Here is a 72,089-nt window from a genome sequence, read left to right as displayed (position 1 = left end):
TCTACTTACTCCTTGTGTAAGAGCAGTCCTAGCTCCTCCTACTAATGAGGGCCCATTACCCCTCCAGGATGGTAACTCTAACTTGCCATAAGGATCCAAAGAATGCCATAACATATAGTTAAATATCACTTTTGCTGTTTCTCTGGCAAATGTGCATCTTCTAAAGCAAGGCTTCTCATCTTTAGCACTGTTGCCATTTTGGGTGGGATGAAACTTTGCGGTAGGGGGTTGTTCTGTGTCCTGTGTCTTGCAGGATGTCTTGCAGGATGTTTAACAGCATCACCAGCCTCTACCCTCTAGGTGCATTTCAGACTCCATATATTCTTCCCAATGGGGACACAGATCAGTATACAGGCCTCTCATTTAATGCCTATTCTATGTCATAAAGGATAGCACACCATCCTTTCAAACCATTTCCACCAGCACTCTGAGCTGGTGCTTCAGCTGGGTCTTTAGAAAGAAGTTCGAGCTCTCTGAGTCCAGTTACTTTTGGATTGTGTGGTGTGTGATGTCGTTCATTGCAACACCTTCTTTGATGTGAAGTCAGGACAATAGTTTGATATTTTATTTGGGATTCAGTGCCGGTGGATCAGGCATTCCATAAATCCTGGACAGCTGAGCTGACTGTAACTTGGAAGGTAAATCAATACCTTCCAGTTTGAATGTGCTCCCAAAATACAGGTGTTGGTGACTTAATCCCCATTGCAACAGTTTAGGAGGTGGGGCTTAATGAGAGGTAATTAGGCTTATGAGGGCTCTACCCTCATGAATGGATTACTGTCATTATTGGCAGAGTGAATTTGTTATTGCAGGAGTTGATTCCTTATAAAAGGACATTTTGACCCCCTCTTGCTCTCTCTTACCCTCTCTTTGTCCTTCTTCCATGGGATAAGGCAGCAAGAAGTCCCTTGATAGATAACAGCCCCTCAGTCTTCAACTTCCCAACCTCCAGAACTGTGAGCCAATAAATTTTTGTTCATTAAAAATTACCTAGTCTGTGGCATTCTGTTATAGCAGGACAATACAGACTAAGACAACCTGTAATAGGTAACTACCCCTGTCAGGGTGAACCACAGAAGAGGCATGATGTGGTTAAATTTCCACTAAGTCCCTGGTTGGTTTCATCAGTGAAAAGCACCAGGTCAGGTTCTCAGTGTTGGTATCTGTTGTACACTAGAGTGGACCAGAATGCACTTGTTAAGTGGAAATCATGGTTTTGGGTCCGCACACAATCTTCATCTTTGCCACCATGTTCATTTCATTTACTTGAGACTATACCAGCTTTAGGGAAGCCAGTGATGAAGGCTAATGAACATTAACTGGATAAGTCACTTCGTTAACTTAGTTTTTCAGTGCCATTTCTAGGTTGGATGTTTTCTAGTAGGAATTAACATGTGGTACAAAACTCTTTGTATTTTATTTCCACTCCGTATGTCTATCCACTTCTGTCTCCCTCAAATCTCCTAGGCACCTATCTTTTAATCCTTGTTCTTATAAGCTCCTGATCAGATGGCCAGGTCATTGAACATTGCTCAGAAATCTCTATGTATGGCCAGGTGTGATGGCTTAGCCTTTGGGAAGCTGAGGCGGGCAGATCACAAGGTCAGGAGATTGAGACCACCCTAGCTAAAACAGTGAAAACCCGTCTCTACTAAAAAAATAGCAAAAAATTAGCCGGGCATGGTGGCATGCGCCTGTAGTCCCAGTTACTTGGGAGGCTGAGGCAGGAGAATCGCTTGAACCTGGTAGGTGGAGGTTGCAGTGAGCTGAGATCGTGCCACTGCACTCCTGTGACAGTGTGTGACAGACTCCTGTGTGACAGAGTGAGTAAAAAAATAAAAAACAGAAAAGCAAGAGAAAAGAAAAAAGAAAAGAAAAGAGAAATCTCTATTCATTCTTACCTTGGGCCATTTATCCTTCATCAAAAAAGTGAATGACTAGATTCTCTGCTCACAGTTTTGCCCCTTGGGAAGATTTTCTCTGTCTACTCTGTTTTAAGGCATCCCTGATTGTAGCTGTAATGCAGATTTCATCTATTTTTGGTTTATACCCATATACCAAGGCAAACTATTTATAAACCAACCTCAGGGCTTTTCCTCACCCTTCAGATGATTTGTGGGATACCTCCACCCTGTCTTCAAATGGAAATAGGTCAGAGCTAGGAGAGGGACACGAGGACAAGTGTAGTAGGTGACACAGGGTTCTAGGCTACCTGCTTATGTAGGTAATACATGCTTTGCAGTTCAACTTGGGCTTGATCCTGGCTGTAGCACTTGCATGGGACAGTGGGGCATTGCGAGGCCAGTCTACCTTTATAAGCTATTGGGTTTGGCAAAATCCAGCTGATATTGAAAAGTTCTAGATGTTTTGACACAGATAGAATGGTCAAGCATTCTATCTGTGTGAGAGCAGAGTAACATGCCAGAAGTTGTTTCTGAATAGGCATATATTTCTTTGTGTATTAGTTACCTATTGTAGCATAACAAATTAGCACAAATTCAGTGGCTTACAAGAATTCACATTTATTTTCTCACAGTTTCTGTGGGACAGGAGTTTGAACACAGCTTAGCTCGGTCCTTGATCATGTCAGCCAGGCTGTGCGCCTGTTTGGAGTCCAGAATCCTCTTCCAACTCCACAAGGTTGTTGGTGAAATTAAGTTTATTGCAGTTGTAACACTGAGATCCCTTGCTGGCTGTCAGCTAGGAACTACTCTCAGCTCCTAGAGGCTATACCCCCAGTTCCTGGCCACAAGGCCCTCTCATAACATGGCAGCTTACTTCTTCAGAGCCAGCAGGAGGGGCTTACTCCAATTGGCTGAGACAGAGTCAATAAAATGTAACATGATCAAGAGGGTGACTATCTCATCACCTTCACAGTATAGCATAGCCTAACAAAGGGGTAATTATGCTGTAATTTTACCAGAGTCTATTAGCTAAGAAGGAAATCCCAGGTTCTACCCACATTCATAAGATTGTACAAAGACATGACTCACTGGGGATTACCTCGGGGAATTCCAGCCACATTCTGCTTTGGATGGCATGGCCTTAGTCCAGGTTCTCAGAGACCTGTATTGTGATTTTCCCAGTGGTGCTTGTCAGGAACTTCACACTGCATCTTCTCCTACCACGGGTGTCTCTAATGCCATAGGATCTGTTAAGACATGCAGCACTGCTGGCACCACAGACTGGACATGCTATGAAGATCTTTCCTATTCTAGGTTTTACATAAATCAGGCAACCTTCAATGACTTCAGGCAAATGGGCCAGAGCAGAATTTTCAGGTGTATAATGTGTGGTCACCATACCCTACGAGGCCTATCAGGCACCATGCTATCTTTTTTGTTGTAAGAAATTCAAGATACAGCAATTTGCCATTTATTTTCAAGGTAATATTCTAGCCACAACCACTAATCCCCTAAATACTGTATCGAAATGATAGGTTCAAGAATCTTCATAGGGTTTAACTCCTTTTCTCTGAAGCATATATTGTCTTACCAAGATTTTTAGCATGACAGTCACTTCTTGTTCTTGCTGTCCAATCCATGTGATGTTATCAACATAATGGATCCATATGTTGTTCCTTGGATGTCTCAGTGGTCTAGAGTTCTTCAGATGACTATAGTATGTTGTGGGAGGAGAATGCAGTTAATATAGCCCTTGCTATGGTTTGAATATTTGTCCCCTTCAAACCTCGTGTTGAAATTTGATCTGCAATGTTGGAAATGAGGCCTTAATGGGAAGTTTCTGGATAACAGAGGACCAAATCCCTCATGAATGTCTTAGCGCCATTCTCATGGTAATGAGTGAGTTCTTGCTCTATTAGTTCCTGTGAAAGTTGGTTGTTAAAAAAAGCCTGGCACTACCCTCTCCTATCTTTTGCTTCCTTTCTCATCATGTGATCTCTGCACATGCAGTTTCCTGTTCACCTTCTGCCATGAGTTGAAGCAGCCTGAAGCCCTGACCAGAAGCAAATGATGGCACCATGCTTCTTGCACAGCCTGCAGGGCCATGAGCCAAATAAGCCTCTTTTTTAGAATAAATTACTCAGCTTCAGGCATTCCTTCACAGCAACACAAATGGACTACGACAGGCCTGATGCAAAACTCTAAATGAACATTATTGCACATGAATGCAAACTGTTTGTAAATTTATTACTAATGGGAATACAAAATAATGCATTTGTCAAACCAAAATCTACATGCCATAGACCTGAGGCCTTATTAATCTGCTCTAGCAGTATTTCTACATTTCATGGAATAGCTACAATCAGTACAAGTAATTGGTTGAGCTTGCAGTGTTCATTATTCAGGATCCATCTTGTTTCTGCTGGGGCCAGGCTGGTCAATTAAGCAGAAATATCACAATGATCACCACTCCTTTCCCATTGATGGCACTTCTCTTTGCTGTTCTTCCCAAATGATTCAATGTAATATAGTTTTTAATTTGTTATCTTGGACATGTGGAGTCAACTTCAAGGATTTCTAATTGGCCGTTTCCACTATGATGATTCTTACCCTACCAGCCAAGAATTCCCTGTGGGGGTTACCCTAAATGCCCATTGTATGAATGCCAATCATATGCTTAGGGTCTTGGGAAATGATGACCCAGTAGTCCCACTGTGATGTGGACTTTATTCAGAACTCCAATGACTCCCTGTCTTCTATATGCTTCTGATCTAACAGAAGGACCATGAGGCTGCTTTGGACCCCTGACTATCAATGTCAATTCAGATCATGGGTCTAACACTCCTTGTAATATCTTTTCCCAGTGTACAGTCACTTGAATAAGTAACTAAAAGTCTATTTGGGAAAGGACTGAGAAAATCACTACATTATTTGCTTCCTGCTGTGTTTAGGGGTCCTTCATGCTGGAGATCTAGCTATGCCTTCAATTAGTGGGTTCCAGATCAGAAAATCAGTTTAACAACTAAGCAAGGAATAATGACTTTTTATCTGGGAGATTGTTCTCAACCTCCTACTCCCCAGTTCTTGACAGTTTCTGGTTGTAAACATTAATCAGAGGTCTATTTGGCTGTCTGTCTTTTCTTCCCTTGTGAATGCCATGCTTTAATTATCTCCATAAACTCCCTGGAGGTCACAGCCCCTTTACTGCCCCTCTGGTCTTGGTGGGGTCTAAATGGTAATTGTGGTTCCTTGGCTTCTGGTAGTTAAATGCTGCCACCTGGCTATTTATTTATTTATTATTTGTTCTTTTTGCAGTCCTATCATCTCCAGGATATTAGCAAGCCCAGCTCTGGTCTACAGATTAAACCTATTACTAAACTCATTAGTGATGCTAGTGCCACAAACACCGGTGTATTCCTGATGACCTTGGTACATGGTGATCTCTGGGACCTCCTGTGAAATATTATCCTCTGCTGTGTCTTCTGGCCTTACACATCCATTCTGGCAGGCCCGCTTTCATCAGCCTCTTTATTCCTTCCTCTCCTCTCTGGCAGGGCAAATCAAGCGATTCCACTTGCTCAGTATTAATCATCACTCTCCATAGTTTCTATGGTCACCATAGCAGTAAGTTTGCCTCTTTCTCAGCTGTTCTTGACAGGGTTTTAAATCCCTTGTCTGCAGAGAGTGCCCTCAAGTCAATGAATTCTTGTCCTCCTTGATCAAGCACCCTTGAAATTCAAAGTTAATAAGTGAAAGCCCAAAGCTTCATTTATGAATTTACTAAACATTTATGGAAGAAATGATAAATACTAATTCTGTACAAAATCTTCAAGACATTTGAAGAAGAAAAAAAATATTTCCTTACACATTCTATGAGGCCTGTATTACTCTGATAGGATACTTCTAAAATTTATATGGAAATGATAAAGATAAAGATAGTTAATAAAAACTTTGCAAGAGAGTAATAAGCTCAAAGGATTTATACTCTCTGACTTCAAGACATATCATAAATGGACTTTCATCAAGACAGCATGGGGTTTGCATACAGGTAAACATACAGGTTAATATAACAGAGCTAGAAATAGACCCAAGCATACATGCTCAATTAATTTTTGACCAAAATCTAAAAGCAATTAAGTGGAGAAAGTATAATCTTTTCAACAAATGATGCTGGAACAATTGGCAATCCATATGGAAAAAAAAGAAGATTGTTTATAGCTTGCAACTTATACAAAAATTAAGAGAAAATGGATCATAAGCCTAAGTATAAAATCTAAACCTACTAAATATTCTTAAACAAGAATTTTTGTATATATAGTGCCAAATGCATAATTTTAAAAGTTATAAATTGGACTTTATCAGCATTACAAAAATGACCGAATAACTTTTGTCTTATAAAAGTCACAGAGGAGACTCTCCTAAGTGGAAGAATACCAATATCACTCAGGTCCAGGATCCTGTCTTCTCTAGGAGAATGAAAAGAAAAGCCATAGGCTGGGAAAAAAATACTTGCACATCAAAGACGTGTATCCAGAATATAGAAAGAGCTTTCAAAATTCAATTATTAGGAAGCAAACAGCACAATTTGAAACAAAACAAAGTGGACCAAAGATTTAAATGAATGTTTCTCCAAAGAAGATGTATAGTAAGCAAATAAGCAGAAGAGGAAAATAATAATGATGATAATAATTTAAAAATCAACAAATTTAGAAAATAAGAGCTATAAGTTAATTCTTGCCGAGTTAGGATCATCTAACTTTGCAATCTAAATTTAGACTTCGCGCTAACCTTTGGTCCAGAATTCATCAAACTGTGGGCTTCTGTCAAATTAAATATGACTATTAATATATCCTCCCGGCCATCCTCTTCTGCTGATTTTATTCATAGGTTTTATGTTTGTAGCAGCAAATAACAAAGTCAGGAATTATTTGGTTTAGCTAAGCATAGAGAATGATTTAATATTTGCTTTGGGAAGATAGAAATTTTATCTACTTGGTTTTGGAGTTGGTTTACAATGTTTCTTAGTTGTAAAACTGCAGCGGTCATTCCCATGGTGGGGGTAGAGGAGATAGGATGAAGTTCAGTGCTTCTTGAATAACCAGTTGAGGGGGAACCAAGGAATTTTTATGTTGCACTCTTATCCCAAGTAAAAGATGGTCTGATTAACCATTGGACCCATCTGATTTCTTTTAGAAATATCATGCATCTCAGGGATTAAAGGGGAGGTTCCAAGAGCCAGGGGTCAGGTCCAGAGAAAAATAAGTTCTGGAGTGAACTGAGAACTCCATGAGAAAAAACAGAAAAGCCAGATGGCATCCACATGAGTCGAAGTCTTAATACCTTGATTAGGCATTTAGCGCCAACAGAGGAAAGGGGCAAACAGTTTATGTATTCATACAAAGCCTTTTCTATGTTTGGCATTAGAAGATGGGGGATACAATTGTGACAAGACAAGACAATGGTCTGTGATTTCACAAGTTTACAATTTGCAGTCAGCATTTGAGATCATGAATATAAGGCTTTCATTTTTAGTATCTTTCTTACTTAAAATCAGGTTGGGTGGCTAGAACTTAAATTCACAGAAGCTAGTCTTAACATCAGGCCACATCATGAAAACCACAAATGATCCATATACATTGAGGAATCAACCATGTTTCCAGAGAAAAGAATATTGTCCTAGATTAATCAGGCCCAAGTCTCTTCCAAAGTTTCTCTCCTGGCCAAAGAGAAGATCCAGGTCTTTAGTAACCTCGGGAACAAGTCAGAAGTACCTCTTTGGGGTGAGCAGACTAATTCACCCACAAACCCTTTAATTGTCTTTTAGCAGGCTTGTATGCCAAAATATTTTAAACAAAGCCTGTGTACTGTGTGTTTCAAATTGTTAAAACTTCTTGTATATCTCTTTGGGTAGAAAAATCATGAGATAAAGAGATATTCAGATGTTTCCATGGCTTCAGGAATTTTCTTCTCATCTCCTTTCACTCTATACAATAATTTGGATATACATCCATTTTATTTGATTGATATTAATATTAATTATTATTTTATTTAAATTACTCAATGGACCCCAGGATTCAAACATTTATTTCCTTTAACATATTTGTAGCCAGTGATTACTGCTGTAATCCACTTGGAACAAGGTTTCTGGAGTTTGATACATTTTGATACAGCATTAAAAACAAAAGTTATCTTTCAGCCAAATACTTTTGTAGTAATAAATGTAATATTCTGGAGCAAAATATTATACTGCAAAAATTAATAATTTACTGAGCACTTACTATGTGCAAAGCAACGTCAGTGCTTGCAAAATTCATTTCAATCTTTATAACAACCTCATAAGCTATTTTTGATACTTTAAACAGGTTAGAAAATTGAAACTTACAAGAGTTAAGTAAACTGTACAAAGCCCCATACTCAATATGAATCCAAAGTCCTTTGCCTTAACCTCTTCCCTCTACCCCTCACCATATGTGAAATTCCCTTGTTTTCAAGGGGCTAACATTCCAAATAGATGTTATTATTTTACTTTTTCCTTGCTATTCCCATTCACAGTTTGGCCTAAGACTTGGGTCTTCTCTAGCTTTGATTGCATGCAAAATTGGCCAAAGAATAATATGTATAAGGGAAAAAGAGTCTGGTGAAATTCTACTGACTTTATTGAGCATCTTAGTTCTTTAATGGAGGAAGTATATTTCATATTTCAAAGGGAGGGTGTGTTCCCTGTGAATAGTCTTTTGTCACACAGTGTTCCAAGGCCACAGTCAAATTAGGAAAACCAATATAATTGCACACATTTCCAACTAAAGTGTATTAGTCATGTTCTATTTTAGAAGAGCCAGTTTTGGGGCAGGGTGAAAAACAAGAGGAGTGGCTGGCTGTACCCATTAAATTGTTCAATATGAGATATGGAAAGCAAAGGTGCAAAGTCAAACTCATAAAATAAAGTGGAATGGGGCTATATCTTCCACATTTTGTATTTTTCATAACCACCACATATGATAGCTACCTGCTTACTAAAAAATTAATCGTTCATTTTTATTCTAGAGCATCTGCAGCTTTTATTTTTTTCTCTCTCAGAAAATGAGTGTCATCTTCTATATATTTAGAGTCATAGATCCAGTTAATATTTCTGATATGTAAGTGTTAGAGTATTTAGCTCAGTGTTTGGCATATAATACTAAAGACCTAAACAAATATATGATTATGTAAGTAAATTTATTTCATGATTTGAGACCAAATGGTAAAACCATCATTTTGTTAGAAAGCAAGTCAGGCCCCTAAAATAACATTATACATCCAGAAGTATTTTTTGAATGTGCATTTGAAATGAAAAAACACATACTTGAGATTCCCTTCTTGAAAATCTTTAAGAAATTTTGATTCAATGTGTTTTCAAATGTTATGATGAGATTACTTTAGATTTATACTTAAGATAAAATGTATAGGTAGGAATTTTGATGAGATATTCTCCTTGTCATGTACTGTACTTTCTGATTGGAATGCTTGCTCTAGTAACAATTGAAAAAACATTTTTTTCATGCAGCACAAAATTATTTATTATTATGGAGAAGCAGGAAGCCAGCTAGTAATATGGATGAGAAAACTTTACCTTATTAGGCAACAGAGTAGCTTTCGTGAAGATCAACATCCTCACATCCTGATAAACTAATCTCTCTTAGCAGGAAGTAAAAGGAAACTGGAAAGAGGATGCTGTCTTTATCTTCCACAAGCGTAATGTTATTTTTGTGATAGCAGGAGATAGAAGGGAGCCAGGGTGAGAAAAGGGAACCTAATTCTGCACTATGATTAGCTGAATGTGAGCTTCTTGACGTAAGACATCAAAGAGTATACGTATTTTATTCCTCATAATTCATTTGCAGAAGTTAGAAGTTGTGCATGTGTTTGCAAAAGTTAAATGTGTACATGCATGTGTGTTTGTGTGTGTGTGTGTGTGTGTTAGAAACCTTTCTTAATACTGGCAATTAGGTTTTTCTCATTAGAAAAAATAAATAGAAACATAGATTTTACATAAAAACAATATCACAGCTATGAAAAGAAAAGAAATATAATGACAAGCTTTATTTCAAGAAAATATAAAGATGCAAGAAACTTTTTTGTCAAAATAAGATAAAACTGGAAGATAATAAGATAAAGGATAAAAAGATAATAATAGAGGAAGAGTGAGAAAAGCAAAAAATTGTGAGAAGTTTATTACAAAATGGGTATTGATGGTTTCTTTAATTTCATACTTTTGGAGTTATTTTGTATTTTGCTGAAAGGTTTAGCTGTTTGAACAAATTATTGCCATGACTCTTATCAGTCAGACGTCTTTAGGGCAGTCATGGAGGTATTTGGCTCAGATCTACCTTCAAGAGAAAACCTGTCAAAAGGAAGACAATTAGATAACAGCCTCCAGGTGCAAGTATGCCTCAAATTTGAACCAAGACCTTATGATACCCAGACATTTTTCAGCCAATGAGTATGGCAGGGGTACAACAGAACCTCAATTTTCAGGCACAGGACTCCTGAAAGAGCAGTCCTCCTAAAGGAGATCCCCATCATGTTGGTTGGGATTTTGTCAGAGCTGCAGTGCTGTGTGAGGCTCATCCTATCCAATCTTCTGGCTTCCTTCTCACCTTTCATAGGAGCCAGGCCTTTACTACAGTGTGAAAGCTTCCTTTGGCTGTTCCTGCCTTCTTTGCCTTTACATGTTTAAAAGGTATTATTCTCCAATAATTTTTTTTTGCACTTCTAACTCAATCTTGGCTTTCCCTTTCTAGAAAAACCAAGTGACATTAATTGATACTGGACACAATCTGTGACATCAGTGATTAAGTTGGAGTTATGCAAGTGGATCATTTGCCACCAACCAGAAAATAAGGATTCCTTTCAAGTGGTTGTGGGATATGAATATTTTTTGGCACAAGACAATAGTTCAATTGGTAAAAATTTCATCAATGGTGACTTTGGAGAATGTCATGTTGCAGGTGAATGTCCTAACCAGGACAATATTCATGCATTTGAAAAATCCAGCGTGAGAAACATAGAAAGGTAATGAAATTGACTAATTATTACTAAGTTGCATTTGTGGGACAATGAAAATTGAATACGTTGCATTTGTGGGATGATGAAAAATTGAGCAGTGTTAACAAAAGCCCAAATGTAAGTGTAAAAGCCAGAAGGCATCTTGGGCAGCCTATGAAGTGTTTTTATCTTTTGCAAAGAGAGAGAGTGGCCATAGCTGGAGAGGAAATTCAGGATCTGCTGTTTAGGGCCACTGAGCTGCAAAGATGATTGGATGCTCATTGAGGAATTTTCTTAGGCTAAGGTCAGAGATCTGCTTGGGAAAACTTGAGGCATTAAAATATTGGAAGAGGACATCTGGGTAAATTTCCCCAAGGAACTACAACTTGAGAGCCTAAAGAATTGACCCACCATTCTCTATGAAGAGCTAGACATTTTCTCATGCAAGAAGATACTTCAGAGGCCACTTTCACATAAAATAAATAGTATGTTTATCAGGAATTACTCCCACTTTTTCTCTAGGCTTCTTGGCTAAAAATCATGGCTAAATTCCAGCATAACCCAGCTGAGGGATAAAAACATACTGGGACTGATAAGTAAGAAAAGAGATAATCATTTCATTAAGTTCAATAATTAGCTAGTATGTGCTTTCAGGATTCAGAATAGTATCCATGAGATTGGATGTTTGAGTATGCCGTGGTTTGAATGTATCCTTCAAAATTCATATGTTGGAAACTTAAGTCCCAGTGCAACAGTGTTGAGAGGTGAGAACTTTAAGAAGTAGTTAGATCATGAGGGCTGTGAACCCTGAAAGAGCCAATCCTTTAAGATGGAACCTGAGTGGCTAACTGGGCCTAAATTCAAACGGGAGCTGAGTTCCATTTGCTGACCAGACATTACACATGCACTCGTCATTCTTGGAAAAACCACATATTGGTATAACTGTGAGATTCTCATATCTGCCTATTTCTGTTTATACTCCTGAGCCAATGGTTACCATCACTTTGATCTAACCAATAGCCTGTGACCCACAGTGAAACTTAACCTCAACCAGCTGAAACTAAGCAAGCTTGCATCCCTCGTTTGCACAGCATAGCATAGTGGGAACCTCAGCGGGAACTTTTTCTATAAAGGACAACCCCTGTCTTTGTTCTGGTAGAACACATCTTTGTTTTGTATTGAAGGCTGTGTATCCCCCGTTCACAAACCGCTTGTGGAAATAAAGCCTCTTTAAATCTGATACTTCTTTTTCAGTAGTCTTGTTAACAAGACTCTGTCCTCATTAATGCATTAGTACCATTATTGCAGGAATGAGTTTCTGATAAAAAGATGAATTTTACTTCCTTCCCTCTCTTTTGCATGTGCTCTCTTGCCCTTCTGCCTTCTCCATGGGATGACACAGGAAGAAGACCATCACCAGAGGTAAGCCCTCGATCTTGAACTTCCTAGCCTTCAAAAATGTATGAAATATGTTTCCTGTAAATTACCCAGTCTCAGTTATTCTGTTATAACAACACAAAATAGACTAAAACAGAGTACTTGCTCACCAGGGCTAGCACTTATGAGTAGAAATGCTAAAGTTTTCTGTTTATTTTTTTTCTTTTTAAACTTGGGGGACTTCTCTTGAAAGATGGGATTTAATGCCCTGACAAAGACCATAGAGCATGGGAAAGATTGGGTGCTAGAGTAGGCATCAGAAACCTGGAGAAAGACTTGGTGAGTTGAAATGTCTGAACTACTAGAGAAGGTAGCAGAGGCATAAAAGGAGTAAAAGAAGGAGGAGTAAAAGGCTCAGGAGGGTGAGTATACAATTTGTGATGCCAGGAAACCCAGCAGAGGAATATACTCCATGAAAGCCCAGTGGATGCATAGTCCACAAAAGGTATAAGGAAAGTGCTGGTGAGACAGATACCAGATACACTAATATTTTCTGTCATGGCTCTTTTCTGAAAGGCTGACAGTAGGAGAGATTGTCACATAGCTTAACTTGTTAATAGCAATGGAGATGATAGAGACCTGAAGACATTGAGCATAGATGGCAGTGCTTACCTGCTGGAAATTAGGAGGTTGCAATGACCATATATGGGTGGCATGAGTGGAGGGCACTGAAGAGTGTTTCATATCTAGAGAGTTTTATTCTTTTCTATGCCATCAGCAAAAAATATTTTTTTAAAGTTGTATTCACATGGAACCTTCAACTATAAATTTACATTTTTGTCTCTTAGCTATGTTAAGTCTCCTGCCATCTGTCATACTCCAAAGAGATCAAAACTATGAGGACATCCCTCAGAACATAGCCTTGCTCCATTGCACTCAAACTGATCCAGGAAGAAATAGGTAGTAAACTCAAAGCCTTGGTAGACATGGGCTCAGAGTGAGATAAAACCTTTGAAAAATAAGAGACCTGCCATTTCTGTTAAGATTTTAGGTATCCCATGTCCCCCAGTAAATAGGGTCATCCCCTTTAAAAAGTAAAAGATAAATTGATTTAGCTTGCATCCCTACCACAAAGTAAGAAGCACAAAACTTTGTAGCTCTTCAAGCTCTGTATGCAAGCTATTCCATACCTAAGAATAGTCTTTGGCCCATATGCTGTGTAACACAAAAGGCTATCAGTTTTGAACAGAATGTGAGCAGATAAAGGCTGTTTAGCAGATCCAGGTTACATTGCAAACATCCCTGCTGCTTGGGTCATATAATCCAGCAGACTTTGTGCTCTTGGAAGAGTTGATTGTGGGTAAAATCTAGAGTACATACCAAGAGTTAGTGGGAAAATTACAACATTCATTTATTAAGTTCTGGAACAAGATCATTCCTCCTACAGTAGATGTATTAGTCCATTTCTATACTACTATAAATAAATATCCAAGACTGGGTAATTTATAAAGGAAAGAGGTTTAATTGACTCACAGTTCCACATAGCTGGGGATGCCTCAGGAAACTTAACTATTATGGCAGAAGAGGAAGCAAGCACCTTCATCACAAGGTGGCAAGAGAGAGAGAATGAAGAAGGAACGTCTAAACACTTGCAGAACCAGTAGACCTCGTGAGAACTCACTGACTATCATGAGAACAACATGGAGAAAACCATCCCCATGATCCAGTCACTTCCTTTCCTCGACACGTGGGGATTACAATTCGAGATGACATTTGGGTGGGGATGCAGAGCCAAACCATATAATTCCACCCTTGGCCCCTGTCAAATCTCATGTCTTTTCACATTTCAAAACCAATCATGCCTTCCCAACAGTCCCCTAAAGACTTAACTCATTTCATCATTAACTCAAAAGTCCACAGTCCAAAGTCTCATCTGAGGCAAAGGCAAGTCCTTTCTGACTATGATCCTGTAAAATCAAAAGCTAGTTAATTACTTTCTAGATATAATGGGAGTATAGGAATTGCATAAATGCTCCCATTCCAAATGAGATAAATTGGACAAAATAAAGGGGCTACCAGCCCCATGCAAGTCTGAAATCCAGCAGGGTAGTCATTAAATCTTAAAGCTCTGAAATGATCTCCTTTGACTCCATGTCTCACATCCAGATCACACTGATGCAAGAGGTAGGCTCCCAGGGCCTTGGGCAATTCCACCCCTGTGGCTTTGCAGGGTACAGCCCCACTCCCAGCTGCTTTCATGGGTGGCGTTGATTGTTGTTTTTCCAGGTGCCTAGTGCAAGCTGTCAGTGGATCGACAATTCTGGGGCCTGGAGGATGGTGGCCTCTTCTCACAGCTTCACTAGGCAGTGCACCAGTGGGGACTCTGTGTGGGGGCTCCAACCCCACATTTCTTTTCTGCACTGCCCTAGCAGAGGTTCTCCATGAGGGCCCCACCCCCTACAGCAGACTTCTGCATGGGCATCCAGGCATTTCCATACTTCCTTTGAAATCTAAGAGGAGGTTCCCAAACCTCAATTCTCAAATTCTGAGCACCTGCAGGCACTACACTAAATGGAAGCTGCCAAGGCTTGGGACTTGCACCTTCTGAAGCAACAGCCCAAGCTGTACCTTGACCTCTTTTAGCCACAGCTGGAGCTGGAGCAGCTGGGACACAGGGCACAAAGTCCCAAGGCTGCACACAGCAGCACGGCCGTGGGCCCAGCTCAGGAAACCATTTTTCCCTCCTGGCCTCTGGGCCTGTGATGGGAAGGGCTGCCACCAAGATCACTGACATGTCCTGGAGACATTTCCCCCATTGTCTTGGTAATTAGTATTTGGCTCCTTGTTACTTATGCAAATCTCTGCAATGCGCTTGAATTTCTCCCCAGAAAATGGGTTTTTCTTTTCTGTCGCATCATCAGGCTGCAAATTTTCCAAATTTTTAGGCTCTGCTTCTCTTTTAAATGTATGTTCCAATTTCAGATCATCTCTCTCCAGTTCAAATTTCCACAGATCTCTAGTTCAGGGGCCAAATGCTGCCAGTCTCTTTGCTAAAGCATAGCAAGAGTGACCTTTGCTTGAAGTCCCTAGAAGTTCCTCATGTCCATCTGAGACCACCTCAGCCTGGACTTCATTGTCCACGTGGGGATTACAGTTCCAGGTGAGAGTTGGATAGGGACACAGAGCCAAACCCTATCAGTGGAAAATTACAATTCTTTCAAGGAACAGCTCCTCTCATGCTCCTGGGCATTGGTAGACATGGAATATTTCACCATCAAATCAAACAAGTGACCATGTACCTTGAAATTTCCAGTTCAGGTAGCCCAGCAACAGTCCATCATAAAATTGAAATGATACATCTGGGATCTATCTAAATAGGGTCAGAGAGTGTGAGTAGGCTTCATGAACAAGAAATCCAGGCTTTCATGTTATTCATTCCAGTTGAACCAGTTTCCCTCCATCAGCATCCACCTGAGATTAAGTTTAGGGGTTCCATAAGACCAACAGAAGCAGAGGAAAAAACATGAACTTGTTTGTGGATGTGTGAGCTTGGAATATGGGTATAAGCAGAAAATAGATGGTGACTACATTATAGTCATAATCAGAAATGAATTTAAAAGAAAATGGTGAAGTGAAATTTTCTCAATATGAAGAACTTCAAATGGTGCATGTATTAGTTCATTCTCATAATGCTATAAAGAAACATCTGAGACTGAATAATTTATAAAGAAAAGTGGTTTAATTGGCTCACAATTCTGCAGGCTGTACAGGAAGCATAGCAGCATCTGCTCAGCTTCTAGGGAGGTCTCAGGAAACTTTTACTCATGGTGGAAAGCAAAGCAGAGTCATGCATCTTACATGGCAGAAGCAGGACTGAGAGAGAAAAAGGAGGTGGTGAAGACTTTTAAACAACCAAATCTCATGAGAACTCTATAAGGAGAACAGCACCAAAGGGATGATGCTAAACCTTTCATGAAGGATGCATCCCCATGATCTAATCACCTCCCACCAGGCCCCACCTCCAATATCGGAGACTACAATTAAACATGTGATTTGGGTGGGGACAGAGATCCAAAGCAAATCAGTGCACTTGGTCATTATTTTGTTAAAAACAAGAAGTGGCCTGGGGTAAGGCTGCAGATGGATTCATGGAAAGGGGCCAATAGCCTGGTCAGCTGATCAGGGAGGATCCTGAATAGGAAATTATTGGAAGATCAGGTAAAAGGAGATCATCTGTGGAAAGATGTTGAACCATTCATCACAGAAGAGGCACTCATCAATCATGTGTTTAAAGTCTCAGCCAATTGATATTAGCCAATCTTTACCACTGACCCCATGTTGGACTCCATGTTGGCTACTATGGCTACTCTGTTGATGTGCCCATTGAACTTGTTCTGGGGCACAGGGGTTCAACTAAAATGAATAATATGGAATCCTGGGTCAATTATCAATTATCAACAGAGTAGCCATAGTGGCCAACGTGGAGTCCAAGCTTGGGCCCAACAGCATGAATTTTTACTTATCAAGGCCACTAACTACTTCCACTTCTAAATGACTAATCCATCCACAGTAGAGACCAAAACTGAGCCCTTATGTGCCATTATTCCTTGAGAAGATCAACTTCCCACTTGGCTGAACATTGACTTGATTGAGCCCTTTCTGTATAGAAAGGGCCAGTGGTTTGTTATTCCAGGAATAGACACCCATTCTAGGTGGGTTTGCCTTTCTTGGCTGCAGATCCTCATCCAGCACCACTAACAGACTCAAAACTCTGCACAAAATAATAAAAGATAGTTTACTTCACAGTAGAGAAGTACACGTTGGAACATGAAGACAGGATACACTGGTTATATTTTATGCCACATCATTTAGACACTGATAGTCTGATAGAGCTTTGGAATGACCAACTGAAGTCTGAAGCTGCAGCACCAGCTTGGAAGCAATGCTCTGCAATCACTACATGCAGGCTGAATAGACTATGAAGGCCATGGAGAAAGCCCTGGGGCAGAAAGACTGAGAACAGCCTGGCCAGTGTTGCAGTTGAGATACTGGCAGCAGACTCAAACTACTAAAAGTCAGAAGTGAGCTGGGCTGAAACCAGATGGTTTCACTGCTATATTTTACCAAACATTTAAAGAAGAACTAAGACTAATCCTACTCAAAATATTAGAAAGAATAGGAGAGAAGGGAATACTTCCAAACTTATTCTGTGAGGCCACTATTACGCCAATACCACAATCAGACAAAGAAACATCAAAAAAATAAGACTACAGGCCAATCAATATCCCTGATTAACACTGATGCAAAAATCCTCAGCAAAATACTGGCAAACCAAATTCAATAACACATTAAACAGAACATTCATTTTGACCAAGTGGGATTTATCCCAGGGAGGCAAGGACGGTTCAACACACGTGAAGTTATCAGTGTGATACATCATATCAACAGAATGAAGGACAAAAATCACATGATTATTTCAGTTGATGTTTAAAAGGCATTTGATAAAATTCAACATCCCTTTGTGATTAAAATCCTCAAAAAATTGCTTATGGAAGAAACATACCTCAACACAGTAAAAGCCATATTTAACAGACCTACAGCTAGTGTCATATTGAATGTGGAAAAACTGGAAATCTTTCTTCTAAGATCTGGAACAAGGTGGGGATGCCCACTTTTGCCACTGTTACTAAACATAGAACTGGCAGTCCTAGCTGAAGCAGTCAGAGAAGAGAAAGAAAGAAACGGCATCCAAATTGAAAAGGAAGAAGTCAAATTATCCTTGTTTACAGATTACATGATCTTATATTTGAAAAAAATCTAAAGACTCCGCCAAAACTATTAGAACTGATAAATTTAGTAAACTTGCTGGATACAAAATCAACATACAAAAATTAGTAGAATTTCTATATGCCAACAGTGAACAATCTGAAAATCAAGAAAGTAATCCCATTTAAAATAGTTACAAATCAAATAAAATACCTAGGAATAAATTTAACCAAAGAAGTGAAAGATCTTTGCAATAAGAACTATAAAATGTTAATGAAAGAAATTTAAGAGGATGCACAAGTCCTCAAGATATTTCATGTTTATGGATTGGGACAATTTATATTGCTACAATGTCCAAACTACCCAAAGCAATCTATAGATTTAATGCAATCCATATCAAAAAATCAGTGACATTCTTTGCAGAAATAGGAAAAAAAAATCCTAAAATTTATATGGACCCAGAAAACACCCAGAAGAGCTAAAGCCATTCTGAGCAAAATGAACAAAACTGGAGGAATCAAATTACCGGACTTCAAATCATACTATAGAGCTACAGTAAACAGCATAGTACTGGCATAAAACAGACACATAGACCAATGAAACAGAATAGAGAACCCCAAAATAAATCCATACATCTATAGTGAATTCATTTTCAACAAAGGAGCCAAGAACATACATTGAGGAAAGGACAGTCTCTTCAATAAATAGTGCTGGGAAAACTGAATGTCCATATGCAGAAGAATGAAAATTGACCTCTGACCCCTCTCGCCATATACAAAAATTGAGTCAAAATGGATTAAAGACTTAAATCAAATACCTGAAACTATGAAACTACTAAAATAAAACATTGGGGAAACACTCCAGGACATTGGACTGCGCAAAGATTTCTTGAGTAATACCCCACAAACAAAGGCAACCAAAACAAAAATGGGATCACATCAAGTTAAAAGCTTCGGTGCAGCAAAGGAAATAATCAACAAAGCGAATAAAAAATTCAAAGAATGGGAGAAAATATTTGCAAACTATTCACCTGACAAGGAATTACTAACCAGAATACTCAGCTATAAAAAAGAATGAGATCATTTCATTTGTAATAACATAGATGGAACTGGAGGACATTATGTTAAGCGAAAAAAGCCAGACACAGAAAGACAAACTTCACATGTTCTCACTCATTTATGGGAGCTAAAAATTTAAACAATTAACTAATGGAGATAGAGAGTAGAATGGTGGTTACCAGAGGCTATGAATGGTGAGTGGGGGGAGTGGGTATGGTTAACGGGTACAAAAATATAGTTAGATTGAGTGAATAAAACCTAGTATTTGACAGCACAACAGGATGATTACAGTCAATAAAAATTTATTGCACATTTAAAAATAACAGAGAGAATATAATGGGAATATTTGTAACAGAAAGAAATGATAAAGGCTTAAAGTGATAGATACCCCATTTACCCTGATGTGATTATTATGCATTATATGCCTGTACTAAAATATCTCATGTACCCCACAAATATACACACCTACTATGTACCCATAACAAATTTTAGATTTAATTTAAAAAAATGAAGTGGGCTGGGATGATGTGACATATAGCATCAAGTATTTGCATTAGGCTCTGTCCATGCTTGAGTTTTTGTTTTCCACCATGAAAATAGCATGTTCCAGAGAGTGGGTGCTTCTTCAGTCTAGATCCCAGAATGGTAAGACACGAAGAATACCATCAAGCTGAGTCCTGTTGAGCGTAGCAGAGATGAAGCCAGTTCACATTCTCATATAATATAAGCAAAAACTAAATGTGTTATGCTACAGGGTGGAATGTTGATGTCCCCCCAAAAATTTAAATCTTCACCCCCAAGGTGATGGTATTCGGAAGTGTGGACTTTGAGAAGTGATTAGGTCAAGGGGTCAGGGCCTTCTTAAATAGGATTAGTGTGCATTTAAAAGAGACCCAAGAGAGACACCTCAACCCTTTTGCCACGTGAGGGTAGAGTAAGAAGGCTGTAGACATCAATATCTGCCAATGCCATGATCTTGAACTTCCCAGCCTCCAGAACTGTGAGAAATAAAGTTTCTGTTGTTGTAGACCACACAGTCTATGGCATTCTGTTGCAGCAGCCTGCACAGACTAAGATATCATAAACCACTGATAACTTAGAGTTGTTTGTCATTGCACCAAGATTTGACTAATAAATTAACCATGATTTAAGTTGAGGATCCTATGGATTTATTATCTTATTCTTTCTATTTCTTTTTTGGTGCCAAAAGAAATCAGTAGAAAATCTGGCTTTGCCTCACATAGTAATATAGAATTTTAATGATAAACTCATGAATTAATGGGCATTTCAAATTTTTTTTCTAGAAGAATTGAAGCATTTTATTTTATATATAATAGATTATATCAGGTATATAATAAGGTATAAGGTGTCTTGATTATACGTGGTGGAAAGGTTACTTGACTATTTTTTATAGTTTTATCTAGACAGGCTGCCTTGGTTTGCCATTATATTTTCAACTTCAAAAACGTTTCATTAAGAGTGTTCCAGAAACGTTATGTACTTAGAATACCTCTAAAAACAATTTAAAAATATGTCTCATAAGGGTGCTTGGAAAAGCAGTTAATTCATGTCAAAGGCTATATTTTTGCTACTTTGGAAAATGTTTTCATTGTAAATCTCTTCAAAATGTATTTTTATGATAGAAAATACTCATTTAAAATCAACAATGGTAAACAATTGTTTAATTCATTTAGTAATATTTTAAATACTAAAAAATAAACTCAACAAATTATAGTTTTAAGAAGATAAGGACAGTAACTCAGTTGATAACTAATAACTCTGTAGAAATAGAGTAAATCTGAACACAGTAGACAGCATAGAATTTTAGAGAGTATTTCAGCCTGTTTCTCAGTATGTTTAATAGTTATTTCAAAAACTATTTATTATCTGTATATGAAATTTAAGTTGATAGCAATGTTATTTTTTCCTTCAATCACTAAACAAGGAAGGAACATGAAGTGGCCCTGGGTAATTTGAGTAAGACATTTCTTTCCTGTAGGGACAAGTAAACTTTTAACAGTGTTGTTTTTCCAGTTGCTTTCATCAGATAAAAGCAGCTTCCCACTGTCCTCCACACTCTTGTAAAACCTCATGACCTAGTTTGGGGCCAAATTTAATCTGTCTAAATACTACTTAAGAACTGGGGAGAAATGATCAAGCCGAAACTTTTGCTTAATGTTCTCAATGCACTTGGGAGTTTGAAGCTCAAAATCCATCCCAGCTGCTTGAAGTTCAGCTCTCACAAATTTCCCATGGTCACTGCTCCTGAGGAATTCTTTTTGGTTCCCGTTTCCCTTCCTCCTTGTGTTTGTACAGGGTCTTGTGACAACAGTTCTGTCATACACATACTAAGGTGACCAACCTAGTTCTCATTTGCCAGAAACTTTCCTGGTCTTAAAACTGGATATCTGGTGTTTCCAGTAACCCCTTAAGGCAGGTGCAAACCAGGACAATTGTTACCCTAACCCAGTTCATCTCCAATTCCATATTCCCTGTTACTCAATGCACCTTCAGTAGTAGAATCTGCTGTGGTATAAGAAAGAAAAGAAAAGGAAGACTAAATGAGGACATGATAATGAAAGATAATAAAGAAGATTTTTAAAGTTAAGAGGAAGGAATGGAGGGAAAATTCCACCCTGCTAATGATCAGCATCTCCTCCTTCACAGCTGATTCTTCTCAATCCCTTCTTCCAGTTGTCATCTCCCCTCACACCCACATTTGTTCTGAGCAGTTTCTTTTCCCCATCCTCCCCATCCCCTTTCCAGAAGTGGTGGTTGAGAACACTAGCCCTGGAGCCAGAATATCTGGATTCAAATTCAACTTCTGCAAGTTGACTGCTGTGTATAAGCTATTCAACCTCTTTGTCCTCATTAACTCCGTATGAAAGTAGTGCCTGCCTCATATGGTTGTGGTTAAATGAGTTAACACATGGAAAGCATACAGAGCTGAATAATTATCAATGTCAAGTATCATTATCACTGTTCCCCAACTCAGGGTCTACTACAAAAGCCCTTTAGGAGTCTTAGCACTCCATGCCAGGCTCTGACAGGCTGGCCTCAGCACCTCACCACAGCTTAGCACTGTTTCAATGAGCAAAGCTGATTTGGACTTCTAAATGACCTACAAATAAACTCTTGGAAAAGAACCTGTTCATAAGCATGTAGGTCAGATAAAATTGATACTGCTTTTGTCATTCACATACTTTGTTGCTGGAAATGATTATATCTAAGAGCAAAAATCTGATGTGAGCTATTTGTTCATACATTTTTAATTTATGTACTCAAAATGTTGAAATAACATTCAAAGTCATAGATGCTTATCTGAACTGAACCGAAAATATTCTGAGGTTTAAATATCAGTTATAGTCATCAGAGAATTGTAACCAGAAAAGAGAAACCTTTGCCTGAAAAAAAGAATTGAGATTTATTTTTACTTTTTATCTTGAGAAAAGCTACCTCTAGATCTACAACTATATAACATGTATAGATAGATTCAGAAATATTTTGCCTTTATAATTAGGTTAAAATTATAAGTCCAGAATAATGAATAGTCACCCTAGAGGTATACACTCAATGATTTCAGGATATTTATGATCTACAAAACTAATGACATTTCTAAAGAGAACACAATTTTGAGGTAAGAAAGAGGAAATTCCATAGTACTTGGGATGGGACTTGGGACAATGGAGATGATGGGAGCTTCTTGAGGTGCAATAGAAGATAATTCTGGATAATTCTAGTGGTAGACTAGAGGAATAGGTAGCATAGAACCCAAAGCTAGCTGTACAATCTAGATAAATATATACCGGGACAAATAGGGATTAAAACTAGGAGAGGACCAGTCCACAGAGCTAAGTAAATTTTATGGAAAAAGGCAGGCAAGACTACAGAATGACTCCAGAGACTGGAACTTGATAAAATACTCTAAAGATGGATCTGGAGAGCTTGTGGGTAGAAAAACGTACAAGCTGCATTTTCAATAATATTTGGGCATTAAAAATCATGAACTAAGTCTTCCACATACTAAAATACCACAGCATTTTTTGGTTTTGTAGACAGCAAGTATACATAGATTTTAGATGCAGACATGGGAGCTAAATGTAGTATGGCTGTAGAATAAGAAACATAAAAGAACAAATAAACCTAAAAACCTGACCGATGTATCAGGGAAGACAAGGCTGTTTGCCCTTAATTTAAGAAAGGAGTTTGAGGAGAAATAAGTAAAAGACAGCACAAGAAATATTGGAACCTGCATCTGTAGCTACATTAAGCCAAATGGGGGGAGGGGAGGGGTTGATGTAATGAATTCTTTACAGCTTAATTAATTAAAAAAAAAATACTTCATCAAAACAATTTTACACGTAGGCAAATAACTGGTGAATGTCTTACTCCTACTGATTTGCTTTCAATGTGGACATACCTCTAATTTGTATTTCACATTAATCCCTAAAATCAAGCCTTTCTGCACCAGCATGCCTCCCCCACTGCCACCACTCCCATGCCCCACCTGATTTTACTCTCACTTTATTTCACAATGGTTGTGCATGTGCTGTTTCTTCTGTTTTGGACTCTCTTACCTCTTGATCTGATCCTTAACTGCTCTTCAAATTCCAACGTAAGTATCTTTTATCTGTCAAGCTTTCATTAGACTGCACAAAGGCTCATCTAAAATCCTTCTAGTGTTTTGCATATAGGTCCATCATCAGCAGACAACGATGATACTGGCACCTGGTGCACAAGCATCCCCTAGTCCTATCCCTGCAATGAAGCATGTGCTTGTCTGTCTCCTCCAGTAGACCAGAGGCCTCTCAAAGGCAATCATAATTTGATTGCTTTTCAGTACTTCTACCATTTAGTACAGGACCTGACAGAAGGGCAGGGCTGGGGATGGACAGAAACTTGAGCTCACCTCAAGTATAAGTTCTGTTTAATGGTGTGGGTGCCAAGAAGACTTCTGGAGAAGGATTCTGATGTGTAGCCTGTTCTGAGAGGGAAAGAGTTCCATGATCAATTAGTGATGTCAGCTATGGGAGTAGGAAACTGGGAATGGCAGTACCTATCCCACACATTTGCTCTTTTATCACAGGCATTCTGTAATTGTTTGTTGAGAGAACAAATACATTAGCAAACTTGAAGTAATGTTTCTTGCAATGTATATAACAATATTAAGTAAAATATTCTTTACTTCATTTCATAGCCTCTGATCTCAAGGATCACAAAACACATTGAGTATTTTTTATGTCACTGATCACTCCCTTTTAGTTTTGAATGTAGGTATTCATTTCTCTTAGAAGGGAATTTGAGACCCATAATCCATAAACAGATCATGCATATGCATAAAACAAATGTGATCTCCATGGTACCAAATATACAGGGTATCTGTTTTCTTCAGTAACTTGATTCAGTGGTTTTACATAGCCTTAAGATTACATGGTCAGTCAGAAGTAGGGCTTGGATGTCTGACTATTTTCCCCATAAACAGAAGGACAATATAATTTATAGTCCATACTTGGGACACCTTTGAGAGTGAATGGGGTGCTATTAATTATGTTGTAACAAGAGATGTAAACAAAAAACATTCTGGGACATGTGCGACGTATAGTCACCCTACTCTATAGAACTGTGACTCTAATTCTCCTATAGGCTACATTAAGTTGTTTGCTTAATATACACCCAAAACTGTAATTCCAATTGATTTCCTGTGGTTTCTTGGGTCACTGTATTGAGAAAGATATTAAGGCCGCTTCCAGATGTCACAGAAAAGGGTGCTGTGTTTCACTGGTGATGCCTGGTGGCTGACAAATGTGAATGAAAGGACAATGGTAGGAGTGCCCCTCACTTATGATTCCTGATCTAGAACTGAGAATCCACAGCTGTTTGCACTTCTACACTAGTTCCTAGGAAGTAGTTATTTCCTCAATATTGACTCCTCCTCCATTTTGGTGCTTCAGTTCCCTTTGTGAGGATCTGGATTTCATATGACTTAGGCCATTCATAACCAAGATTTGCTGCTAACTTTCTAGACTTTATAAATTTGCTACTTACCATTTCCAGTTCTAGCTGTGCTACTGAGGATTCTTGATTTCTTGTCTATCCATACCGTCACAATTATAGACTTTTTTGTAAAATCACTTCCACCTAATTTTGGAATTACTGGGCTTCCAGTCCTCATGACCATACCCTTTACCTAGTGCATGGCTACAGGATCTTGTCTTTCATATAGCTTGGCTTCCATTTTTTAGCTTCCTAGCTATGACCAATTTCTCCCTGGCACCTGTAACTAGCAAAATCCTAAATCCTTACATAACAGTTAATCTCAAAATCTAGTTTCCAAGCCAGTGCTCTCTCACAGGTCTGTTGTTCTGTTTCCAAAATTAGCAATGAAACATGATTGATGCAGGTATTTCTGATAAGAGGAGGATTTCATAATAAAATTACTCAGGAAAGTATCTCAATTATCAATTTTGTTTCAACACAGAAGACAGAGCCTGAATGATCTTTGCCAAGTCCCTCAACTTAGTGTTTACAAAACTTCAAAATGTTTACTTAATATAATAATGACAAATCCCAGAGAGTTTTGTGAAGAATAACATAAAAGTCAGAAGGGCTTGCTTTGTTAATGCTAATTAACCCATTTATGCCTGAAGCTGCAATTTTTTGAATTTTTGCAATCAGATCTTGGTGATGACCTTGAGCAGCAGGATATAAATAACTCCCAGATGCTTAGCGTTCCAATAATGGAACGCTAAGCATAAATGGATCAGGACACCTGTCCTAATTCCATTATAGGATTGTACTGAGGAACGAATGCAGTAATAAATAACACAGTTGTTAGAAAATATAAACTATGGTCTTTTGTATAATGTAAATCTCAGATGTTAGAAATGGCTTTTGTATTATTTATCTTAATCTAACATAGTTTTAACTCCAAGACTCAATTCTACCATATTGCCAAGAATTCCTCTAGCCTTTTCAAAATAGCACCAGAGACTGGGAGCCTTAAATCTTCATGAAAACAGGGAAGAAGCTGATGTTCTGGCTAACATGGTCACTTCTGATTTTTTCACTATCCAGAAGATCCCCTTGACATCTGGCAGTTCTCAAGTGCTTGTGTACCAGTCTCAGGTGGGAATCTTTGGTCATGTTTGGAACCCAGCTGTGGTCCCATCTCCTGGTAGCCATCTCTCACTTCTGCGGGCTCCTGACATCTAATATTCAACTCTGGAGTCATCCTGCCTTCTCCCACATTCATCTGAGGACCAGGGCTGTGGTTCCACTGTCCTAGGGCCTATGACCAATGAGCCTCTCTCCTCTGGGGGAAGACTCTCCACCCCTGGCTTCTACAAATTCTTCCTTGTCTTCTTTACTGCATGGGCAGGTGGGACAGGATGTTTTCTTTCCATTTCCCCATCTTTTCTTCTCTCACTGGGCATCCTGATGGTGGCACAGGGGCAGCTAGGTGTCAGGGCTGGGACTTGAGCAACTCAATAGCTGACAGGCTCAGGGAGATAGGGAAATACATCACTGACAGCCTCGGCCTCTTCCTCTACAATCACCTCATTCTATTTCCAAACTCAATGCTGGACTCCCTCTCATGGGTTGTTGCACATTTGGTGATGAATTTCTTTAACTGGCTCTAGGCCAGGATGATAAAGCAAAGACTATAAAACACACAGAATTACTGCAAAGAAACAGAACCCACATTCTTTCCAGATATTGCATGTTGAAAACTACATATCCGTAGTCATCTGGAGATTTCGTTGTTTAGGAATACAATTCCTAGGTGGATTTTTCTTTTTCTTTTATTATTATAATTATTATTGTCAAAGGAAACTATTATAAACTGAATGTAATAGAAAAAAAAAGGGTCTACTACCACTTTTAGTTTCTGTAGTATTGGTTAATGAGTATGATACTCCTCTCTACAGCCCCTCTCCCCAACATCCATGTTTTATGGCAAAAGATTATAGGCTCATAAATGCAGCTGGGGCCAATAATTGATGAATGCAATATTTTATGACAGATTATGCGTTTCCTTAAACAGGTAACTGTTACAGAAATATTGCTTCTTGATTATAACCAATCAGATAATAAAAATATGTTTCAGTTTTACTGAGATGTTTGATTTTCTTAGGTCTTGTTGTGCCACACCAGGAATAAAGCTTAATTAAGGATTCATTTACTAATTGTTTATTATAAAAGCTATATTCAAGAGAAAAAGTTACATTGAATCCATAGTTTTCTGGGAGGAGAACATGGGAACAGTCTGTTTGTGACCTGTATTTCTCTGCCAACTTCAGGACTTGGTAACCTATACAGGTTTCCTATGTGAGAGGTTAAAGTGTGGGTCCTTCTGTTTCCTAAAAAGGAAGCCTATAAAGCACCACATCATCTTTTAATTATTTTCCATACAATAAAGCCAGTTTAAGGCCATGAAATGGCCTATGAGCTCCTATGTGTTATGTAACATTTTCAGTGGTTACTGTAGCAACATTTTGTCCTTTATGGCATTTCATTTCCATATAAAGTAATCTGCATTGTTATGGGATGCTTTGTCCCATAGTGATGACCATAAACCATGCTCAAGGGTCTCAAACACTGACTCCCCACTCCCTTTTGTTCTACCTGAAAGGCGCCTACCAAGCCCATTTTCTTCTTTTAGTGACTATTAAAGGGGGAAGGATGCCCTGAAGAGGTTCGTCCGCTGTGCAACAGCGACCCCTAGAGGCACAATGCCTTGAAAGTGGCCAAAACCTCCAAAACTTCAATGCTTTTCTCCAATCAAGTGCTGCTGTAATTTGCTTACCTTGAGAACTATCACAGCATTAATCAAGACCTGCCTTTACTCTGAAAACATGGGCTGCTTTTGATGCCCAAAAACGAAAGCCCAAAGTTTCGGGAGATTTACTACCTACTATCTACTACACATACATTTGTTTTCTCTTTGTGAGATTTAAGGGAACCGTGGAAGAATTGCTTTTTATTCATCATCAAATAAGCATAATAACAAATTTGGGCATAGTCAAGATACAACGCCTTTGATGGCTTTTCGTTAGTTTTTTGTTTTTGTTTTGTTTTGTTTTTCGCTTGAAAAATAAGTTAAAATCTCAGGAAGAAAGAAAGAAAATCCTAGCGCTTTTTCTTTTCTGAGCTTGCAACTGTTTGTAGCTCAGGCACCCGGATGATTCATCCCATGAAAGCCTTGAGCGCTCCATTTGTTTTGTAGATTTCACTACTCCCTTTGTTCCGCTTCAAACCTTTCAGAGGGCTGAAATGCATTATTACCTTGTTAAAGCTCAACCAAAATCATTTCTACAGCCTGAAGCTGTTTTGACGTGGGTTGAGTATCTCACACACAAAAGAATTGCTTTTGTTCCCAGAAGCTCTTATTGGCTGAGTGGCCTTTGCTCTGAGCCAATCAGAAGCTAGTTGTTAGGCTTGGCTGGCTATTTTTAGCCCAACACGCAAAAACACTTGGTCTTGGAGGGGGTCGGCTGGAGAGTGAAAGGCCCTGTAGTAAATGCCAACAGCTAAATGCATTTTGGATGTCAAGGCGCGTTTGACATCTTCTCTTTAATTCCTCATACGCTGTTACATTAGCATGTGTTTTTCGTAAACAACAAACTTAGAAATAGAGCTGCATTTCCCAGTCCTGAATTATCCATTTAGTAAAGAGACAGAAAGGCTAAGAAACAGCATTCCCTTTTTATCCAAAAGCAACGCACGGTAGTATCTAGTTATTTCATAACGCAAAAAAAAAAAAAAGTCAGTTACCGTATTGAGAATACTAAGGTGTTTTTGCCAAAGAATTTTTATGAATTTTCATCTTGAGTTAGAGATTTTCAACGCCTTGCTCATAATGAATTATAGAGTCCTAAAATAATCTTTTCCTCTTGCCCTTTAAATATGTATATAATTACACGAACGAGTATACACATGATGTGTAGCAATTAAAATAATAAATACTGAGTGTGTTTTATGCATTGAGAAAAAGCATTCTTTTGAGCATGTTCTTCCATTTAAGCCATTACTCAGAGGGCACAAGAAGTATTTTTCCCAAATGCGCTTCAAGAGACAGGGCATTAAAACACACAATTTGTTAATTATCCGATATTATCAGGAAATGAAAGTTGCCAAACGGGAAAAGCCAGGCTCTTAAACTTTGATTTTCCCTCAGCAGTCTATTCAACTGGGCTTATATAAGGAGGAGACAAGCTGAACCCAAATTTTACAACACAAAGCAATTTTTATTGGCAGGAAGGGAGACCCCTTCCTGAAAAAGAAAGAAAAAACCCAAATCTATGTCTAATTCTTAAAATATGTTTCAGGTTGTAGATTTTAGCAATATTTATTATTCAAGCTTGGGAATATGACCTCATTTGCCATGGTTGTTTGCTTATTTTAAGAAAAATGCCTTTCTACTTCTTGTTGCAAGCCATCAGGCAACCATTTAAACATGCAAGCAAAAAGTCTGGATCATGGGCATATTTAAAAATCTGGAAGACTTCAAAAAGTTGTAAAGATTTACGATTCCATCGTGGGCTTGCAGAAGGGGTTTGCTGTGGCCTTCTGTGAGCAAGGGCGGCCTAGTATATGGTGGGCATAGGCCAAAGAACTTACGAAAAATTCTACCAGAGTGAAGGGAGCACAAAGGGTTTTGGGGGAAAACTTTCCTTGTCTTAAGCAATACCGTATACAGTGTTTAGAAGGAATGTTTCCTAGGTTTCAGAAGGTGAATTTGAAAGGCTGAAATAAAGTACTTTAGAAAGAGGTATCTTTTTCTTTCCAACATCAATTTGATGCACACGGACAGATTTTGAGAAGCTCTGTAATTGCCCCCAGGAGTTGAGTTAGGTTGAGGTAGACAACCAGCTGCTAACAATTTAGTTTAATATGCAGTCTTAGTAAATTAAAGGAATCTGATAAATTGAGACCCAGCATGATTCTTATTTGTTTGCTATGGCATAACATGTTGAACGCCAGCAGAAATTAACCCATTGAAATTTTTCTACTCAAGGCCCCCATTTTATTTTCTCACTTTTCCTGTGTCAGATGTTTTTACTCCAGACTTGGTCATCTGAGCAATTCCTTAGTTTTATGCTTATCTACTTAAAAAAATAAATATATAACAATAATACAAATTCTAGAATCATGCTTATTTTCAGTTTTCTCTCTGTATTTGTATTTAAACTCCTTGAAGGTAAAAATAAATAAATAAATGAGTCTGTTACTCCTCTTGTGTGTTAACCTTTCTACTTCACATGTAGATCGTCTTAAACATGCTTGATGTAGATTTTGTTTTCTGTGGGAGCTGAGACACTTGTGGGAGGAGAAATGTGCAATTTTGTACTTGGCTACATCCCCAGAGGAGTGGTGACCAGAAAAGGGAAAGACAGCTTGCCAGATACCTAAAGGATAAATGAGATATTGAGCTACTGGAAACACCAAAATTTACCATTGATTCTTTCTACACACTAAACTGTTACTTGTGATAGTAGTTGTAAAAAACTGCATGTTTATTAACCGAAAGGTGATTGTTCTAACATTCACTGGGAAAGACTGAAATGGTTGGAATAACACTTTAGCACTCATACCTAAAGACTTGCAAAGCCAAAACGCCAGGCAAAATTAAAACAGGCTAAATTCATACGTACAAAAGAGCTGTAATTCCTTTATGATGAAATAGATATTTTCTTAGAAGCAACAGTTTCCTGTGTTCTGTGAAGTAAGCCAAGTCAGTAATGGGTAACTCTGGCATCTCCTGCTCTCTTCTCACCTCATGGATGCCAGGTTTCGAGTTGTATTTCAATTCTCCCTTCCATGTGGCCTCTTTGCCTCACTCCCAAATTCCTCATACCTCTTCCAAACTTGCAGTTAGGAGTGAATATAGGATCCTCCTCCTCCTCCTCCTCTCTCTCTCTCTCTGTCTTTAGATTAAACTGAAAACATGGCAGCTTTTTCCAAAATTATTCATTCTTTGTCAGGTGTGTGTGTATGTGTCTTATTGTGCCATTGAAAATAAGAATGTGGAGGGTGCCTTACTATGCCATAGAGCAATTTATTGTGTTTCTGGGTTGCCATCTTTTCAATCTGATTAATTTATGGTCCCATAGAGAATCTCTGGTGTGAATTATGTTAGCTTTGTTGAGTCCACTGTGCAGAAAGTCAGTTTGTATCAATATTCTTCTAGGCTTAACAGTTTCTCCTTAACAGGCTTAATAATTGCCTGTCATTTGTCTCTTGGCCCATTTTTATCTTGGAAATGATTGGCTGTTAGGCAGACCATTTGTGTAATATTACTATAAAAGCCTTAAAACATGGGAAGAAAATTAGAATCATATGTGTAAATACTAGGTTAGTAATGAGTAAAGTGCTTTTCTACAAAATTTTGAGGACCTTTTAGGAAATCAAAATCTTTAATGACATGAGGATATCCCAAGTCAGAATAAGGGGAAGTCTGAGGGAAAATATTTAAATTAGAGGGTAACTTTGTGCAAGGACAAGTGATATTCGTAATTTTTAGTGTACAGGCTGCCATGAAGCTTACAAATGAAAACAACAGCAACAATTTAAAACCAAACCATCTAAGTCAAATTTTATCTAAAATGAGGTAAATTCTATGACAAAAATGAAAATTTTATTGCAATTCAAGATCAAGTAGATGTCATTATGGTTTTTCAAATTATGAAATAAATAAGGAAGGAAAATGTGGCTAAACCTACAAAGAACTATGAAGATTAAAAATGGAACATGGAATTTGTACTGTCTTAATTCCTCTGGCTTTTATAAACAAATAAAAGTAATATTGTATACTGCTAATAGCCACTCTAAAATATATTCCCCAAATGAGAAAATAATTGTGTTTACATTATATTATAAAAATAAACTTAATTATGTTTTCAAAAGGAAATACTGGAAAGTGTAATAATAGACCTCAGAATAAAATAACACAATCCAAATATCCCTTACATTTTTAATAAAACATCAGAACCTATTATTATAGATTTTCCACTAAGGAAAAATATGTAAAGAAGCTGAGGGAAAACATAGGTAGGGCAAAAAAATGCAAACCATTTTGAAACTTGATGTAGAAGCATATTATTTTAGCAAAGTAAGGGAATCTATAGATCCGAGTGAACTATTCCTTTTCATTGGCATCCAAGATCATTCATCATGTGAAAATCTGTAGTATAGTTAGATGTAGAACAATCCAGAAGGAGGTGGGGCTGGGTGTTGGTCACATAACTATAAATTTTTCAAACCCCAAAGATTACAGAGCTCTTAAGCAATATGTCCGGAATAAGTGAGCAGAAAGACAAGGCATGAAGTGGCACTGTGAATAGTCCTCATTACAGCTGCATGCCTAAGGGGTCTTATTTACAGCTGCCCTCTCCTTCCAGTGGCAACTCTTTTCTCTTTCATGCATCTTGAAAGCCTCTGTAATTTCTCAGTGAGAATGATTTGTTGCTTACGACTGACAGAATGACAAAAGAATGCTTTTAAACATCCATTTTAAATACAGGACTATTAGAAAAAAATGCTGCGAAAATCCCTTACCCTTTTTTTGGTGGGGGGAGGGTAAGCGGCTATTGGAACACCTCTGGCCTTCTGTGGAGTCTTTAAAAGTTGACTGTAGTTTTTAAAATGACCACTGTAGTTTGTCTTGGTGCATAATGACTTGGTTTGTTTCAGAAAAGTCCTTTGTTAATCAGCTGGTTTTCCAATTTGGGTGTAAGTACTAATGTCCATGTCAGGGTCTAGTTTTGTACTATCCTTTACTTACTGCAATGTCAATGTTATACTTCCTTTGGTTAAAATAATAAAATAGCTGATTGGGTATTTTGTAGGACCCATCACCCTGTGGTTGGTGCCTGTGGTGCCACAGTGTGTCCGTCAAATGAGCGTATGTGCTGTTCAGCAAATTACCTTTGAAAAGAAGCATGGGCACAGGCTTCTTGTAAATTTCACAGCTGCGAAGCCAGATGTTGGCTGACATGCGCTGCTGGGGTTACCGTGGGAAACGGAATCATGATGCTTTCTGGAGGACCCTATATTACACTTCGTGTCAGTAACAAACCACAGCCCAAATTGATGATGGATGCAGTGGCTTGAAAGCTGTTGAGCATTACTTTGTCACCATTGAAAGGCATTACTCTTCACACAATGCACAACCCCATTAACCTCTGGGACTAAATCTCCATAGAAATCATCCCCTACTTTCTGCAAACTTTGCTAGAAATGTAGTCATTAATATCAAAAGGCAAGGAGACAACATGGGAAACTGGATATAGAAACATTTTCTGACAGAAGATATACAATGTGTAGGCATTCCCTATGCTAAAGGCTGAGAAATGCAAGATATTCATGTTGATCTCCAACCTTTCACCCTGTGTTAGAATTTGTAGGACAGATATAGGAATAAGGGATCTGGAAGAGAAATCTAATGCCACTAATCCAAACAATTTTAGAACTCCCCTCTTAGCATTTTATCTTTCTTCACTTCATATTATTTCGCAGAAGTATCAGGAGTCAGATGGTATGTTCACAAATTGGATTTCAGTTCGAGTGATGCCATCATCTTCTAGTACATTCATACTAATTGCATAAGGCTAATGCAATCCATCCTCAAGAGGATGGTGTCTTACTTTGCTATGGCTGCCATAATCAAGTACCATAGATGAGATGACTCAAACAACAGAAATTTATCTTCTCGCAATTCTGGAAGCTAGAAGTCCAAGATCAAGGTGTCAGCAGGTTTGGTTTCTTTGGGACTTCTCTCTTCAGCTTGCAGATGGTTGCTTTCTTCCGTGTCTTCACGTGGTCTCTCCTCTGTGTGCTCATATTCTGGTGTCCCCTAGTATGTTCTAATCTCCTCTTCCATAAGGACACCAATCAGATTGGATTAGGGCCTAGTGCTATGCTCTGAATGTTTGTATGTCATCAAAATTTTTTTGTTGTTCTTGAAAACGAATCCCCAGGGTGAGAGTATTTGTAGCTGGGACCTTTGGGAGGTGAGATCAAATCTCCAGTGAATGGGATTACTGCCCTTACAATAGAAGCCCTAAAGACATCCCTCATCCTTCTGCCAGGTGAGGACACAGTAAAAAAACTAACTGTTCATGAAGCAGGAAACAGCCTTCATCAGATACCAAATCTGCCAGTGCCTTGATTTTGGGCTTCAGACTCCAGGACTGTAAGAAATACATTTCTGATGTTTATAACCCACCCGGTTTATGGTATTTTGTTGTAGCAGCCCAATAAGGCTAAGACATCATCCTCTTGAGGAGAATCCTAGTATTATCTGGGTTGTCCCTCCTGCTCACTCCCTGCCTTCCTGCATGGATAGACCTCCAAAGGCCCTCTAACTTCACATGCACAACTGTGCCTCTTTCCCCACTCACTTTATTCTGACTTGCAGACCTTCCTGATGGAAAAAACCTACTGGTCACTGCTAACAGCAGCTGTTACTTTTACTGTTCTGTTACCTGCAGATGTGATAGATGGTAGACTTTGCCTGTTCTTTGATAAGAGGTGTTAACTGTTCCTTACTCTCCACCAATGGCAGTTCCAGCCTCCCTGAACCCTTCCTGAATTCTGAATAAGCTCTGCCATTTTGCACCTCTAGCCTGATTCAGCATATCCTCTCATTTCTGCCCACCCGCCTTCCCTTTGCCCAGCCAATTTCTACCAATCCTGCAATCCTCCTCTTAGAAATAACTTCTTTGAGAAGTTTTGCCTGAACCCACAAGACTCTCTTAGCCCTTTTTAAACAAGTCTCCCTGTACTAAGCCAACACTTAAGTCTTATATTGTAGTTCAGTGGTTTTCAAACTTAATTGTGAAAGCTGGACATGGTGGCTCACTCCTGTAATCCCAGCACTTTGGGAGGCTGAGGCGGGCAAGTCATCTGAGCCCAGGAGTTCAAGACCAGCCTGAGAGACATGGCAAAACCCCATCTCTACAAAAAATACAAAAATTAGCTGGGTACAGTGGCACACACCTGTAATTCCAGCTACTTACGAGGCTGAGACAGGAGGATCGCTTGAGCCTGGGAGGCAGAGGTTGTAGTGAGTGTTGATCACACCATTGCACTACAGCCTGGGTGACAGAGCAAGACCGTGTCTCGAAACAAACAAAAACAAACAAAAACAATCAAACTTGAGTATGCATCAAAAGCAACAAGAGGGCTTGTTAAAAACAAAGGCTGCTGAGTCCCAACCCAAAGTTTCTGGCACAAAAGTTTTGGGGTGAGCTCAGTAACTTTCATTTTTTACAAGTTCCTCATAATGCAGGGTCAGGGTGATACAGATGTCAGTACTGGGACCACACTGAGAGAGACTGCTTTAGATAAATAGTCTATGTACTTCTATTGGCTTTTCTCATCTCACTACCAACAAATTGTAAACTCTTCAACGGCAAGTATTTTATCTTTCCAACTGCTGTGCGCCCAGCATTTAAAACAGTACCAGGAACATGATAGATATTTAACAAATAATTGTGTTGTTATTCCCATTTTATTCATTTTTATTGAATGAATAAAAATGGGAATTCTTTACATTCAGAGAAAAATTTTTAGAATAAGAGTATGCTTAAAAGGATTCTGTTGTACCAAAGCTCATTTAAGGTACATAAACAGGAGTGTCAGTACTCATTTAGAAAGGTCTAAGTGTCTAAAATTATAATGTTGTTTATACTGATTTGATATATATACAAAACCATTTTATAGGAATTTTGGCTAGGGTTATTTTGCCTCAGGGAAATGTTGTAAGATGTATAGCTGAAAAAAAGAAATGTGAAATGAGGCATTAGGAAAACTGATCATTACCTAATGAACTCAAAAGGGAGTCAGAAAATAAACGTAAAACAGGGGAGCCTCCAAGACCCATGATTCCTCTTCTGGTAAAACTTGAAATCGCTAATCAGAGCTTAGGAGATGGAAGAAATAAAATTGAAAGGTACTTTTGCACGTGAGGCAGTCTGATTGACATATTGCAAGAGGAACAGAAACAGCTGTGCTACCTTCGGGCTCAGTCGCTTTACAAGAGTGATTTTATTGAAGTTTTAATATACCCTGCGGCCCCCAAGCCTCCCTCCCAAGCTCTACCTCATGGTCCTGTCAACCCATTATGGCAGGGGGCACCATGCAGGGACCCAGTGGGCTGCACATCAGTGACTCAGCTGCAGCTACGTAAATATTAGTACTCTCGGACCACTGAGAAACAGAGTAATAGTGACTCACAGACTCCCCAGCCCTTCTCTTTGAAATATCTTTCTTTGGCTTTCATAAAATGGCCAGACCATCAGGTAGAGAGCCCCATTTTTCTGACTAGCTCGCCAACACTTTGTGAACCCTAAATAGCTGAGACAAGTCTCAGTCAATTTAGGTAGTTTATTTTGCCAAATTTAAGGATGTGCACCTGTGACACAACCTCAGGAGGTCCTGACAACATGTGCCCAACATGGTTGGGAAACAGCTTGGTTTTATTTATTTTACGGATACATGAGACCTCAATCAATATATGTAAGATATACATTTGTTCCATCCAGAAAGGAGGGACAATTCAAAGTGGGGAGGGGCTTCCAGGTCATAGGAAGGTAAGAGAAAAATGGTTGCATTTTTTTGAGTTTCTGATCAGCCTTTCCAAAGGAGGCGATCAGATATACATTATCTCAGTGAGCAGAGGGATGACTTTGAGTTCTGTCTGTCCTTTGTCTACAAGGAAATTCCTTGAGAGGGAGGAAAGTAGCTTTTCTAACTTAGTAGCTTTCCTTTTTAGTAATAGAATGGGAGGCAAGTTTGCCCTAAGCAGTTCCCAGCTGACTTTCCCTTTGGCTTAGTGATTTGGGGGTCCCAAGTTTTATTTTCCTCTCACAACTTTATGTTTCTATGACTCAAAAGAGCAAAGCAGCATCACCTTTTGAACATCTGAGAGGGGTTTGCAGTCAACTGAATGTGTATGTACTCCAAAATTTGTATGTTGGAATCCTAACCCGTTGGTATGATAATGGGCAAGCCCTTTTGGATGTGATTAGTGCTCTGAAAAAAGGTTCCCTTCCTGCCGGGAGCGGTGGCTCACACCTGTAATCCCAGCACTTTGAGATGCCGAGGTGGGCGGATCACTTGAGGTCAGGAGTTCGAGACCACCCTGGCCTACATGATGAAACCCCATCTCTACTAAAAATACAAAAATTAGATGGGCATGGTGGCAGGCACCTGTAATCCCAGCTACTGGGGAGGCTGAGGCAGGAGAACCACTTGAATCCGGGAGGCAGAGGTTGCAGTGAGCCGAGATCACGCCACTACACTCCAGCCTGGGTGACAAGAGCGAAATTCTATCTCAAACAAACAAACAAACAAAAACACACCCAACTCCCTTCCACCATGTGGGGACACAGTGAAAAGATATCCGTTCATGAATCAGGAAGCAGCTGTCACCAGACATAGAATCTACCTGCAACTTGATGTTGGACCTCCTAGTCTCCAGAATTGTGAAACATAAATTCCTGTTGTTTATAAGCCACCCAGTTTATAATATTTTTGTTTCAGCAGTCAAAACAGATTAAGACAGTCCAACCTAATGGCCTTGTTTTAATTTAATCACCTCTTTAAAGCCATATCTCCAAATATAATCACATTTTGAGGCACTGGGGGTTAGAGCTTCAACATATGAATTTGGTGGGTTGGGGAGGACACAGTTCAGGCCATAACAGATGGCAACAACAAGTGAGATCTCCAAATTGAGAAGAAATTCAATTCCTTGTGATGAATTAAGACTTAGACCCAGAGAGGCAGTAACTGCCAAGAAAATTCAAGAGTCGTATAATTAGAACAATGGTCCATATAAGAAGATAACCTGGTTTCTCATGACAATACATGTACCCCCTACAGGGGAATCTCTAAGTTCTAGAGGCTGAGAAGAATTTGGTTCCATATTTAGGGCATCATAAATTCAAAGGGGTGAGAAAAAATATAATATTAGGACAAAACATGTGCACAGAAGTACACAAGCCATTTGCTCCGTAGAGAAACAATATAGTGAAATGTCAGTGGACTTGGAAATCAAAAACAATATCACATAAGAGGAAAGCAACAGATTCCACTTTCAAATTCAGCTTTCCAACTTGGAATTTGAATTTGAAAGTGGAATCTGTTGCTTTTCTCTTATGTAATCTTGTTTGAGAAACTCAGGTAATCAGTTTCAATCTTTTCAGTAATGTGAAAGTCCTGATAATATCTACTTCATGGGAGTAAATGAGATAATATCTATTAAATTGCCATAAAATACTACAGTTTTACAAGTGTAAGCTATCGTTAGCACTACCAAACATAATAATTGTTGCTTTTTTGTTGATAGTTTTTTTTATAAATCAGGTATTACATTAATGTCTTTACATACAAGATATCATTTAACCATAATTTACAAATAAAATCATTCAAAAGTATCTGAAATAAATGGTCAAGTCACAAAAACAAATATGTCTATCAAAAGTAATTATTTCTAAGAAATGGTTTGCCAATGTTATTTAGTAGAGGCTTCCAAATTCAGCAGATGTGAATTTACCCATAAAACAGTAATTGATCCACAGGAAAACATGACTAAAAATGTGGTATATGAAAAGAAAGCAATCCTTCATTTACATAGAATTGTCATATTTCGGGTAACTTAGTGACATGGACATTAAGTTTCATGGAGATTGGGAAAAAGGTGGGTCGAAAATGGTGAGTTAGAAATGAAGAATAGAGGCCAGGCATGGTGGCTTACACCTGTAATCCTAGCACTTTGGGAGGCCAAGGTTGGCGGATCACCTGAGGTCAGGAGTTCAAGACCACCCTGGCCAACATGGCAAAAATACGTCTCTACTAAAAATACAAAAATTAGCCGGATGTGGTGGTGTGCTCCTGTTATCTCAGCTATTTGGGAGGCTGAGGGAGGAGAATGGCTTGAACCCAGGAGGCAGAGGTTGCAGTGAGCTGAGATCGTGCCACTGCACTCCAGCCTAGGTGACAGAGAGAGACTCCATCTCAAAACAAAACAAAAAACAAATATATTAACAGTCTATTCTATCAGACCCCTTAATTTGACTCAACCAAATCCTCAAGGACATTTTGCCCTGGATTATTGAAAATATGGGCAATTCAATAATAATTTAGATGTGGGCCTATAACATGATATGAAAAGAGCAATTTTAAAAGTTGGTTTTGAGGTCATACACAGATGGGTTTGTGGGCAAAGGGTGAGGACAACTTCATAGATCAGACGTCATCTGAGCTGGGTTATGGAGCTAAATAGGAAGCATTCTTGTGAATAAGTCAAGAAACAACATTACAGAAGAATGTTCACATTGGGGAGGTTTGAAACCACTGGGGAAGAGCTGGGTCTTTTTGCAGCTTAACTACCTCCTATCCCTCTGTGTCCCTCCACTCCTTCCTCTGTGCCCTCAGGGGATTGTCTTTACATAGGCATTGCACAGCCCTTGCCTTTCCTTAGATTTAGAATCAGTCAATGGGAGGCACTAGGCATCCAAAGCACATTGGAAAAGAGAAAATTAAGGCCAGGGATGCAGTCCTTCGACTTTTTTCCTGTCACATTACTTCAGGTTGGCTTTGTCACGTGACCAAAACAGCTCTCACTGAGCAGCCTTAAATCTCTTTATCCTGGTAATGGTTCCTTCCTCTTTTCCCTTAGGCTCAGGAGGGTAATTAATAGCTCCTCCTTGATGTTAGCCCCAGGGCACTGCAACTTCACTTTCTGGTTTCCTTTCACCCTGTCCATATTTGAACAGAATAGTCTTTTTGTAAAACTTTCCTTTGTTACTCTCAGTTAAGTATACCATTTATATTCTGATGAGACCCCTCATTGAAATATTTACGTAACATCACAACTAAAGAAAAATCAAAAATTCATTCTGTGTAATGTCTGGCCAGTCCCCCAAACCCAGGTTTAACTGATTTGATTTTTTTTCTATTCTTTCTTCCCTCCTTTCCCATTGAGATGAATGGACATTTGATATTACCAAGAATATGCATAATGACTTGGAAGTTACCATTTGAACAATTGACATTCTTGAGGTAAGAAAACCATTTCACATCAAAATTTACTATTACTGAAGAATAGACTTTATATTCATAAGTCTGTAAAAGTCCTCAGAGATCATCTAATATTACCCAGCAGTGCCAAAGACTGGCTTATAATGGATACCACCTAGACAGCTATCTAGAAATATATATCTTCATTTCCCAAGCTCACGAATATCGCCTGCATCAGAATCTCTCAGGGCAGCATCAGAATTTTATTTTATTTTATTTTATTTTATTTTATTTTATTTTATTTTTTAATGTCTAGGTTTCCTGACCTATGATTCTCATTTAAGGGGTGGGAAATCTAAAGAGTACAGAGGTTCTGTAACTTTCCAAAGCTAAAATAACAAGACAGAGACACATGAGAATGAGATCCACTTTTCCTGACTTCCTGTTGTTGAGGGAAAGGAAAATTAAGAAATGGGGAAAATCTATGGACATGTTAGAGAGACAGTTAATGACCTCATTTGGTAAAGTATATCCCTGAACATAAATTAAGAAAAACAGGTTGTGTTTCCCAATCTCCAAAATGTTAAATTCGTCAAATTATCTCCCGTACCTTACAAAGATGTTAAGGCTCTTGTCATTTTGGGCCAGGCGCAGTGGTTCACGCCTGTAATCACAGCACTTTGGGAGGCGAGGCTCTTGACCCAAGGTCAAGAGTTTGAGACCAGCCTGGCCAACACGGTGAAACCTCGTCTCTACTAAAAATTAAAAAAAAAAAAAAAAAAAAAAATTATGTGGGCGTGGTGGCGCGCTCCTATAGTCCCAGTTACTTGGGGAGGCTGAGGCAGGAGAATCACTTGAACCCGGGAGGCGGAGGTTGCAGTGAACCGAGATCATGCCACTGCACTCCAGCCTGGGCGACAGAGGGAGACTCCATCCCCCCCCGCCCCAAAAAAATCCAACTCTTGTCATTTTGGTATGGACCTTTTCGTTCAGTTGTTTCCTACAATGATGTGAAAATCAGCAGTTCCCCAATTTTATTTACATACTAGGATTCCAATTCCACAGGAAGGACTGTGTGTTCTGATAAATGATGGAAATAGTCATTTCATAAATCAGATGATAACCTCAAGCTATGGCTTTGAAGTATCACTGATGTTTTCCAACTCATTTCCTAAGGAAAGAAAGCCCGCCAAAGCACTCCAAGAAGATAAACAATATTTGGCCAGTGGAAATCCGGAGTCTAAAGACAATTAACTGATCAAATATTTTCTATCAGAAAATCATACAAAATCACCTAGTTTATAAAAGAGTTTCTCCCACTACAGTCCTTTTAACAATAAGGTATTAATTTATTTTCTCTTCGCCAGTAAAGTAAGAATACACCAGAAAAAGAGAAGCAACCTGTTAACTTCAGCAGGGATGAACATCAACTCCTGGTAACTTAAAGCAGATATTTTTTGGCTTCCTCCGCTATCTAAAACCAGAGCAACAAGAAGATTCTCCAACAGCAAAATCTTATTTACAGTTAACTAGTTTATCTTATCCTCTGCTAGCTTTCTCTCTATCAATTTAGGTTATCTGAGCACGTAGAAAAGTCAGCCCTCGATTTTCCAAGGGCAAACAGGAAAGTATAGTCACTCTTCTTCTGACCATTGTCCTAGGATCTGTAGTATTTTTAATTAGTATTGTGATTAACCTCATTGTGATCAGCTGGGACTAACGTTTTTATTCATCTCCTGACCCCTCTAGCCTCGGAACTCTTCGAGTTTTTAGTTGCAGACATCTTCAGTATGATTTTCAGGTCCCTAGTAACTTCAAAACTTCTCTATACAGACCTCTGTTTCTGAATTTATAAAATAAATATGATGATGCATTTTATAAGAGCGCTATGACCGGGTATAGTGGCTCACACTTGTAATCCCAGCACTTTGAGAGACCAAGGCAGGAAGATTGCTTGAAGAGCAGGAGTTCAAGACCATTCTGGGCAACACAGGGAGACCCCTGTCTCTACAAAGAAAATAAATAAAGACCATTAGTTTCAGTTGCATATTTCTTCAGTTAAATGAAAGTAGGCAAATCAGATGTAGTATTTTGGGTCAGTATTTAGCAATGGGTTATTCATGTTTAGTTGTAACATGGTACTTAAAAATGTATTTTCACCCAATAACAAAACACCATAGAAATTAGAAATAATGTAATTTAGTATGTTAAAACCTTAATTTCTCTCATTTAATTTTCTCATTATTTGTGGGTTTAAAACCCCATACTCCTTTGGAATAATCTCAGTTTATTTTAAAAACTTTGGATGGTGTTATAAGCGATACTCTACCTTAGGCTTGTGATTAAAAAGAGGATATTTGAGTTCTAAAATCTTTAACAGTATATCAATAGAGGTTAACACACTGTGCAAACTATAAAAAAAAAAATCTATGAACATTAGGGCGCAGTATCTCTGTGACTTAATTTGGGAGTTTTGACCAAAAATTGCCTTATTGGCCACTGGAGGTCACCATTGTTCTCTCTAAACTTTGGAAACAGAAAAAACAAGAGGCTGAAAAGCATGGGTGGGTATAGAGGTGGGGAAAATATTTTTCCCTAATGGCGTTATTAATAACATTGAGAAACTTAATGGGCTGTTTTATGTGGCAAATTTCTGTTTTATCCCATTATTGATCTGTGATAAATGCAATAGGAATGCTTTCAACATTTTAAGATTCCCTTTAAATTCTTATAATTTGTCTGATTTCAAATGACAGAAATGAAATTTAAATTGTTTTAGAACTCTGAGTTTTAAGTGTTTTCTCTTTTTGCATTATAACTGAATCCTAACTTTCATTCTTAGAATGTTTTACAAAAATAAAATTGATCACGAATCATCTCATTTCTCCAGCATCTTAGGTTGGATTTCCTAGGAACAGAACCTGTGACAGGAATTCAGGTGGAGCTGTTTTAGGTAAGGAGCGCCTTCAAGAGAAGAAAGAGAAGAGAATAGGACAGGGCAGGGAAGGAGCTAAGCAGGAATGTGGTCTCAGCTGAAGAGGAGGTTCAGCCTCAATCCATGGGGAGCAGAGCTCTGGAGCATAAATTGCACCTCATGGTGGGTCCTGCCTTGAGGCAAATGCTCCACCATTTTCTCCCTGTCAGCCTGTCATTAGCTGTGGGTTGTAGAAGGCTGGGGTGGGATGGACATAACCCCTCAGGCTTGAAGAAGGAAATTCTCCAGAGATGGGGTAGGTGTGAGCTGTGAACAGCTGTCATCTCAGCAACTGAGCGGGGGTGCCATAGCAGGTGCAGTGGATCTGGGTGTGGCAACACCACCAACATCCACAAAGAGGAGCAAAACCTTCAGTTATTAACCTCTGAGTTAATCAAAAGTAACCACTTGATCAATTTAAGAGAGTATCTGTGACAAAGCCATTTTTCTTCTCTTTAATTATTTATTAATCAAATTAAAAGGAGAACTCACTTTTTCCAAATAGGAGAAAGCTAGATTTGATGGCTGGTTCTATCTGTAGTGCAAAATAAATACATAAATAAAAATAAATAAAAACTAGTAACTGGACTTTTATAGGCCTCATTTTTTTTGAATATATAAGTAAAATTACAGCAATTTTTAAAGGTATAAGAATTAGAAATTTGTTTTTAATATAAAAGATATTAATATGTCAAGATTTATTAATATTGTAAGTTCTATAATTGGCACAGTACTACTTCCCATTTTATTTGTAGGGTAGAATTTCAAAACTACTGAGGCAGGAATAACTGGCAAAGAGGGAGCATTTCTACTCTGCAAGATGCAATCTTGGTCCTTTGCATTTGGAGTCATTTTTTACCCTCCCAACACTGTCTGCTAGGCAGACAATGTGATTTCTCTTTCTTCTGGGAAGGAACTAGGCCCAGCAATTTCGAGTGACACCTAAAATTGTGCAGCTACTAGGTAAGAGCCAGGATTTGAACACAAAGCTGAAATATTTCCACTAGCATCAGGTGTTGAATTGCTCTATTTCAATCTTCTGATCAGTAAACTGTCTACCTAATTTGGACAAACAACTTACAATGAGAGCATTTTTCCAGCCAATTCATCTTGGTAATAAGAGAGTTTGCTCTGTCCTTTAGCTTATAGATAATTGTCCCATAGAAAGTGCCAAAAGAATATAATGGCAAAGGTTCTTTTATATTTCTGGTTTATAATTATATATCATTGTCCTCAATCCTACTACTGCTAAAGAAATTCAATTCCTCCAATGTTGTCTTTTTCAAAAACTATACAGGCTGGGTGCTGTGGCCCAGGCCTGGAATCCCAGCACTTCAGAAGGCCAAGGCAGGAGAATCGCTTGAGCCCAGGAGTTCAAGAGCAGCCTGGGCAACATGTTGAAACATCATCTCTATACAAATATACGCACAAAAATTAGCTGGACATGGTGGTGTGCACCTGTAGTCCTAACTACTCAGGAAGCTGTGGTGGAAGAATCACTTGAGCCCAGGAGGTCGAGGCTGCAATAAGCTGTGATTGCACCACTGCACTCCAGCATGGATGACAGAGCAAGACACCCTGTCTCAAAAAAAAGACTATACAACAGAGCTCTGAAAAAGATCACACTTTCAGGTACTTGAAGAAGAGAAAAAAGTTGTTTCTATTCCTCTTGTATTCCTCCTTCCTGAATATTGTTTCCTTAGTCCTTTTTACATAGCTTTCCCCAGTTAGTTGATAATCTCTTCACCTTTTCTCTGTGTTCTCAACATCAAGGGTTAAAAACAGGTCCATGTTTCTCTTAGTGCATGTGCCCATCATGATTAAAAAGGAAGGCTTACTTCATAGATGCAAGAGCCTGAAAAGAATTATGTTTTATATTTAATCATTTCATATTGCTGCCATTTACTTTATGGCTCATTAGGAATACCAGGTCTATTATTTTCCATATATTTTTTTTTGCCAGTGTTTCGCCTATTGCTTTTCTGCTGTGTATGCGTTTTTCAATTACTATATATTATTTCTTGCATTCCTCATGCTTTTTATATTACTCTTCCCAGGACTCTACTGAAACAGACTGAGGGAGGAGGCTGGGTGATGATGGGGGTAGCAGAGAGGGTTTGGCTGTTTCTTCATATGTCCTATGGGAGGTATCTGGCCTTAATTGTTGGTGAATATTTCACTGATGTCTCATTTAAATGTGGGATTCATAATACCTCTTTCATCCTCAGCCTTGGGTGCTGGCAATTAATTCCAGGGCAACAGGAAACATCACACTCAAAGTTTTGTCATAAACATATGATTTGATTTAACTTCCTTTTTTTCAGTTGGGGAAACTAAAGCTCAGAAAGTTTAAGTGACATGTCTAAAGTCACACAAATGGTGGAGGTAGAATTGATGTTGAAGCTTAGGCTTGTCTGGCTCCAGGCACCGCACATGTTCAATAACAATGACTCTACAGAGGCATAAGAATTCCTGGGATAGCATCTTAGGAAACTTTCCTATGTGTTCTAATAGAACGTGTTAGGTGAAACATCAGCGTATAAAATATACAAAGACATCCAGGTCTACCCCTATATTTGGGGGGACAAAGCCACGAGATCAGATGGGTGCTCCTAACCCTGCATGTCCTGCCCCTATGTTTTCTCCACATCTGGCTCTGTCCCACACCTTGAGGAATCTCCTGCTTTCTCTTGGGCCTGAGGTTGCCTCAGCAGAATGAATCTGGGGAAGAAGACTCTGCAAACCCCAGCAGCAAGCAGAGAGCCACTTTGGCAGGGAATATCAGAGTCTTGAGTACCTGGCCAGAGATCTAGAAAAATAGGGATTGTGGTTTACAGATAGTCCTGTACCCTTGCCACACAGACTTCTCATAGTAAGAGAGGGCTGCAGCTGGCAGAGGAGCAGTTCGGGCCAGAACAGAGGCCCCAGTGCCTGGGACTAAGGAAAGTACTGAATATGGCTCTGTAGGGTGTCCGCTTCTATAAACTGGCACATGTTTATTCTTATCAAGCCACCCAAAGTACAACTGTTAAACCTGGGCTGGGGCTGATTTACTATTATGCACCTATCTGTCTGTGGGAAACTTTCTTCTCTTTGCTGATGCCAAATATGTAGCCACTTTAGTGGGCTGTCATGCTAATGAGAGTAAGGAGTCAGTTAAAAAAAAGGAAAAAGCATCCAGAGCATTCTTTTTAGCTGCTGGCTATTAAATATATTTCTTTAATTAAATATTTACTGAGCCACTTTGTGCCAGACATTGGAGTTATGTAGGAAATAAAAATAAAGATGATATTAATGCAATAATAGAAAAAGACAACCTACTATGTACTAGACATTGAGCACAGTTGCAGGATATTGAGGTTACCTCTTTAACCAAACAGACATGGTTCCTGCCCTTATGGAAACTTATAGATTTTAGGCACATAATAGACATTAAGTTAATGACTTGCACATATCAATAATAGCAGTTATAGTAAATAATATTGAGAACTTTTGAGGTGTGTGAGAGTGTATTTTTATTTGCTGAAATGTGTTCCTCTGAAGTTCTGATGTTAAAGTACTAACCTCCAGCATCTCAGAATATGATTACATTTGGAGATAGGATATTTAAAGAGAAAACTAAATTAAAATGAGGCCGTTAGGGTGGTCCCTGTTCCAATATGATTGATGTTCTTTTTAAAAGAGTTTAGGACACAGTCATGTACAGAGAAAAGACAATGTGAAGATATGAGGAGAAGACAGTCATAGAAGCCAGGGTAAGAGGGCTCCTTTCTTCGCCTCAAGATACCAACCCTGCTGACACCTTGATCTAGTGTCAGAGGCGTTTGGACCACAGCAATTCCATCTTGAATAGGTGCTGGGCAAAATAAGGCTGAGACCTACTGGACTGCCTCCCCAGATGGTTAGACATTCTAAGTCACAGGATGAGATAGGAGGTCGGCACAAGATACAGGTCATAAAGACCTTGCTGATAAAACAGTTTGCAGTAAAGAAGCTGGCTAAAACCTGCTGAAACAAAGATGGTGACAAGACCGACCTCTGGTCGTCCTCAATGCTATGACAGCACTCAATGCTATGTCCCAGCACTAGGACAGTTTACAAATGCCATGTCAACATCAGGAAGTTACCCTATTTGGTCTAAAAAGAGGAGGCATAAATAATCCACCCCTTGTTTAGCATATAATCAAGAAATAACCATAAAAATGGGCCACCAGCAGCCCTCGGGGCTGCTCTGCCTAAGGAATAGCCATTCTTTTATTCCTTTACTTTCTTAATAAAGTTTCTTTCACTTTACAGACTCTCCCTGAATTCTTTCTTGAGTGAGATCCAAGAACCCTCTTTAAGGGTCTGGATTGGGACCCTTTCAGGTAACATTAGGACTTCCATCATTTAGAACTGTGAGAAAATAACTTTAGTTGTTTAAACCATTCAGTCTATGGTATTTTGTTACAGTAGGTTCAGGAAACTAATATAGTTTGTAACAGGGAATCCATATCTAGTGAAGGGTGACTAGAATACATTTTTGAGACCCAAAGGAAAAATAAATCTTTACCTGGACATTCAGGAGACTTGACGGGGTGGGACAGGTGTAATTCCTGGCAGAAGGTGGCAGAACGCATGGGCAAAGCTCCTGAAACAGAAGAAGTCTGAATCATGGATGAACTGGGAAGAAAATCAAAGTTGAGCCACAGTGATAAAGGGGCTGAATGGCCTTTGAGCAGTCATTTTGGTTGGTGCAGGCTGAAGCGAGTGTGTTTCCTAGTATTTTTCAAAAAAAAAAAAAGAAAAGAAAAAGGAAAGAAAACGAAAACAAGAAAGAGTGTGAAAATTTGATTTACTTGATAGACACTCCTAGATAGTTGGAAACTTTTGATTGATGATACACATGATTTTACTTATAAATAATTGAGGCGCTCTAATATTTTAACAAGAAAATTTAACGGCAGATTCAGAATCTAGGAAGCCAGGTCTTGTTTTTATAGTGTATATTTATCGACACCTAGCGGCGGGATTCTGAGTTGTTCTAAAATACTCTTGAAAAATACTTTGTTCACAGTACAGATTTCAAGTGATTCTCAAAATGAATTTATTCATTTATTCTACAGCTAGTTACTGAACCAATTTATGTAGCCAGCACTGTTTTTTTTGTGTGTTTAATTCAACTAAACTGACCTCTATTCCCTGCTTTAACATAATGATAATACAAATTCAATCATGGCAGTAGCTTCCATTTATTAAGCACTTACGGAATACTCACCACTCGGCTAGGCAGTTTTTTAACGTTATCTCATTTGACTTTGACAACTAAGCTCAAAGCTCTTATCCTCTTCTCAGATGAGGAAACTGAGGCTCAGAGAGGTAAGATAACTTGCCAAACTCAGACAGCCAGTTAATTGAAGAACTGCTGTTAGGTCCTAAATGCCTGACTGTAAAGTTCCTGTTCATTCCACTCTACCACACAGCATTGTAAACAATTTTTTCATAAATTCACTTAACATATATTAACTTGTTTAGTTGATATATTTATTTAAGATGTGTGTGTGTGTGTATGTGTGTGTGTATGTGAAAGAGAGAGTGACAAAGGCTTATTATATGCCAGGGACAAATATAGATTCATGCATTCAGTCACAAAATATTTATTGAACACCTCCTATTTACCATGCATATGTTGAGTGCTGGTAATATAATAGTTGGCATAAAAGACCCACTCCTTGCTGTCAGTGTGATTAGAGCCAAACAGGGTAGAGGGACATTAATCATATTAATATTAATGTATGCAAATTTCAAGCTAAGATATACTTTTGTAGAAATGACAGTTCAAGTTTGCATATTATAAGGATTTGAGTGCTCTTTAAGATTCAAAAAGCGTTTCTTCTAAGATGTGCTACTTCACCTGAGGTCTGAAGGATGAATACAAACTAAACGTGTGTGTTTAGAGGAGGGAGTGCCAGAGGCAAGCAAGTAGGTGAGAGGAGTGTTGCAGATGGCTGGGCAGCACATGCAAATGGCCTGTGGTAGCAGGGAAAAATGCACAGTGAAAGAGGAAGAGGGAAAAGCAGTAGTGTGGAGTTAAATGTGACTGGAGAAGTAGGTAGATAATGGGGAAAATTACTATGCAGCCTTGACCATTGTGCAATGTGAATAGTTTCACCAATGTCATGGCTCCAGAACTCTTCATCTGCATCTAGATACTGTAAAGGAAACTCTTCCCACAGTGATGGGGGAAAGGAAAGTTAATATACACCCAGTTCAATTTCTGTAACAATCTTAAAGCAAACTGGACACTGAAAAAGTTACCCACACATTTCTACTCTTACATCCCCCTTGAAGTAGAGATCAGGAACAAACCAGTCTTCCTGAATGGTAAAAATAAGTGGAAATCCAGAAGCAGTATTTCTGGTGTCAATATAAGAATATGATGGAATAAATCAACTGTTATAAACGAATTCTGGTTAAACATGTGAACACTTCCTCCTTGACACCTTGTTCCACAGCGCTCACAGAGAGTGAATGAAAGTAGTGCATGAATTCAGCACCTGCAACTGAAATATACAGGTTCTCACATTGGGCCTGACTAGGCAAATAACTCGACCCACGGAGAACAAAGAAAAGCAGGGGGTTGGTGACAGTCCACCCAGGAGCAGTGCTGAACCTAAGGAATTCCCACCCCCAGCCAAGGAGGGACCATTAGGAGTACAAAATGCAAAGGAGGAAGTGTTCACAAGTTTAGCCAGAATTTGTTTATAACAGTTGATTTATTCCATCATTAACAATCCTCGTCTCTCTGGTTCCAAAGATTAGAGATTTGTGCACAACTAACCCCTAGGGTTTGTTGCAACAAACAGATTCCAGATCAGGTAGACTCTGATAATAATGTCTATTGGATGTGGAGACATGGGTCTAGCATTTAGAATCAATTGATAGCTTCTGCCAATTTGGGCCAAAAACCCTGACCCAGATTTATCGTAAAGCCCTCTTCCTGAACAAGTTACCAAAACCAGGAGGTGGTGTGCACAGAACAGCACAGTTTCTTTCCCATATTCTCAGAAATATGTACCATCCCTTTGGGATCCCTGATTTTTCTCACCTCCTCCCTGAGAATAATTTCACTATTTTGAATACGGTATTTTCAGGAAGGCCCATAGGCTGGGCCAGCTATGGCTGCCTTTCATTACCATTTGGTTATCTAATTAAGCATTGGTGTATGCACATATATGAACTATTATGTCATAATTCAAAAAGTATCCATATTACTTTTCTGCAATGGTAAATTCTTGGGCCAGGAATGTTAACCTGTGAAGAGGACAGTATGTGTGACTTTCAGAACAATTCCACATGGTGACAGCTTCTGGCATGCTCATGTTCCTCCTGTGGACTAAAAATTGGCATCTGAAAGACATGGTAGAACTAACAAGGGATATGACGGGGCTTCAGGGAGGTGGTGGAGAAGCAGGAACGCACTCCAATTGCACTTAACATTTTCCTTCTTTAAACCACACGTCCCAGGGTTTTTACTATGATAACTGAGAAGTCAATGAAACCTCCAATAGGAGTCACAAAATCCAGAGAAAATGTTTAGTTCCCTATAATTAATAGGTTCAAGCACATTGGTGATCATAGGCACTTTTTCTGACGCAGTGATTTTTCCTTATTGGGACACTATATGCCTAGCGTGTTTTTTCACAGAGGTTTGGCAGGATTGGAAATCACCAAGGGATAATTTCAAGTCTTCAATGCCAAGACAACTGGCATCTGAAGGTGTTATTACTTGTGTCCTTTCAGAGTTCGGCCAAGAATAATTACACCACTAAACCAACTAACCCTACAAAGTAATATATATTTCTCAGTAATCTTTTCTGTTAATTAATGAAAACTGACAGTAGTCAAAGAAATAATTGAGCATCCTTTTGAGATTGAAAGAACTCACTGGATATGTATGTATGTTATCAGTTGTTTGCTTTCACTTTTGCCCTCAACTGGCATACATATTTGATAGTACCCACTTCTCAAGATAAGCCTTGATAGTAGTCTCAAAGATACTGTGCAAGGCCGCTTGACCTCAGGGTGCAGTTTTCTGGTCTATGTTAGTGAAATCCTTTAGTGTAGAAAAGCCTTAATACATCTGTATTTTGTAATCTTTCTTATGAGCCACCATAATGGCAGATGCCTGAAGACTACTGCATGGAGAAACTGGGCAATTAATTAGTATCCAATTATTATTTTAAATTTTTTATTATACTTTAAGTTCTGGGGTACATATGCAGAAGGTGCAGGTTTGTTACATAGGTATGCACGTGCCGTGGTGGTTTGCTGCACCCATCAACTTGTCATCTACATTAGGTATTTCTCCTAATGCTATCCCTCCCCTAGCAATTATTAGGATCTTATAAGTCCTCGATTATAAGCGATGCAATCTTTTAGAGTGCTAGCTTGAAACTGGCAAACAAATATTCTTCTGCATTCTACTGGCCAGAGCAAATCACAAGGCAAACTCAGATTCAAAGGAATGAGGAAATAGCCTCTTGATGGGATGAGGTTCAAAGTTCCACTGCAAAACACATGAAACAGAGAGGCAGGAAAAACAGGAATAATGCCTGCAATCAATCAATTAATCTGCCACAGTAAAATAGCACAAGGTGCCAAGGGAGCATATAGAACATGCATATATTCCAGCCTAGAAAGTCAGCTCTTTCCCAGAGGCTGCAATTTCTGGGCTTAATCTTGAATGATGGTTGTCACTGAAAAGGTAAGGATGAGAGTCAGAGGTAGGGAAGGCACTTAAAGGCATGGGTAACCTAAGCAGGCATAAAGTCAGGACACAGTACCTCTTTGAAAAGTGCGGTATTTGTGTGGGCAAGTGAAAAATGAGAGAGGCAAAAACCAAGTTCTTAAAACACAGTCAGCCTTGTATGCATTTTGGAAATTCTCTATGCTTGCTTTCTTTTCAAATTATTTTGTGACCTTGTTATCTGTCTAAAAACTTAAGTTTTTCTGTTCTCCTTGATGTGCAGAGGCAGAGGAAAACATACCCAGGAATAATGTAATTTTTGACTTTCGCTGTGCATAGAAATATCTTCTTTGACAGAGTTGTCCTCAGTGTTGTGTTTTGAAGGGCTAATGAATATTTCTTCTCCTGAGATAGTCCAGAAGGGAGCCATTTAGAATGCCTGATGTGTGGATAGATCGCCGTCAATCAATATGTCTACAAAGCAATTCTCTGAATGCCAGAGGATAGTGAAGAAAACTAGAAGGAATTTGAAATGAGAAAGTATGACTTTTAGGCCATTAAGGTTTTCTTTCAAATACCTGGTATGATGAAAGGGAAATAGAAAAAAACTCCAACAGCTGTTAATACATGGAACTAAAAGACGAGTGCGTAATATAGAAATTGATAAAACCGTTAGTCTAGATGAGCTTTCATAAAGCATTTGATTCTCATCATTTTCTATTGACTCTTTATGGTATAACGTATTCCACAATTTAAAATTATCTTAGTTTTCATAATTTCAAAAAATATCAAATTTTATTATATGTTATGAAATACTGGCCCCAAGCCAAATTATTTTGTCATTTGTTTGGAATGAGATCCATGAGTTCCTGAAGACATATGTCCAGAACTAAAATATTTTCATAACTATAAGATAATATTGTTCTTTTTAAAGTTTTGTTTTTCAGGGTTTTAGCATTTCATATACATAATTTCCTTTTCCCAACTGCCCTCACCTATTTCCCTGGCATACTACTGGTATTTACCTGAGACTTAACTCAAGTTTATTTTTGCCTATATAAAGCTTATTCTGTCTTTGCAACCCTGCTCCACCCCAACTCACAGAATTGAACACTCTCTTTTTATGTGCAAGCACTGAAGTTGGCACCAGTCTCTGGGATCTACTCTAATATCTGTTATCACAACACATTGCACATTGTATTAATGTTTTCTTCATCATTAGACTGTAATTTATTTAAGAGTTAAGTCTGTGTTTTCTTACTCTTTGTGTCCTTTCTTCCTGTGGTGATGACTTAGCAACTGCCCAATACATACTCATGGAAGTTAACTTATGAATAAATAAGTGAGTGGCTTTCAACTGCAGATGCAACTTTGAATGAGACGGCATCTGTTTCCACACCAAAAAAATTTAAAAATAAAACATAATATTCAGATTTCTTTCAATAATTAATTATTTATAAAGTCCTTTTGCATACTCCATCATTCAACTGATACTTACAACAATAATATCAGCCCCATTTTAAAAGTAAGAGCGTTCGTGTTCATAGTAAGTCATGCAACTACATGAAAACTCAAGTATTCAGCTAAAGACACACAACCTATATTGCACACTGTTGAGAGAAATAGCAACTAAATGGGATGGCAATTCTGTGATTAACCTCTGTAACAAAAAGATTGGGTCATTTCTTTTCTTCTATTCATTTTTCTTGTGTACAAATAAGAGAGGTCTACAAGGTGACCCCCAAGTTCCCTTCAACTCTAGCATATGAAATCTGCTCACTCACATACTCATTAAACGCTCTGTCTCTGGCCACCACATCCACTGACCACGAGATGGCGATGCAGCTTAACTCAGCACCCAGGTCTGTAACCCCAGCATCTAATGAAAGCCGTGCCCAAGGCAATTTCCTATATTCAGCAAATTTTAAAACATAGACATTCTGTCATATTTGAGAACTCACCACCTCCTTTTTCAAATATGACTACTGGCATGGAGAAAATGTTTCAAGATGCCAGCCATCCCTAAGATCAAGCAAGAGGGACATCAACTTGAGGCCAGTGCTAGTGAACAGACTAAGAAAGCTCATTTACATGACGGAAGACAAAGTATAATATCCACACCAGGGCAACTTTACCAGGTAGAAAAATTGGAGACTATGCGTCTTCATCAGACTCTAAATTTCGATACTTTCAACACCAGATTTGTTCTCTGTTGAATCCCTGTAAATATTTAGCATGAACAAATGCACTAAGCACCAACTAGGAGTACCTCAATATGATGGGGTCTAGGGAAGAGGTAGTCAGTCTTCTGTAAAAGTTCACAATCAGACTCATATGTGTAACATATGTTTAATGAACACGTATTGTGTGACAAGCTCATGGGTTAGGTCTCAGATAAATAGCATTAATAGTGGCTACTATTATTTGTTCTTTATTGATTGCTAATTGCCACGGCATAGGCATAGCACTCTAAATTTCAACTCATTAAATATTTATGAAAACATTACATATTAAGGGCTAGTAGCCCTATTTTACAGATAATGAAAAGTAGGCTCAAAGAGGTTAAGGCAATTTGCTACGATTACTACCATTTACTAAGATTACTGCCATTACTAAGATTACTGAGTCCTGGTTTTACAATAATGGAAAAGCAAGAACACTGAGGATAGAGGAAAGGCATACGCCAGCAAACATAACACATAATATTCCTGACAATAACTAGAAGTGCAGTCAAGGACACTTTCAGAGCACAATGCTTCTTCCTTGCCTTGGTCCCTGAAATTCACTTCCACTTGTTCAGAAAAAGAAAAAAGTAGGATTTCTGATTTGTTTTACAATATCCATTGCCTACCAATTCTCTCATGGCAGTATGGTCTTCAGCTGGCCCACTTGGGGATCCTTAATCCTGAACATTTTATTACCTCTTTTGCAATCAGTGCTGCTACTGGGCTTGTACTCTTGGAAACATTTCACAGGCAAGACTCCTCCAACCCATACAGAGGCTAGAAAGAAGGCAAAGAGACACGTTCTCAGAATGATATAACAAGAATCCCTCATCAAGGCTTGGTTTGTATCTCTGTTAAAATGTAGTTGAGACATGGAATCAACCTAAATGCCCATCAATGATAGACTGGATAAAGAAAATGTGGCACATATATACCATAGAATACTATGCAGCCATAAAGAAGAATGAGATAATGTCTTTTGCAGGGATGTTAATGGAGCCGGAGACCATTATCTTTAGCAAACTAACACAAGAACAGAAAACCAAATATTGTATGTTCTCATTTATAAGTGGTAGCTAAGTTATGAGAACACATGGGTGCACAGCTAGAAATAGCACACACTGGGACCTTTCAGAGAGTGGAGTGTGGGAGAAGAGAGAGAATCATGAAAAATAACAAATGGGTAATAGGCGTAATACCTGGGTAATGAAATAATCTGTACAACAAACCCTCATGACACAAGTTTATCTATGTAACAAACCTGTACATGTACCCCTAAACTTAAAATAAGTAAAAACAAACAGAAAAAAATAGTTATTTTTAAAAGTTTATATCACTTCTACCAAGGAGCATAATTAGTTCTGGCCATCATTAGAATATATTTGCTGTATGATTAACTGAAACATAAAATAATTTTATAATATACCAAGGCTCTGAAATAAATGCTGATTTTTTCTTGACTCGGAGTGTGGGTTCCAAGGTATTTTTGTCCCATGTCAGCTGTTCTAGGGTGTCACATTCTCATTTCAGTTCTCTTTTGTTTTAGCTGTTATTTATATACTTGCTTGAAGTATCATATTTATTGATTTTTTTCCCACAGTTTGGTTCTCACTACATAAATCTGGCTATATTACCAGTACAGTAACTCTAGCCCTGTGGAGACAATGTGGCATAGAAGTTGAAATCCTTAACTCTGGAGACAGACTGACTAGCTTCTAATCCCACTCCTGCCACTTATTTCATGAGCAATCTTGGGAAATGTGCTTAACCTCTCTATGCCTTAATGTTGTCATCCATAAAATGATAATGATTCATTTTTGACATACAACAGAGTTAGAAAGCATCTACTATATTCCACACAATGCTCAAGTAAAAATCACTAAATAGAACAGACCCCAAATCCCTGCTTTCGTGGGAGATGACAAGGGTAATGCACATCAATGGAATTTGTGTCCTTATAGGCTCAAGGAGCTCTCTTGTTCCTTCCACCATCTGAGAACACAGTGAGAAGTCCCCAGGCTTCAACCTGAAAAAGGGCCCTCATCAGAACCTGATCATCAGAACTTGGCACCCCAATCTTTGTCTTCTGATCTACATTGTGACCTAAGTCAGGTAAATACATCTGGCATACTTCTTTGACATTTTTATACAATCTCTATGCACTGTGGTTTTAGATGTGCAATAATTTGTACAATGGTTTATTCCCAAGAACAGATTTTTTGTGTGTGTATACTTCCTTGCTTTAATAAATATATGATATAAATTTAAATAAATTTCTATTTTGTATATTTTTGTTTTGTTTTTTGTTTTTTTTTTTTTTGTTTTGTTTTTGAGATGGAGTCTTGCTCTGTTGCCCAGACTGGAGTGTAGTGGCATGATCTCGGCTCACTGCAACCTCCGACTCCCAGGTTCAAGTGATTCTCCTGCCTCAGCCTCCCAAATAGCTGGGATTACAGGCACCCACCACCATGTCCAGCTAATTTTTGTATTTTACTAGAGACAGGGCTTCACCATGTTGGCCAGGCTGGTCTTGAACTCCTGACCTCAAGCTATCCACCTACCCCAGCCTCCCAAAGTGCTGGGATTACAGGAGTGAGCCACCACACCCAGCGTATTTTGTATATTTGTAAAGTACAAAGTAAAATGAACATTTTATGGAGTTTGTATTTTGCATACCCAATGTGAGAATTAAGTTTTAAATAAATAAACCTATAATATTTTATCTGAACAAAAAAAAACAGAACTGTGATAAATTTATATTGCTTATAAGCTACCAAATTTATGGCATTTTGTTATAATAGGTTAAAGAGACTAAGACAAATAAGGTGTTGGACATCTTTTATTTGGTATTTGGTATTTATTTGGTATTTATACATCTTCTTTGATGAGGTATCTGTTAAGGTCTTTAGCCATGTTTAAATTAGTTGTTAGTTTCTTATTGTTGATTTTTAAGAGTTCATCATGTATTTTGGGTAACAGTCCTTTCTCAGAAGTGTCTTTTGCAAATATTTGTCCTATTCTGTGGCTTATTTTCTCATTCTTTTGACATTAACTTTTGCAGTACACGACGTTTGTTCCATCACCGTTTGCTGAAAGAACAATCCTTGCTCCATGATATTGCTTTTGCTCCTTTGTTGTATTGGGCTGTTTTTGCATTACTACAAAGGAATACCTGCGACTGGGTAATTTATAAAGAAAAGAGATTTAACTGGCTCATGATTCTGCAGGTTTTATAGGAAGCATGCTGCTGGCATCTGCTTAGCTTCTAAGGAGGGCCTCAGGAAGCTTACAATCATGGCAGAAGGCGAAGGGGTAGCAGGCACGTAACATGCTAAAAGCAAGAGCGAGAGAGAGGGAGGTGCCACTCACTTTTAAACAGCCAGATTTCACAAGAACTCACTCATTATTTTGAGGACAGCACCAAGAGGATGGTGTTAAATCATTCAGGAGAAATCTCCCGCCATGATCCATTGACCTCTCACCAGGCCCCAACTCCAGCATTGGGGATTACATTTCAACATGAGGTTTGGGAAGAGACAAATATCTAAGCTATATTATCTGTCAAAGACCAGTTATCTATATTTATATGAGTCTATTTCTGGGCTCTCACTTCTTATCCATTGATATATTTGTCTATTCTTTCACCGATACCATCCTGTCTTGATTACTGTTGCTTTACTCTTTGAGCATTTAAATATTATATGCTTGTTATAGTATTTATAAATGTTTGTAATTTATTATTTTCATTTCCTTCTTTACTCTAAGAGTTACTGATAAATATGTTTTTAAAACTATATACATACACATTTTAGAGGCTTTCACTTGTTAACTTCTTATATGTTATTTGCTTCTGCAATTTTTTGAGATTTTCTGTGTAGCTTATTTAATGGTCAGTTTTTGTGGACACTTCACAAGAAAAATGATGCATCTTAAAAAATTATTCTATTAGAAGCCTACTTTTTAAAATTATGATTGATAGTCCTTTATAAATTCCTTTTTTTGTTATTGCTTTCCAATTCTACTTCCTTACTGGCAATGTGTATTGGGTATCCATCTTTCTTGAATATTTCTCAGAGGTAAATGTTGATAAATAATCCAATTGCATACTCTCTTGCCCTGGATAGTAGTTGATTTAGGGATATAAATATAGCCCAGTGCTGGACAATGACATGTGAGAGGAAGTCAGTTGAGGTCATTTTTAAAAGATTTCCTTTCTTTTATAAAGCAGCTCAGAAATAATCATTTTTGGTCCACTGAATAGGATCTTGTCTGCATGTGACCCCTGAAATGTAGCAACCATCTTGTGACAATGAGGAAAAAAATAGTGGCAGAGCAGTATGAAAGAACAGAGCCTGGTTCCTAATTCTATTCTTCAACCACTGCATTAATCCTCGAGCCTCCTTGTCACAGGACATTTGGCAAATCAAGTATCCATTCCCCTTTTTACTTAAGATACTTATTTTCAGGTGAATTTCTGGCACTTGCAGTCGGAACATCCTCTCTGGTAAAAATTTTGTAACCAAAGTGAGATTCTATACATAACATATTCTAAGATATGAAATTGGCAGATGGGATCATCTGAAGGAGTGAGGTGAGGACTAGACTATTCAAGTTTCAAGGCTGGTGCCTTGCTTTGCTCTTGCAAAGCCTTTGGTCACTATGATGCTTATTGTGAGTTGGGTTATAGACCATGTATTATTTTAGGGGGAAAATAGCTATTTCTTGCAGCTTTCAGTTTTGTTCTAAGAGTGGAATTGCTAACAAATAAAAACATCGCACACCTACTTAACTTTAAATATTGACTACTTTTATAAATAATAACTTTTTGAAGTATGAATATGTCCAAATTATTACATGCAATATACTTTATATTACAAAAAAAAGTTTTCTGAATTTCAAATTTAACTAGGCATATTGTATTTTTTTCTGGCAACCCTAACTAGAAGAAAGATATCAACCTAAGATGAAGGAAGCATTCCTGGATGCAAAAAAGGAAGGAAACAAAGAAGGGTCCTTTTGCCCATGACTTATAGTCTAAAATCAACTAAGAGCCTCATAACATGAAACATTCAAGGACTGAAAACAAAGCCAAACAAATTTTGTGTTACAAACTAAAAATATAGGACTAATAAATCCAATTAAACAGCCTGCACCCAACAAAGGGTAGCATTTATTATATACAACTGGTAGGAGAGATTTGTTAAAAGACTTGTGCATATATCTCCAAGGCTAGTTTTAAAAACAATTACTTCAAAATAAAGAATATTAAACTGAGAGACAGAGGTTGGGCAGAGCACAGAGACTGGTGTCTGGGAAACAAAAATTCTCAAAGATTATAAATATGGAGCTTTGCTTGTTGGACTCGAAGTCCACTGTAGAAGAGCCTGCCAATTATCTCTCGGTATTTCTTTCTTTATTCCTGCTAGTAATAAAAGCTCTTAATTTTAAGTGCAGCCTTGTGACTGAAATTCTCCCCTTCAGTGGAATGTGCTTGTAAGTTATTGTGCCAACTTCCACATCACCCTCTCTCTTCAGATGCAAGGACCGAAGATAACTGTTGATAGTAGCTGCCTCCAACCCCTGACAGCTCATCTCTGCTTGTGAGAGTGACTAATATACTGTTGTCTTGTGAAATCTACTGCATTTTAAAATTAATTTTGATAGAGCAACTACCTAACACAGAGATTAATGCATGGATATTTATTATTTTATAATAAATATGAGGCAATTGAATTGCAGTCAGGCAGTGAATAACAAACAAATATATATTGCAGCCTGGAGATCCAGTGACTTTTGTTGTTCTGTGACAAACCGTTTGGTAAAAGTGTTGCCTGTGAAAGCTTGAGGCAGACTTTTGCGTAGAAAGCACATAGCCAACTCTAGGAGAACAATTGAAGTAAAAGAGAAGTGACTTGTCCACATTCGCATGGTTTAACTAGAATTTAAGTCTTCTGGTTGACTGTTCATTAAATTATAATACAAAAGTAAGCTCCATTCAACCCCACCATGGAAAAATCTATAATGGATATCCTTCCAGTGACTGTTCAGTTCCACTTCTATTAAAGTAAAATGTATTCCTATATGGTGTAGAAATATTATATTATGGCCTATTAGATGAATATTTTCTACTTTCATTAACATAGTAAATATAAAGATACACTGGGTGCAGGAATGTGGACAAAGATTTCTTCCTTGCCCGTGCCATAATCAGGCGCCTCTGAACTCTCTTCTCAACTAGGTCCCGACTTTTGGGCTTCTGTGTTTCTGCATTGTCCAATATTAGAAACAATCTTGATAAGTCAGTTTAACCAGAACCTTCCACCCTCAGTATCTGATCACACTGCATATCTGAGCAGGTTCCTCATTCCCAACCATTCCTCATGTAGTGTCTGATCACCTTGGCCTGCCATCAGCAGGCATTCTGCTACATTGGTTTAACCAGAATCGCCTCTTACCCCTGATGCCTCCTCTTGGTGTGTTTCCATTCACTGACCTTCCTACTGCAACCTGGCTCACAGGCTATAAATTCCCAGTTTTCCTTATTGTATATGGAGTTGAGCCCAACCTTTCTCTCTATCGCAAAACCCATCTCAGTGGTCCCTATGGTTAATGCAATGGTCTTGAGTAAAGTCTGCCCTACTATTCAACAAGTGTTATAAATATTTTTTCTTTAATAATTAATAGATAAAATGAGACTTAACAACTTACCTCTCATTCTTGACGTTCCTATTATTTATCAACTAATAATGATGTAAAATAGAGCTGGAAGAAGAGCACTGTATATGACTTTGTTCCCTGAACCCTCCACCAAGCCCTCTCCCTCTTGCCCCTGCCATCAGCCAACACACATGGCTGTTTAATCACAGTGATGTTTCACACAGTAAACCTCCACTTGCTCTTACAATCTTTCTCAACCCATCTTCTATACAGTGTTTCTTCCTAATAGAGTTTTCCAGTTCCTAATATGACAGGAGATGGAATCTATTAGGCTTATGATGGGTCCAGGGATATTTACATTTAATAGGGATGCTTTTATGACACAAATGACTATAAAGGTTAAATTTCCCAGCATATGAGAAGGCATACATGACACCACAATTCTATAGGCTCCATAAAGCTGGCAAAGGGCTTCTAACTCTTCCTACTTACAAGGACAGTTCTATGTTTGATTTCCCATGCGTGTCATCTATTTGAATTCCAAGAGTCTGCAATTTCAAAGGAGTTAACTAAGACCAGAAAGCCCTCTCATTTTCGCAACCAGCAGCAGTAACTTCAGTTTGAGCTGGTAAAGAATGAGATTTGAGAGCAAATATTCAAGAATAACTACCATTTAGGATTTTGTAATTGTTCTTAGCAAACTTTAGAAGTGGCAACCATGTGATGTGCTACAAGTTGTAACTAACTCCCATACTTATTCCCAGCAGAACTGGAAAACTCATCTTAGAAAAATGAAGAGCTATTATCATTCTTTGCATTTTACCTTGGCATTTTGGCATTCACCTTGGAATATTTTCCCCACTCTCTTGTTATTCCAGTTTTTCACTGTGGCTATGGGCTGTTAATGCCATTATTTTGTTATTTCAAAGGAAAAAAATGTTATATTACTTTTCAGGGAATATTCAGCAACCCAAGTCTACAATTAGTGTTTCTAAGCACATGCCAGTTTCTATTTCTCCTCTTCATTTTAAGTTGGAAGAATCCAAAGCAGTATTTCAAAATCACTTTTTGTTTGTGTTAAGAGTTTTGGAGAGCATCTTTGTCAAAATTATTTAAATAACTAATCAGAAAACTATTTTCTTTCTCTAAATAAGTCAAAATATTCATCCTCTTGCAATCAAATTTATGCTAGGAAATATGTGAAAATCAGAAAAGGATAGAATTATGTAGTTTGAAGAAATCTTTTAAAGAGCTGTTGAATAATTTTACATTCTGAATGGATTTAGGTGATGGATAGAATATTTTAAACACAGTTCTGGATGTCTTTAATTCTAAGACTTTAGTCTTAGAAGCAGGGAAGAAAAAGAAACATTACCTTTGATTCAGTTTAGTTTGTGATTTTGATTAATTCAAGAATTATAAATTCATATCTGTATTTTATGCCATCTAATATAAAAGGAAATTTTGAGATATGCACATGGATTGCAACCTTCTGAAACTGATGACTCAGGCCTTTAGAGTAGCCAGGTATCTAGGCAAAGGACACCAGGAGCCTCCAGCTTCTAACCAGGTTTTCCAATATTGGATGCTACCAGGACTTTTATGGGAAAAACAGCAGTTACCCCTGATTATGTGATACTGGAGGCATCGGCTCTGCGGAGGCAATGCATTTGGGTTTTACTTATGCAACTGGTGCTTTTATTGGGAATGCTATCTGTGTATACGATATGCTTTCAAAATTTAACTAATAAAGCAAAGGCTAGCTTTGGTATAATGTAGAGAGGACCAAAACAGGATTTATTATAACTAGGTCCATAACTATTTTGCTATATTCAGTTATTAGTCATATCACTACTCATTATTAATGAGCAAACTGAAAAAGTTGGATTATTCCTATGGTCTGAGAATGGTTTAGTGAAAACAGCAGACAGCATTGATTTCAGACAGATACAGGTTACAATTTCTGCTCTGCCACCTTTTCTATGTGCTACTTCTGTCTCTATTTTTTGATAAATAAGTTGGAAGTAGGAACATCAACCTTCTAGAATCGTGAGAATTAAATGAGTTAATAGAAGTAAAGCTCTGAGCACACAGAGAAGTAGTGACAACTTTAAGTACTGCAGGTTTAGGTTTAGTACTGTGCGTGTCTCTACAAGTGCCTTCTCTTTACCCCATTCTACCACAGCCATCACACATCCAAATCTTACATTCCAATAGGACCTTTCTTGATCCTATCCAGGGAAAGGTGAAACTTATGGATTCATGAGCTGTGGAAAAGGAGAAATTAAAAACAAAATCAAACATTGTAAAAACTGTTAAAGAAAAAATTGTGGGAAGGTACAGGATAAGATCTGTGTTTGGGGGACTCATCTCTCATTCTCCTTCTCAGCTGTGTTTATGGCAGTAACTCCTTTCATTTCTTCATCCATTCAGTTTGCATTGATTAAGTTATGTGCCAGGATCCTGTCCTTGTTCCTTGACCTACCTCCTTCCCAAGTCAGCAGAGACTAAAAATTTGTTTTATGAGTTAAAGTATTGAATATTTTGCTGCTGGTTGTTATATAATTTTGATTTTCTCATTCCTAAACACCAAAGCAGCTTTTCTTGTTTACCTCCAGACTATTACATGACATATAGTTTGCATTTTGGATATTTTCTTTACACTCTCAATCCCCTATTTAGAATATTTCCCAAGACTGTTTTCTGGTTACTTGCAATTTTGAACTTGAAAAGAACATTTATTCAAGTTTCTGTGATTTTTCTCCACAGGTAAAATCTTATCCCTATTTATGTTTGGTTTGAAATGTGCTGAAACATAATGGGAAGCCAAAAGTTCCCAAAATTGGGAGAAATTTTCATTTGAAAACAGTGATGATCCATGCGACCTTCCCATCAGTCATTAACCCTATGCTATTTATAAAATAATATGCAGAAGGCAGTAGGAGGGAGGATACATAGATTCTGGCCCCAAATTCCTTAGTGGTGAGATGTGAAAGGAGTTAACAAATCTGGAACTCAGTTTCTACACCTTGAAGATTGGGGAAGAAAAATACCTTCTTTCTCATGAGACGATGATAAAAAATAAGATTAGATCTATGATAGAACCTTGGTAATTACAAAGTGCTTTACAATAAACATCAGCAATTACTATATCCTGCTTGAACTAGGCCAGACCATTAAAGCTGGTCTAGTTTGGACCACTGAGAGAATGATGATTTGGAATAGATTTTGTTTACTATAGAATCAGCAAACAAACAATGCATAGAATAAATACATGGTCAAGGATGCTGGCAAGTAAGCCTGGCTCTTAAGTCCCTCTATGTATCCTCACAGGACGGTGCCCTGAGCTTCAAAGTCAGATTCAGCAGCTCCCATAGCATGGGAATCTACCAGGACAGAGGACCCCAGAAACATAAGATTTCTGCCTTTTATGCCTTTTTCCATGGAGGGATGGGCATGGAGAGGTCATGCACATTAACACTCAATGGTCTAACAACTTTCCATGAAAGGAAATTTTTGCTGTGCCACTCATGCCTCCATTCACAAACCATTTCTTTCCATTTGTTATTGGGCCTTCTCGAAGTTTCAGTCATCTGGCCAGCTTTATCTGATCACTGTGACACCTGGGGCTCTTCAGAAAAAAAGAAAGATTCTCTCTTTGACCTCGGTCTCATAGAGGTTACTGCTGTAATCAATGGAGAAGACAAGGCATGCCAGCAACCACCGAGGAAACATTAGACATGATAGAGACAAGAAGACGCAAACCCAAGCCTGACTCTGGGATAAATTGGGTTATCAGACTTGTTGTTTTCCCTTAGATTCCTCTAACTCTTCAGTCATGCCCCATTCTGAGAGGCCTCTCCTTGCACTAGTTTTCTACTCTGCCCTATATTAAGTATACCACAGTGCCTTAGGTACCACGTATGTACTCACTTAGGTACCATGTACATGCTCACACACATAACATTCACTTCCTGCATGGCAGGCACCTACCCATCCTCCTATTTCTCCATGGATGTTATCTATTTAGTCTTTCTCATTTCATAGGCATCTCAGTCTTCAAGATCAGCTTTCCATAGTACAGAACCCCCTCAGTCTTTATGAAATGCAAGGCAATGGAATTTAACAGAAAGACTGCTGACTTCACAATTACATAGAACTGAGGATGCATCCTGACTTTGTCACTTACCCACTGGGAGATGTTGGGAAAATAATTTAATCTATTTAAGTTATTGTTTTCTCGTTAGTAAATCAGGCACTGTGAAAATAGCTGAGTGAGCTGAGTGGTTGGTGTGAGCACTACATGCAATTTTTAGATGACATGCATATAGAAGGTTGTCAAGAAATTTGCATGTTCTTATTTGCCCCACACTGCAACGGCAACAGTTCCAGAAACAGAACAGTGGGGGATATTTCCCATCTTAGAAACTTTATTTGGCTAAGGGCTGCCTGCACTTTCAGCTGTTCCTTGCCTTGTCAACTTCAATTCTCTGTAAACCGTCATCCACACTCTAAAAAATTGAGATGGAGGATAAAATATTCACATGCCGTATTTTCTAGAGATTGTTCTTTGGAAGCAGTCTAATTGATATTTATTTCTTATAAACTATATCTCAAATATATGAACACTTTGCCTCTGATTAAAAAGTGTTACTTTTTGCTTAATTGTGATATAGTTTTATATGTAGCAGTTTCACATTATGTTAGATTCTTTCATTTATATTATAAGATCTTGTTAGATATGTTTCTGAGTGTATGTGCATAGGAATATATTATGGTAATGAAAAAAATTTAGAGTGAAATTACTTTGTTTAAAACATTTACATTTTATATTCTTATGTTGGTCTCCTTGTAGGTCTTTTGCCTGCATTGAGCATGACTTACAGGTGCAAATACTTTATTTGTAGAAATCTGACATTTTTCCTGTGCCTCAAATGTGTATTTGTGTTCTTTAGGACAGTACAAATGAGAAGCACCTTAGATGCATATTCAGGTTCTCTTCTGGACCACTGCAAGTTAAAATTATATACCATTTACCAGGAATATCTTTCAACTTCGGCCTCTAAAGAATAATGTTTCTACTTCCGGGAAATAGTATTCTTAAGGAACCCATGGGATCTGGCAGTCAAATGGCTCTCCAAAAACAAGTCAGGATGACCTAATTTCCCCAGGTTTATTACTGTGCCATACACTCTTCTAGGTTATTGCTAATTAAATGATTTACCACTAAATAAGGGATTCATTTAAAATATTTTAAACAGTTAATTGAAAAACATAGCTCAGGTTTCGAATATAATTTAGCCCTAAAACCGTCTGTAACTCTATTATGTGATAATACAAAGATTTGATAAGAGCTAAATGAGACAGAGGAGAGTGGTGCACTGGAAAATACTCAGAAATGGGATGAAAATGGTACATGTGGAATGAAGAGATGATGTATATATGTAAAATAACCCTAGTAAAGATATAAGAAAAATAAAATGTTTAGAGAAACTATGGACAAGGGAAAACAATCACAACAACAAAAGCATGCTAGATAACTCTAGCAGTATTATAGCCCCTACTTTCAGATAAATTTATTGATATCAACATGAAAAAAATCATCAATGTTTGAGTCACTGTTAAAAAAAATAAACGATTTTTTTCTATTTATATTAGTGCCACCAAACCATGATGAAATTTCATTCCAATTCTGCTAAATATCAATATCTTTGAGAAAAGTTCAACCTTTTGTGACTTTCAGCAACTAAACCTCAGAAATCTCACAAGAATCTACCAAAGTTTCCAACTCCAGTGTTTATTGAAACTTTTGTAATATGGATGGATACTGCAGAAATAGGCACCGAGTTATAGTTAGTGATAGAAATATTCTACAATATGGAAAGACTGTCTTATGTTTTTTGATCCATGAATTCCCTGAAGACCTGAAAAATCTGCGATAATTGACAGAGAAAATACTTGAACAGGCAGGGTCCAAAATAACTATTTTCCAGGAGGAAATATATATCCTTGTAACTCTCAGGATGATAAGACAACCCAGTTCTAGTTATACTTTATTTCTTATATTCAAAAAGCCATATTATAACTGAATTGTGTTTCTTTAAAGGTCACATTGAAATGACTTTATTTTTAATTTTGTGGGTTAAGTTACATGCTTCAGTATCCTAAGATGCATCTTCTAAGTGGAGCTAATATAAATATTTGCCCTTTCCAATGAGAATGGGAAGTGCTGAGCTGACACTAAGGCCAAGTATTACTGGTATCACTAATATGAATGTTTAGGAGCTACTTAATACTATTAATATTACATGGATGTTTTGACAAATAGCAGGGGCCCAGAAGAATTTGTGTGGACTGTGAGCCTCCCCTATTAATCTTGGCTGACCAAAGTGAATTTTTAAAGTGACAAGAGAGGCTATGTAGCAAATTTGTCCTGTTTTCAACAGCAGCCATAACTTCTTTGCTGCCTGGGTCAGGAAATGCTGGTGTTTTTAATCTGAGATTACCCCCAAATGTACTATTACTAAACTGTTTGTTATTACATGTGTCTTAAATGAAAAGCTCTAAAGGCACAGATGTTCTTCATGAAGAAAACCCAGCAATATAATTAATTCTATCCATCCCTTTTTTGTTCTTGCTTTATCTTTGAATGAAGATTTGCCTTGTGATACGGTTACGCTTTTTATCCCCACTCAAATCTCATCTTGAATTACAATCCTTATAACCTCCACATGTCAAGGGAGAGACCAGGTGGAGGTAATAGGATCATGAGGGCAGTTTCCCCCATGCTGTTCTCATAATAGCGAGTGAGTTCTCACGAGATCTGATGGTTTTGTAAGTGTCTGTTGGTTCCTCCTGCAGTTATACTCTCTTCTGCTGCCATGTGGGAAGGCCCAGGCTTGCTTCCCCTTCACCTTCCGCCATGACTGTTAAGTTTCTTGAGGTCTCCCCAGCCATGCGGAACTGTGAGTCAATTGAACGTCCTTTCTTTATAAATTACCCAGTCTCGGGTATTTCTTTGTAGCAGTGTGAGAATGGACTAATACACCTTCCATCCGCTAACCTCTTATTGCTTTTCTCCTTTACTCCTAAAATCTATGACCAAGAAGAAAAAAGTATCATTTCTCCTGTATGAGATAGGTCCGTATTATTACGGAATTTTTCCAAATGAAATTCCAAGCATACCTTTAAAAACTGTAGGTATAAAATTGCCTTAGGCTAAGGTCACACGCAACCAGTGAATTTTCTGAGGAGTTACAGAGAAAGAACAGGGGAAACAGTGTATCATTTTTGTAAAAACTTGGTGTTACTGAACAGTGTTTTGCATAATCTTTGTGGATGCTGATTGTTCTGCATAAACAAGCGTCTCCCTAATTTAGCCAATATAAATAATTTGCATGATGTGTTTGTTTTGTTTCCTATTTTCCCTGAAAAACATCCAGGAAAAATATTACAATAGGTCTTATAAACAGAAAAAAAGTTATAAATGTATTATAGAAGACAACTTTATAAGAAGGATTTCTTGACGTTTCTTACCAAGAGGTTTTACAGTAAATTAGCAGAAGTGCGCAGAGTTCATGTTTTATTTGCTCTTGCATTGACAAGTATTGCTAACCATTCTAAACTGGCTCCCAAGAAAACTTTCCAAATACAGTTTTACTTTATCTTTCTTATGTGGAGATTTAGCTCTTTTAAAAATCCTTCTTATATTTTTAAGTGGACAATAGAAAACTGAAATATAAGCCCCTTTGAAGTTTAATGAACTAAATCTGAACAGAAAAGAGTTCAGTTCTGACACTTTTACCTGCCATTGCCTTTCGCAGATGGACACATCCACATAGACATAAAAAAAAGTCTACAGCAAATACAAAAGATTTTTTCCTGTGGTGTTAAGATTAGACACAAGTTGAAACTTTTAAAGCCTATGTGAAAAGCAGTTGATGATAAGTACTTGGGGGAATCAGAAGTTAAATAATTTATTTTGCAAGCAGGTTGTTGAATTTAATGAGAGATGAAGTACCTTTAATGGGGGGTAGGAGGCTGAAGCATCCCCAGTGTGGAAGTCTGATACTTAACCTGCTCTGCTCCTCCCATATTGTCCACCTCGCTGGTTTTTGAATATGGCCAAGCGTAAAACTGCTTTGGATTTTTGGCATTTGCTGCTCTCCATATCTGGAACAGCCTTATTCTATATGGCTCACTCCATCACTCTGCCTACATGTCGGTTTAAATGTCACCTTATTATTATAACTTAATTTCCTATCCTCTTATTTAAATAGCACTCCCCCTGCCCCATCAACCTATAACCCTGTTATTTGCTTTTTTTTCCTTCATAACATCTGTAACCACCTATATATGTTTTGTTCACTGTTGTATTCCCAATGTTTAGAACAGTGTCTGGAGCTCTACAGGGGCTTGATTTATATGTGCTAAATAGAAAAATAATTTGAACAATTATATCTATTATCCAGTGAAATCTTCTCAGTGTATCTCAAATACTACAGTGATACTTACTGAGTATGTTATTAGAATAAATGGAATAGGGTGGTTTCGAAGGATGTTTGACCTAGGTTTAAAACTTTTTTTATTTTTTGAGGATGTTTTTCTTCAAAAGATAATATTTCTCTCCTTATTATATAGTTCATTCTCATTGTGTAATCAAAAAATCTGCTTTAGAGAATTCTGATAAATTTTTCTTTTTAAATATTCTACTTAAGTCCTTATGATGTGTCTTGATGTCTTCATTAAGATTTCCACTTCATTTTGGAGTATGATTGTTGTTTGGGAGCCTACTGTGCTTTATAATCAATTAACATCTTAAAGCAACTATGTGGCACGGGAGCCCTCTGCCTGATACAGGTTCTGACAGACTAACTTTGTATTGGTTTTTCTAACCTTCTTGACGTATTCGGTTGTAGGTAACATCAGTTGCCATTTGTTGGGAGCTCCTCATTAGGTATGGCCTCTCTGGAGACATCCACCTGGCAGAATGAAGACAGAGAGGGAGTAGTTTGAGGTGTAAATCCTAGAGGCTTTATTGACTTATTTTTATGTATTTACATAAAGGGAATAGGGTTTATGTCCTAAAGTGCAACTTATGGTAAAAAGCTTTCACAAAATTTTAGAGGAACTAAATCTTTCCTCACAAAATCACCATTTATAAGCCTTATGTGTTAATTGGTTCAGGCTGTTATAACAACTTGCCGTAGGCTAGATGACTTAAACAACAAACATTTATCTGTCACAGTTCTGGAGGCTGGGAAGAGTCAAGGAAGCTGTCAGGTCAGTTGTTCGGTGAGGGCCTGCTGAGTGTTAACATAAAGAAGATCCATAAACTCTATTACATTATGGAGAATATTAAAACATCTTAATCTAAGCACACCCTAATCACAAACAAAGATAATCAAGGATGTTTTGTTAGTTAAGAGTTTTTGGCTTCAAGGAGCAGAGACCCACCTTTATTTCTCAATTAATGGAGGTTTTGTGCTAAGGATACATATAAAATCAGGAGAAAGAAATTTTACTGAAATAAGAAAATAAGGAATACTTGAGTTTTATGATAGCACTAATGCAGAACTGGAGGGTAATTCAACATCAAAGTCATCACAAATTCATTTTACTCCATGTTCTTACTCAAGTCCTCTCTATTCCTCTTCCCATTGCTCTTGAACCTTACCTTCCTGGGTTAAACCACACATAGTCATCATATATTACTGGATTTGATTTGCTAAAATTTGGGTAGCATATCTATTTTTGCATATTTATTCATGAAAAATATTGGTATGTAATGTTCTTTTATGTTAACATTTTTGTCTGGTTTTGATATCTGTATAATTCCACTAATACATCATGACCAGGTAGTAATTATCCTGGATGTAAGGTTGTTTTAACATTCAAAAATGTATCAGATAAAATCACCATATTATAAACTGAAAGGAACAAACCAAATCAACACTATTATTAATGAGATAAAGCATTTGAAAAAAATCCAACATTCATTCCTGACAATATGTCAGCAAAGTAGAAATGGCAGGTAACTTTCTCAACCTGATAAAGTTCAGATATAAAAAAAATACAACTAATATGTTTAATAGTGAAAGACTTAACGCTTTCTCCCAAGATTAGGAAAAATACAAAGGTGTCTGGTCTCATCAATTTTGTTTAACATTAAAACAGAGGCCCTAGCCAGTGCAATAAGATAAAGAAATTAAAACTAAAGGCACTCATGTCACTAAGAAATAAGTAAAACTTTATTCAAACATTTTATAAAAAATGTAATGAAATATATAAAATGATATTAGAACCTATGAGTTTGACAAACTTATAGATTAATATAAAAATCAGTTATATTTCTATATGTTAGCAACCAACAATCAAAAATTAAAAATAAAAAATTGTACCATATGTAGTAACAGCAAAAATATGAAGTTATTAAGGAAAAATCTGATAAAACACCAAAAAAATCTGTGCACTGAAAACTGCCTAAAATTGCAGACAGAAATTACTGAAGGTCTAAGTATACTGAGACCCATACTATACCCATGGGTCTTTAGTACTAGTTTTTGTTTTGTTTTGATTTGGCAGAAAATGAAAAAAAAATTTCTAAAATTCACAGGGAAATGCAGTAATCTAGAGAAGCCAAAACATCTTTGAAATACAAGAACCAAGTGAGAGGACTAACACTGTCTAATATCAAGACTTCTTATAATGTGATTTTAATCAAGGCAATGTTGTATTTGTACAAATATTAGAAATAGATCAATGGAATAAAACAGAGATTCCAAAAATAGAGCTACACGTATATGGACAGTGATATTTTTTAAAAGGTGTAAAAGCAGCTCAAAGGAGAAAGAATCATATTCTCATTAGATGATGTTGGAATAATCAAATAATATGCAAAAGATAAAACAAAGCAAAACACATGAAAATGTCATCATAACATAAAAGAAAATCAATGTCAATTCATTATTTGAACATAACACAAAATGGATATTAGACCTAAATATGAAATTTAATACTATACAATTTCTAGAAGAGAACACAGGATTCTCTGGGCTAGGATTTACTAGATACAACATCAAGAGCATGGCCTATAATAAAGTCAGAATTCACCAAAATTAAAAATTCTGCTTTTCATAAGACACTGTTAAGGGAATAAAAAGGCAAGGTACAGTATAGGAAAAAACATTTGCAAAGCATATATATGGCAATGGATGTGTCTTCAGAATATATAAAGAACTTGTAAAACTCAACAATAAAGAAAATAAACAACCTATGTAAAAATAGGCAAAAGATTTGAATAGATTCTTCACCAAAGAACATATACTGGTATGAAATAAACATGTTAAA

At 37.9% G+C, this 72,089-nt stretch overlaps 1 long non-coding RNA gene across 1 annotated transcript; it reads right to left on the bottom strand.

Annotated features, from left to right (window-relative positions):
* Nucleotides 1-41,484: 41,484 nt before the first annotated feature.
* Nucleotides 41,485-48,371, bottom strand: LOC134728450 (uncharacterized). The gene is made up of 3 exons (XR_010108861.1): nucleotides 47,683-48,371; nucleotides 43,623-43,665; nucleotides 41,485-42,163 (listed from the first exon to the last, which is right to left on the bottom strand). It is a non-coding gene; the product is annotated as an uncharacterized LOC134728450 (long non-coding RNA).
* Nucleotides 48,372-72,089: the final 23,718 nt, after the last annotated feature.

The sequence above is a fragment of the Pan paniscus genome, chromosome 10 (assembly GCF_029289425.2).
Source record: "Pan paniscus chromosome 10, NHGRI_mPanPan1-v2.0_pri, whole genome shotgun sequence".
NCBI classification, from domain to species: domain Eukaryota; kingdom Metazoa; phylum Chordata; class Mammalia; order Primates; family Hominidae; genus Pan; species Pan paniscus.
Note: the sequence above shows the minus strand (reverse complement) of the source record. Positions and strands in the feature narration are given on the sequence as shown.